The sequence below is a fragment of the Sceloporus occidentalis genome, unplaced genomic scaffold, assembly GCF_023333645.1.
Source record: "Sceloporus occidentalis isolate IW3139 unplaced genomic scaffold, rSceOcc1.0.p SCAF_5, whole genome shotgun sequence".
Classification (NCBI taxonomy): Eukaryota; Metazoa; Chordata; class Lepidosauria; order Squamata; family Phrynosomatidae; genus Sceloporus; species Sceloporus occidentalis.
The window spans coordinates 79,235,589-79,307,677 of NW_028316985.1; the positions used below are offsets into that span (position 1 = coordinate 79,235,589).

General features: G+C 41.4%; 2 protein-coding genes across 3 annotated transcripts; one reads left to right on the forward strand and one right to left on the reverse strand.

Annotated features, from left to right (window-relative positions):
- The first annotated feature begins 32,381 nt into the window (after positions 1-32,381).
- LOC149312357 (uncharacterized) lies at positions 32,382-34,275 on the forward strand. Its single transcript, XM_089527199.1, has 3 exons — positions 32,382-33,023; positions 33,195-33,707; positions 34,261-34,275. Exons 1-3 carry the CDS (start codon positions 32,382-32,384, stop codon positions 34,273-34,275), a joined length of 1,170 nt encoding a protein of 389 aa, XP_089383325.1.
- A 1,569-nt stretch (positions 34,276-35,844) lies between these two features.
- Positions 35,845-38,027, reverse strand: LOC149312358 (uncharacterized). 2 transcript variants are annotated; one of them, XM_089526853.1, is made up of 3 exons: positions 37,494-38,027; positions 37,137-37,382; positions 35,845-36,797 (listed from the first exon to the last, which is right to left on the reverse strand). In XM_089526853.1, the coding sequence occupies exons 1-3, from the start codon at positions 37,969-37,971 to the stop codon at positions 36,001-36,003; spliced, it is 1,521 nt and encodes a 506-aa protein (XP_089382979.1). In that variant the 5' UTR covers positions 37,972-38,027; the 3' UTR covers positions 35,845-36,000. The 2 variants fall into 2 exon arrangements, with proteins under 2 accessions (XP_089382979.1, XP_089382977.1); XM_089526851.1 differs by having other exon boundaries at positions 37,137-38,027.
- Positions 38,028-72,089: the final 34,062 nt, after the last annotated feature.

Genomic DNA, 72,089 nt, shown 5'->3' on the forward strand with positions numbered 1-72,089 from the left:
CAGCAACATCTCATGGGACAGGCAATTCCTATCCCTGCTTTAAATCAATGATTTAGAGTCTTCACCTCCTGATATTGCCTGGTACATAGTTCAACTCAGGTATAATGGGCCCCGGTTTCCCTCTTAGGCCCAGAATTTAGGCTCATCATTTGAGTGGGCCTTGGTTTCCCTCTTAAGAAGCTAGCAAACAGGGACACAGGAGCTTTGGTCTGTTTGATGCAAAGCCACTATTTCTTCAAGACAGGTTTAGTTGAGACCCCAGGATGGGCCCAGTTCATAGATGATTTCCTTCCTCTGCCTTCAATGAAAGTGTTTAAAATATCACAATCCACTGAACCTGACCACCCTTCCACTCCCAAGTGCATACACTTTCTGCTTTGTCAGGTGTTAGCCAGCAGGGTTTGGACTGTAGTAGCAGACCCATCAATCTGTGCCTTTGGGGGCATATTTAGAATTGTTCTTCTCTATAAATCAAGCTTATCATTCAGTTTTATATACATGATGGTTTCAGTGTTATATTTTTACAGCCAGCTAGTCAGTAGTGTCTGTTGGTTCCAGTGACAGTGGGGTGGTGGATAGATTCTGGATTTCAGAGTAAAACAACTATCCAAAATGCTAAGTATATTTTGCAGATAGCAATAGCAATAGCAGCTACATTTCTGTACTGCTTCATACTGAACTACACAGTCTCTATGTGGTTTACAACATGTAAGCTAATAGCATCTAACAAGCAAGGTTCTCATTTTAGCGACCTCAGAAGGATGCCAGGTTGAGTTGATCCTGGAGCCCCTGGCTGGAATCGAACTCAAAACCTTGTGGCTGTGAGTGAGTGGCTGCAGTAGCAGCATTTAACCACTTTGCCAACAGGACTCCTGATTTGCCACCTTGGATCATTCATTTCAAGTTTCAGGAAAAATATGGAGCAGAGTCACTGGCACACTGAGATTGGAGTCACCACTGCCACTGCAACTAGACCTTATGGAGGGGTAGACTTAATTGATTATTGAATGATGAGTCAACATGTAGGTCAATCCCATTTATTGAATGGGTCTATTCTAGTCAGGTCTAACAACAGAATTTAGGCCCACCTCTGTTTAACACAAAGCATATTTTTCCTTCTTTCTTCCTTCCTTTACAGATGCAACTAAAGTCTTTAAAACATTTCACATAGCTTGTCTCTTTTCATCCTACAGTTTGTAAGGATACAGCTGAAGTGCGATGCATGCTTTCCTGGTAGTAGTGAATTCACTTAGGTTTATTTCTGAGCAGATATGTATTTCAATGAAAGAACGGGAATATAGAAGCCTGCACAGTGAACAATTTTATCTTTCCTGCCACATCCTCACAGAAACAAAGTAATATATAAAAATGAAATGTCTATGACTGATAAGTCAAAGCCAGGTCTGATAGTTGCTGGGCAAACCAGAATAGCTTATCTTAAAGAGGCAAAAATGGAATGCGTATGTTTTGTGGACAAAGTGTAAGTAATATAAACACACACACACACACACACATCAAAGACTCTTTTGTTTACATAGCAAAGCCTCCTTTTATTAAAGGCATCTCCTAAAAGAGACTGATTCAGTTTAGGATTAGCATGTTCCCATTTAGGTTCTTTAATATTAATCTTTTTGTCTTTAAAAAGAAACTTGATATTTATATAAACACATTTTTTAAAATTAAGTCTGAGTTCTGTTTTTATTTTATTTTAATGCATCTCATTTATTTTAATGCATCCCATTTAAGAAACTCAGAGCCATGGAGGCATTTCTACATGTGCCAGAAAACTATATTGTCCCAGATGTTCTTATCAGCCTGGTGAAGCATAAAATTTATAAGCTGTGTGTCAGCCACATCAAGAGGGGAGATATGGAATCAATTTAATGATAAGCAATATTTAACAGCCATGATCTTACATCAAGAGACATGTGTTTATCACATAGGCTGCTGCCACACTGCTGAAACAAAACAGACATCACTTCAATTTCTGTGGCTCAGTGCTATGGAATTATGGGATTGGTAGCTTGGCAGGGCACCAGAGCTCTCTGACAGTGAAGACTAAATATCACACAAAACTACAAGTCCTAGAGGAGACAACTAGATATTTTCCAACCTGGATGAACTGTGACAAGCATCCACATAGACCTCCAGGAGGTCTTGGGACTCCACTACAGATGAGGTACTGCAAAACATCCAGCTACAGGAAAATAGTGGAATGCAACCCCATTTTCTCCATCCCTCTGCTCTCCAATACAGAGAAATGGCCATGTTGGGAGGGGATTGTCTGCTCACAGTATAGATTTTGGAGGGCATTTTGGTTGGTCTGGATGGTTGGAACAGAATTCTGATATCTGCAACACCTCCAAAAGTGAAATAAGTTCAATGTCAGCCAATATTGGTAAATATAAATTGATTCAAACAGTATACACTAGTTGGGGCTAGCAAAAGGCATTTTCCTCCCAAAGATGGGAAAGAATTTTGTCCATTTCTCATTTCAGCATGACCAGGTTTGTCCTTCCCAAATCAATATGTGAAGTGAAATAGATCAATAGTTGTACTTTTGCAAGTTACTTGCTTGGGTTTTTGAAATGCATTAAAATCTATATGTTAGGGAAATGTGTACACAAAAAATTCCATATCAGGACAACTGTACTAAATTTTACGAAACAACACACCTCCTGCAGAAAATGCATATATTAGGCAAATATGTGCAACAAAATGTGTAAATTAAGGATAATGCACACAAAATGCATACACATTTTTGTGCAGATCTGGTGGAGAGGCTTCACAAAGTGATATGGAAACAGGACTAGAAGAACCTATGATGGGAAAATGAAAAACTGAAACTGAAAATCATATTGCCCATCCCAATTTCCCCCTCTTTCATCTTACCTTTTCAATTGTATTTTCCGTAGCTGACTTCTGAAACCCACAGTAAATCTGGGAGGGGTATTTGGAAGAAAAATCAGTAGACAGAGGTGATGCCTGCTTTTCACATCCATTCATAGAGGCCCTTCCATCCACTCCTTCAGGCTTCTCATCAATCATTCAATCAATCAATCAATCAATAAAATCAACAATTAGCATAAAGTCTGGAAATGCTGTTTAGTTTGGAGTACAATTCACTAAGTCCTCCTAGGCAGCATTATTTTTCCAAGTTCTTGTTTGGAACACAGTTTTACCGTGATGACTTATTCCATCCTTTATTCATTTCTGGGTCTAGCTGTAAAATACTACATTAAATCTACATATAGCAACTAACCTTCTTTTACTGAAGGCTATAAACACCATAGATTTTTCCTATACCACCAAAATTGGGAAGGGGGAGAGCAATAACTCTAGCCTCAGTGGTTTTATTTATTTACTTATCTATTTATGAAGTTTTTCAGGCTTGCAATTCACATTCCTAGGAGCAGCATCTGGAAAGCTACTCTTGTGAAGAACAGATATTTTCATGACATGCTGAAGCTAACCATAAGAGAGTAGTGATAGGGTAATATTCTAGGTCTCAGAGCATCATCATCACCATCCTGCTTTTCTCTTTCCCCCCCAAAAATGGAACTCGAGCTGGTGTACAATTTAAAAAGAACAATTTGACTAAAAACATACAAAAAGACAACCTTTAAAAATGGAATTAAAATAACAACAGTATTAAAACAGAATAAGACGTTGACTCAATAAGGCGTTGACTCAAACCCCTTCCACCTTGAATCCTCTTTTTCAATCTACGAGAGCCTGCTGTGATGCCTTTAACGACTACTTTGCAGATAAAATCTCTCAGATAAGGGTTGACTTAGATGCTGGCATTAGTACAGAGTCAACAAGAGAGGCGTCTAGTGACTCCGTTAATGAGGTTATCTTGGATCAATTTCAGTCTATGAGTACTGATGATGTAGACAAGCTGCTTGGTAAGGTAAAAAAGACCACCTGCCCTCTTGATCCCTGTCCATCGTGGCTGGCCATCCAGGGAGGTGAGGCAACTTTGAAGTTACTACAATCCAGGGCTTTTAACCAGCTTTGAATTCTGCCCTGAAACAAACTGGTAACCAATGAAGCTGTTGTAACCCGGCGGGGGGGGGGGGGAATGGGTCCTGTAACCTGCCCTGGTTAATATTTATCCTACCACTGCTCTGTTATACATGTCCTTAGCATGTCATTGTACTCATTCTTCTCAAGCTATTCTCAATGGTACATCTAACTATACATGTATAGACTTGTACAGTCAATGCTTTATGTTATTTTGTTGTTACCAACCCTGAGGATGGAGAAGAGATGAGGTGCATAATAATAATAATAATAATAATAATAATAATAATAATAATAAACAAAGCAACCGTTGACACTCATATCATTGTTATGCTGTCAAACCTTTGCTAAACCTTTGATTAAATAAAATAAACACCAGCTTCACAGATAAGTAGTTGTCATGTACTGATAGACTTTAGCTTAGAAATCCAAAACTTTGGGGTAAACAAGCTTTATTCAGAATGTAAAGCAGTTCCCAGTATGGTGATATTGCTAGGACTGAAGCAGTTGAGTCACACAGCATAATAAAGGCACAAACCAATTCAAACCCTTTTCTCATTCAAATCCCATTTGTCATAAAAGCAAGCCATTGCCTTTTCCAGACCACCCAGTCATTTTCTCTTTTGCCAGGCATTCCCACAGAACTGACCTTGGCAGTTCCTAGTGCCAATCCTAGGATAGATAAGCATTTCTTGCCACCCAGCACCAGCAACATGATATATCCCAGCGTCCAGTAATATAAAACAAAACAGACAAAACTCCACAATAACCATGTTTACACACACACACACACACACACACATGGGGCAGGATGTCTATCTATATCTACTTCTACATATGAATATAGATATATACAAACATTGAAAAATATTACACTTCATTAATACCATTAAAAATCCAGGTAAATATTCTATGTTCATCAATAAAGCTTATATCAGTGCAATTGTCTTGAATGGCTTTCCTGCTCTGCATGGAACAGAGTTCATGTTTGTTAGAAAGGAGTTTCCCTCTTTCCTTTCAGTAGCTCTTCTTCCCCTGAAGAGCTGCTTCTGTAACCTGGAGGACATCCTCTGACATGATATTTGAGTTTAGCAGGGTCTTCAGTTAAATGGAAAAATGGACCAAACATTTTGCCTGAATTAGCCATTAGACCTAAACAAAGGACAATTTGCAATAGCTACCTCATGCAAGGAGATATACATTAAGTAAATAATAAATTAATTAGTTAAACCAACATTCAAAAAACATTTATCAAAACTGATACAAACCTCTCTGGTCTTCCTTTCCTCTTCAAATTCATGCATATAGTGTACAAAAAGGGATCAAGTATTCCAAGAATTCATTGTTTTTAATCTGTGTTTTGTATTCCTTTAGCCATACACGTTAATTACTCCACCACCCCTTCCTACAAGGAAATTACACTATGATAATCAGAAGCAAGATCCTTGTCACAAGTCCTTGCTGCAGCATCACTTATGAGTAATGTGGAGGAAGTAGAGTCATCCTCATCTTTGCATCCCAATCTGAAGCTGAACAGACCTCCTTCACCTAACCAGTTGCTGGCTCTTAAGATGGGCTGTGGATGGTGGGCCAAGAGATGTTACTTTAGTCACACAGATTTAACTAAGTCCCTGGAGTAGAATATTGGCATTTACATTTTTAATTGTAATCTTTGTCACTATTGTGGTGATTTGCCCAGCTTTCCAAGTTGCTAGACATTCTAGCCAAAGGTGAGCATTAGTACTTTTTTGTCCACATTTTCTCCAGCACCAAGAAGAAGTGCTATTGTTGATTTTATGCAGTTTCACAGAGGTATAAACAACACACAAGAGGAATTTTTAATGGATTTCCTCTGGTTAATGAGAAGACAGGAGATGTGAAGGCTTGGATCCATTCCTTCTCTGTTATGGGTGAGCCAATATTATCCCATACTAATCAGATATTCATCAACCTGTCACATTTTTTCTGTTGTAATCCCTTCATATAATTTTGCTCTAAGGCATTTTTCTATGTGACATTTTTTCCTCATTATAACACGTATGCTGAAAAATGGGCTCACATTGTCAAACATGTTCCATCTCTAGTCAGGTGTTTTTTTGTATTTTTTAAGATATTTGTTCTCACGTTATTGTTTTATTAAGACCTGGCCAAAACTTTTTACAAATCTTTTTAGCCCACAGAAGCTAAGCAGTTTTCAATAAGACCTAAGGATGCTACAAATTACAGAACTTTTCCAAATTCAAATCTCTGCATCATTTGCTCCAACAGATAGTACAGATCTGTTTGTTCATTCTTTTGTGTGTGGAAAGGCTTGCTCCCACTTTGAAAATGAATGGCCACTGCTACCCTCAATGCTATGGTGTCTGGAGAGGATGCCAATGCTTGCTTAGGGGGAATTTGAACTTTGCTCAAACAGAGAGATTTAGAAGGATCGGGGTAACTCAGTCTTAAGGGTTTTTTCCCAACTTCTCAAATTCACACAGAACTCCAGAGGCAGACTTCCAAATAAGAATAAGCTTTATTTTAAAGGGGGGAATAGACGCTCTCACTTATGCAAATGACCATGCTCACACACACGAAATCAAAGGTGGGAGGTGGGATAGGTATAAAGCATCACTGATGGTGATAATTACCTATGCGGATCTTGACTACAATTGCAGAGGGTCTAGGATGAAGAGAGGACTCAATAGCTTCTGTGACACATGGGGATGATAAGCGTATTGAGGTACTAAGCCAAGCAAACCAACAGAGTTTCTGCCTGCTGCTAGACTGAGCCAAAGACTGGTTCTAATTGTGCCAATATTTATACCAAAAATACCCCTTTGGGGCAGATACCAAGAGGTTGAAAGAATTGTTTTGGAATCAGTTTTTCAGGATAGGAACAATGGAGTGAAACTGAATTGAATGAGGGGCAACAGATGTGCATTTCCCAGACAAGAGAGGATTAGCATGCAGGATTGCCGATGCATTGCTTACTTTCGCTCTGCTTTGTCTCAGGTTTCATCTTACCTCCTCTAGGTGTGTCATGATCCAGTCTATCTGGGAACTGGGGCAACTCCTAGCACTAGCCTATGTGCAGAGATTTACTTCAATATCGTGGCATCTGCAGCAGCGTCATAGAAGGATCACCTTCTACGTGTATATGTTTTATTGCATTTTTTTCTGTATGTTTTATTGCATTTTTGGTATGTAAAAATATGAGGGGTAAATCAGGGACCCATGGGGTAGTAACACCAGGATCTTATTGGTTAAGACGTTTGGTGTGTCAAACACAGTACAGACATCACTAGGCCTGAGGGATATGACAAGATAGGCCAATTGTATCTGCAACTGACTGGAACATGCACTGTTACCTGAAAGTAAACAAAGTTTGGCTACCAGTCATGAAAAAACCCACCAAAATCAAGACTCAGCACATGCAAATGAACTTCACCCAGGGTCAGGTGGATTCCCAGCAGACAATGGATCACTAATTAGACACAAATCCTCCTCGCATGTTCTCCTGCCTTAAAGTCTTGCCATTGAACAACAGGTCAGCATGGAGATTAACATGTAAATCACTTCCTCTCAACCAAGGGTCACACAGTATATATACCCCACACACCTTCATGCTACCATTCTCTGAAGATGTCAGCCATATATGCAGGTGAAACATCAGGTATAAATTCTTTCAGAACAAAGCCACCTAGCTCCCCCAACCCCCCCCCCCCCCAAAAAAAAACACTATGGATGCTGGCCATGAAAGCCTTCAACTTCACACGTTATAGAACAGTTTCAAAATTAGCTTAGGAAAAACTTTTCCTGCACATAAAACAACATTTCTGCACAGAAAGCAATTTTTTTGCATTAAGAAAAATGCATGAAAATATTGGGGTTTTGCACCGGAAATGTATCTGCTGTGCACAATTTCTTTTCTAGGCAGAAAACACTGTCTTCTACCCTCACAAAAATGTGCATGCTTTTGCATTAAATAAATCTTCTCAGAGTGAGGAAAAATTGTTCTTTCTTGTGACAAAATTCTTCTTTCTTGCCTCTGAGGATGAAATTTATGAAGATTTACATCTCTCCACCTCACATAAGACAGTCTTGCATTTGACACCACACCAACCTCATAAACATCTCATCAGCAACAGTGAAGAGAGGTCAAATATTGACTCTTTTTAAAGCTGTCCATCACACAAAGGAGTCTTTCAATCCAGAGATTTTTTCAGAACCACCCTTTAGAGAAAACATCCATAACTCAATGGCGGAGCAATGGGCTGCTTGCTAAAAGTCCTAGATTAAACCCAGAAGGGCTGGAAAGGCTCATTGAACATGAAAGGTGTGAACTGGTCTTAAGGGAAAGAAATATTAGAAGGAAAGGAATAGAATGCAAACAGAACAAAAATAAAAAGATTTCCTTGGTTAATGCATCTTGCACTTCACTGCACTGCAACTTTAAAGGTTTTTTGTCAGACTGATTCTCTTTTTTAAAACAATTTAGGAGATTAAACAAAAGCTATTTACACTATTGCTCCATTGCAGTGTAGTCTCTGAACTAATTAAAGCTCCTTCGAAAGCAATCCAAGTCCCCTGATTTTTCAACATGCTTCAGTCAAAAGGTCATTTGTTTAAAGACACCACAGTAACAGACAGTTATAAATCCATTTGAAAAAATCCATTGTTATTTAGCTTTACAGCTGAGGACAACAGGTCAGTGTTACATACAGAAAAGCCTTCCAGATACCCAAAGACATTCGAGGGAGGGGGGGGGATCAATCTTGAAAATACTTCAGCCTGTGAACAATTTAGCCATTTCCAGCTCACAAAGAAAACAACAGAAACAGAAAAGTAAAATAGAAATGAAGATAGCACACAGTTATGTAAAGAACAGTATAATGAAATGCTCATGCTCTTCTTCATCTAGTTGTCGGTGACACCTAAAAGCCTTCTTCAAATATAATCTCATCTAGGCAAGAAACAAAGCATTTGATCATAAACTACCCCATGTAATTTATGCTCTCAAGACAGCTTGGAATCCCCCAGCCATCACAAAGAGAGCTCTAGGAGTTCAAAAAAAGTTACTTTTTCTACCTTTGCTTCTCAACTGCCATATCAGGTATGGTTATTTAGATCTGATCCATTTTTTTCCCCTCACAGCAGATAGGTATGATTTCTGTCTTGTCTGGGTTTTCCCCCCTAACTGGCCTTAGTATTCATACAATTTGATAGGGGCCTTTCATTGTGTGCATGTTTTGACTATGTTGTTTTCTAAATTGTTCCAATACTTGAGGACAAAATCTGTATATGTTCATATTTTGGGGAAATGCCTTATAAAATATAAAAGATGATGATTATATCACATTATTTATGTACCAGTTTCATAAGTCTGCTCACAGACAAATGGGCTTTTGACTGGGTAGATGTTGCATTTCCTTGAAGTAGTGCAGTTTTCATTTGTGTTTTAAATTTTATATGCTTTTATTTGTCATATATTTTAATTGTATTTACATTATATAATTAAATGCTGCCTTGAGTCCCATTAATGGAAGAAAAGTAAAAATTGAATGAATGAATGAATGAATGAATGACAGACAAAAGAATGTCATGGCACACCAATGTGTCAATGTCACTTAAAGCTATTGAAGCCCTCACATTGTTCTCACTGTACAGTAGAGGAGATGATCCTTGCCAAGATGACTAGACAAGTTATCCCTGACTTTAAAACATGGAGAGTGATGACATTTGGATATCCTCCCACTGACAGTAATGTCTTGTGAAGACAACATCTCCATTTGGATAGGTATTTAAATGGAGGTGCTGTTCTTCTGTACTGTCCCATTTTCAGTGGGATGTTCATTGCACATCCCTACCTCCATTATGTTGCAATTAGTGAACTATCTATGACTGAATAAGTAGGAAGAGACATTAGCTAAATTTCCCAGTGGATCTAACAGTGCTCACTGAAGTATGCTCTCTTTCTCTTAAAGTTTTACAGATGCAGGTCTGGCTGAGTAGATACATTGCTACAGATTCTCATTTTATTATTTATTATATGTATTATTTGTATGTATGTACTTGTTGGAGAGCCAGGCTGGAGGACTAAGGACTTTTTCATATCAGGCTTATAAAATGCCACTATCCATTAGTTGCAAATGCAAACATACCAAGTTGGGGACAATTGTTATCATGCAGCTGTTCAAAAGCATGATGGTGCTGCTTCTGTCTTGGCCTCTGCCTTCCCAATGCTGGCATCCATACCTCTGTCTCCCTGACCTAACCCCTTGTCAGCATGGCATTTGGAATATATTATTTATTTTTATTTATTTTAGTGCTGTTGTGCAATCATAGCAAACCATTGGGGAAAAGGAAAAGAAATTAAAAAGAAGAAAAGAAAAATTGCCTGCTTGGGAATAGCAATAGGGAAAGGAGCATATACCCACTCACTTGTACCTCCACAGTTGCTGCTATTTTGCTCTACTTCCACTTTTCAAACCTGGTGTGATAAAATCCTAAACCAGGAAACTCACTGGCCAGTTGCTCTAGTTTAGCCTATCTAACCTTATAGGGCTAGTCACCATCCATAGTTTTTTGTGGGTTTTTTGGGCTATGTGGCCATGTTCTAGAAGAGTTTATTCCTGATGTTTCACCTGCATCTGTGGCTGGCATCTTCATGGATGTCCATAGTACAAAATCCATTTGGGGCCATAGGACGAATGTACATGCAGCCAAAATTCAGAAGATTTCAGTAACAGAACAGTAACCTTCTTTCAGCCCAGTATTTGTATAAGTCACAGCCTAAGGACTAACTGTAAGATCTTATCTGCTTCCTGGACTCCAGTGCTGAGCATTGTTTGTGATACGAATGAACAACCCTTTCCCCAAAAGATGAAAGAATCACAGGGAGTTTAATCATTAGATAGTTATACCAAATCATTTAAAACAGTTGGGGACTCAAGTAAGTAAACAAGGTCTCTGCAATAATAATTTTAAAAGGAACAGCCTTTCTTCAGCTGAGAGGTATATAGATTTTTTTCTAATTACAGAAATTGATTACTCATTTTTCATTAGACCTGTTCTTTTCAACACAGCTTTCAAGAGGGAACAATAATGAAGGAGCAATTAATGTGAGGCAAGAAAGAAGAAGAGAAACACATCTCTGCAAAGAAGATATGCCAGACAAAAGTATCCTTACACAATAGGTCCAATGCAACATTAAGGAACAGAGCCAGTAATCTCAAAATGTTAAGGTGATAGGTTAGATTTGCCACCTTCTGCCTATGAGCAGACCTTTTGACTGCTTCTATAATACAAAGGTGATAAAAAAAGCCATTGATAACCAATGAATTTTTGCTCCACTGAACAAAATTATAGATCTCTCTGAAGGCATAAGACAAAGCAGAGCACAGCCCTTGTTATTTTATTTCTAAGGAAATGTCTACCCTCTTCTGGTTTTTCAAGAGGCTGTATTCATCATTAGTGCTGTGCATATTGTTTCAGATAAGACTCAAAGAAGCCCGAATTAACTACTTTGTTCCTTAGATCTGATGCTCAAAAATTGTGTATCAAATGCATTTGGGGTGTATTATGCTGTCTACAAATTAGAAGGACTGGTTAGGGACAATCATAATTTCAGTTTGACCAACAGAATTGAACTAGTATGTCATCTGTTCTGTCTAGTCTGTAACTTACATTAATGAATTTAGCTGTCATTGTCATGTGGGGTCTTTCTGCAACTAACTTTCTCCTACTGACAGTGAGGAGAAACTGGATTACATTATTCATTGTCATTTGCATGGTACATCCCTAGTCAAGCATTAGGCTCCTTCTTTCTGTCTATGCAGCTTTATCTCCTTTGTATAAAAACCCTAATGTCACTGGTTCCTGACTGATCTTGGAAGTTAAGAAGAATCAGCTCTGATTAATACTTTGAAGAGAAACCAATAATGAATGCAAGATTCTGTAGACTGTATTTCCAAGGAAGGAACTGGCAAAACCACCCCGGTGTATCCTTTGCCTAACAAAACCTTGTGAAATATGTACGGTCACCATAAGTCAACAGGTGACTTGAAGGTGCATGCATGTGTGCACACACACACATTCTCATTCTACCCTGTAGTCCTCAAAGAGTCTGCTGTCTATGGATTGCTGGCTGGGTAGGTACATCCACACACACATATGAAGGATGGAATAAGTGGTGTGGGCAGGAAGAGTAGAAGCATTATGGTGGGACAGGAAAAAGAAGAGAGGGAAGCAGGTGGTAACACTAAAATGATTTTTTGAAATATTGGTGAGATTCTAGATCAGTTACTTTCTTCAGAATACCTAACTTGAGGTGAAGCAAATGGACAGGAAAGAGCAGCCAGAAGCCACTCCCAGGCCAGTCACCCTGGGGCCACAGCAAACACGTGCTGTGGCCCCAAGGATATCTCCTGCTGCAGTCCCAAAAGGAGTGGAAAAGATTCACTCCTTCTAGGTCCAGTTTTGGGTCACGTTAGGCAGCCCTGGTACAGCCCCGATGTGGCATGGCTTCTGGGCTCTCCAGAGGCATGAGTCATGTAAATGCCATACCTCCAGAGCAGCCAGAAGCTGCCCTAGTTTGCCCATCTGTTGGGGCCTCAGTACTGTCTCTTGGGCTGACCCTCCCTCCTTTATTTACTGGGAAGCAGCCACTGCAAGTGATGTTGGTCCGTTCTCCTGTCAACTTTGGAGTTTATCAAACTAGCGAGATCCTATGGGTAAACAGGAGTTAAACGCGATATAACATGAAGATAACCAGGAAATGCCCAAAACACACAACGTTGCAGTTAACATGAAATAATGTGAAGTTAATCCTCAGTTACAGCAGAGGAAACCAGCAACTTTTAAAATTCGGAACAAACTGAATTTTAAAAGCTGCTGGTGTCCTCCACTTTAACTGAGGATTAACTTCATGTTATTTTGTTTTAGCAGCAATTACTGTGACAAATTTTCCAAATTTGCAAGTTTGGTTTAAATTCGAATTTAACCTAACACTCATTTAATTCCTGTTTTCCCACGGGATCTCACTAGTGTGATAAACTCCTGGGACACAATAAACTGATGTTTCCACCCCTTCTCGAGTGAAAAACATCCAGTGCAATGACAGGGATCTCATTTCTGATTGTCCCACTGAATATCATTCATGAGAGTGAGATAGAAAAATCAGTCTACAGTGCCTCAAATAACAGGAAAACAGACTCTTGTTTTTTGCAGTGGCTGCTGCCCAGTATATTCAGATAAGGGGACTTTTACAATCCCTCCATATTCCCTAATTAGATACATAGGGATCATGAATGCAAATTAGTTATTAATGTGTAACTTGAGGTTACACATCTGTGACTGTGATCATGAATTCCAGCCATTATCTTGAAAAAAATAATACCATTATTATTTTAAAGACTAAACTTTAGCATTAATTTATTGTGTGCATTCAAATAATTTCCGACTTATGACAACCCTAAAGCAAACTTATCACAAGGCTTAAAGAGGGTTTGCTTTCCTCTGAGGCCAAGAAAGACTGCCTGGAAGGGAGGGGGGAAATTCACTCAGTTGACCTAAACACATCTGTATCATGGATACACTATATAATTCAGCAGTTTGATCTTCCTTTACTCACCTTGCCTCAGTGCTATGGAACCCTAAGAGACCTTGGCGGGATACAGACGGGCAGGAGAAGACGTCTTGGAGGTGTATTCTGCTGAATACGGAGCCTCCAGACCGCCCGCCCCGGGGACGTGCTTCAGGTGTTGGGGCTTCCACATGGGGGGCAGTGAAGACGCCTCACCTGGGTCCGTTTCAGACCCGGAGTTTCCAAACCGCCGCCTCGGAGGACGCTGCAAAGAGAGAGGCAGCTTCCTCACGGGCGGCCCAAACCGCGGCTTTTTTTTTCCTTTGCCGGCTGGCGGATGCGCAGCTGCGCAGCTGCAGCGCTAAGCAGCGGCGGCAGAAAGCCTATGGGCACATTTAAAGTGCCCAAGCCCCTTTAAAACTTTTCCCCCCGCTCTGCTCAAGAACAATGGTGGTCTCCTGCCAGCTGGTGATCAGCTGGTGTTGGCATCCTTGTCCGCTTGCACTTTGCCAGTGTCACAAGCATCATAGATGCCTCCTCTCCTTTGGTCCCTGCACTCTTGCTGAATCTGCAATGCACGGCCACAGCTGTCGCCGCTGCCGCCGCTGTCCCCCTGCCATCCCCCATCACCTCCCTTGTACATATGTAAATATTTAAAGTTTTAGGGGTTTTTATTGTTAGGTGAAAATGGCACAGGAATGTGTGTAGGGGTTCACTTTAAAGTCCAAACTTTCCAAGCAGCGTATGCGTACATGTTGCTCTAGGGTTAGGGTTAGGGTTAGGGTTAGGGTTACGAGTCTTAAAATGCGCTGCAGCTGTGCTGCAGCTTCCACACCTGCATGGCAGCGGACGCTGCAATTAAAGCCTGACTGCAAACTGCGCATGTTCCAAGACCCCAACTCATTATGCGACGCAGCAGACACGGAGCTTTTAAACGGGCAACTTAAATTAGCGGCGTAGCAATTCTGGTGTACCGGTGCAGCAGCTCTCATGGCTTCTTCCACTTCTCGATATGTGTCAGCATTCAGGTAGGACTGCTCCAGTTTCTGCAAAATGTTTGGCTGGGACCATATAGCTATGAGGTCAGCCGTCTCAGTATGAGACCAAGACGTCCCCCTGCCTTTTTTCGGGGTGCTGGTGGATGGCTGTGCCATCCTGCCTGGTGGCAAAGGGGAGCCGCCACACAGCTGTGCCAGGAGCAGCCGAACTGTGCCCGTTCCCAGGTGAAAATGGCGCAGGAATGTGTGTAGGGGGACACTTTAAATTCCAAACTTTCCCTTATCACTTTCTACAACCAAAACATCCGCCGGCAAAACTTACAACTTCCCGCGATTCTGGCAACGCATGCGCACAAGTGGCTCTAGGGTTAGGGTTACGAGTCTTAAAATGCGCCGCAGCTGTGCCGCAGCTTCCACAGCTGCATGGCAGCGGACGTTGCAATTAAAGCTTGACTGCAAACCACGCATGTCCCGGACCCCGACCCATTATGCGACGCAGCTGACACGGAGCTTTTAAACAGGCAACTTATATTTGCGACGTAGCAATTCGGGCGTACCGGTGCAGCAGCTTACAGACGGAGCTGCGCACGTACGCCGCAAATAAAAAAGAAGCGGAAAAAAGCAGCACCTTTTTAATGCCGCCTCTTCCCGCTTGGGGCGTGCGGGCGGCGCGTTCATGACGGCATTCAGGTAAGGGCCATCTGAAGGCTCTACCTTCATGACGTCATGAATACACCCCTTTTTGCCCGTCTGTATCCCGCCCTTGTCTTTCTGCTTAATTCAAGAGCAAGTGCTCTTTGGAAGAGAATTATAAGTATACCTCCCCAAAATACACATACAAGATTTTATATAAATACAAGTTTTTATAGCATGGGGTGAGGAGAGTTCAAGTGGTATCAAACTGCTATAATTCTGCAATGTAGCTACATCCTCATGATAAGGGCTTTCAACTAGCAGAGTTTTACTGTATGGTATAGCTCTCTTCTTTATACACTGAGAGAAATGAATATATTTTTGGCATGGCTTATTGTCATTTTTATACATTATTTCTGAAGTCAGGAATATGAGATATTTTCTCTTCATAAAACTAAAGTTTAGCTGGAGGAGAGAAGAGAACTTTAATAAATGGGAGTTTCATAAACATGTCCTAGCTAACTCACTCAGGTTTCAATCAAAGCCTTAAGGTAGAAGTGGATTAGTTCAGATCTTGTTAGGCTGGTGAGAAGCTGTTATAGTGAAAAATGTGAAGGGAGAAGAAACATCCACTATGGATTAACTATTTTGTTCTTGTTTATGAAGATCTTTGTATAACAGGATTCAGATACACAAGAATTTTGAGTGACTTGCTGCTTCATATATGAGCAGTTCAGGATGCAACCTGAGAATAAACTCAGAATGCCCAGCTCTCTATAAATACACACCTAATTTGCATTTAAAAATGAAGATAGATTAATTGGGCTTGATTCCCCTCAGAAAATATTCATTCGTACTTCTTCAGACTGGTGATAGGGCAAAGTATATCTTGCCTCCAAAGTCCATGGGGCATGTGATTTATCTTGGCAAGGAAAAATTTTTGAAAGACCTAAAGACTGCACACAGCTAAAATGTTTATTTCTGGGGCATGTGATTTATCTTGGCAAGGAAAAAATGTTGAAAAGCTTAAAGACTGCACACAACTAAAATGTGTATGTATAAAAACGTGTAACATTTCCATCAGTAGGGGAAATGTATAAAAATGGATTCCTAAGGAAAAAATACATACCGACAATATATAAAAAATTCAGTGGGCTGGGAGTCTTACAAGCCCTGAAATGAGAGACTTTGAATCACTGCTTGCATTGTACCTGGTGGGTCTCATATCAGTGTGGTGGTAAATCCATTTCACATTTTGGACTGAACTTGAAATGAGCTATACAAAGTGCAGGACAACTGAGTTTAGCACTTTAGATAGTTCCTTTGAAGTTTAAGCTAAAACCAGGAACCCATCCATCATTCTGCTGATACCAAAACTGCCACCCACTGTATCTGATGCTTGCTCTAAAATCACCATTCAGTTTGGTGCCATTTTATTCTGGAAGAGAATCCTAGCTCCATACTCAACTTCACCCATTTATGTTTTAGCAACAGCCGTCATAAGAAGTTAGGCACATCGCCTTCTCCTTGTTCACATTTACTGCTAGAAAAATGTCTAGCCTTATGAGTTAAAACAACTAAAGGCAATTTCACCTTTTAAGTCAATCTGTTAATAATGTAGTTATTACAAGAACACTTATTATTTATTTAATTGTTCAGGGCAGGATCAAAATGGATATATGCATCCCTACATGCAACAGAAATTCTCTGTTCCATCCTATCTGGCTAAGGCTCTTAGATTGTCCAGTAATCCACTTTTCTAAGAAAAGACAACTTCAAAGACACCAAAATGTGAAAAGGAGAGGGAAAATTCCATTTTAATCTATGATGGAAATGCTATTACCATTTCTTTCATTACATGGGCCCTCGGTATCCAAGACACCCCCACAATCCATGGATGCTCAAGTCCCATTGCATAGTAAAATGGTGTCCCTTATTTAACATTGCATTATCAAGATTTATTTTTTAGATTCCTTCCCCCTACCCCCATATATTTTCAAGCTGTGGATAGTTAAATCAGTGAATGCAAAATCCATGACTACAGAGGGCTAACTGTACAATTATTTGCTTCTATAAACAAAAACAAATTCCGGTAGTCTCGATAGGCTGATAAAATTGTTTACATTAGTAGAACCATGTGGATGGCAATCTCCTCTCCCCTTGCACCCCTTCTGGGAGCTTAAAAAGATATTTGGCTGTCATGAATGGCTGTGGCTGGAGGAAAAGAAAATTCTGTTGTATTGGCACAACATTGGAAAGTCCTGGAGGTCACCAAATTTGGCCTTGGATATCCAATGAGATACAGCTAGAATTCAAGATCCAGAACAAAAGACAAAGCTCTGGCCTACCATAAAAAAATATGTGATTATCATCTAAGTAGCCATGTGTTATTCTAGTAGCTTTCTTGTTTTGTTGCTTGGCCCTGATTTCATGCCTGATATTCACAGATAATTTCATCTGTGAATATGAAAACAAGAAATAGACTGCTTGGATACTGTGCATATTGGGGTCTTTACTCATTTGGGCCATATTACCATATTTCATTTATTTATTCTATATTATTTATATCCTATCATTCTCTTATCTTTCTGGGATTTTTTTTTAGAGGGGGAAAACACTAGTACAAAATTGGTGTGAGGCCGTGGTGAACAACAAAATGTTTTCTATAGAATGGTGGCCACAATTAGCTACTGCAAAAACCTACATGTCATAAAAGGCAAACTGTGAGGCCCACAAAACTGAGTGAAAGAAAAACATCAAGCATGAGGCCCAAAAAATCTGATCCCTCATAGTACCACCTTCCAACTTTCTACATTCTACATCCCTAGAATGTAGATTAATGAAGCTCAGAGACCCATCCTCCCCTCCATTTAAATTCAAATCATATTCTCAGTTTTACTGATCTTCTGTCATTCTATAGGGTTCCTAATATCAGTGAACATGACCCTAAGCTACAAAGCATATGAACGTATACAAAGAAAAATGCATAGATGTGTTGAAGCCATGTGTGTCCATAGTGTGTACATTACAGTTAAATGCCAGTGAATGCATAATATGTACATTACAGTCATATCACCATTCTACAGATTCCTTTTCAAAAGTCCTACCTCACTATGAAAAACATGAAAGCTGAAACATATCCACAACCAGTCAACTATTGCCATTGGATAGTAAACAGGGAAAATATAACTCATACAATATAGGTGGTAGTCACAGATTCAAATATGCTTTGGTAGGATTTGTACATAAAAAGTGTGAGATGGTATTATAGAAATCTTCTCAGATTTAAAAGCTAGTGCTGCAGATGCATTTCACCTTATTAAAATTCAGTGTAGCGAAGATTGCTGACACATTTGTTTGCAGAAGGCAAAAGTATTTTTATATGCTTAACCTTGCTATTTTTCCAAAAAGCTGACAGGTGGTTCTGTCTTGTACATTAAGGTGGGTTTGTGTTTATGTTTATTTCTTTTAATTTTTCCAACTTTCCCCCCATAATAATTACACTCAGATCATCCGCTGGAAACTTGGGATTGGAAATATAAGAATTTAAAAACAGCATTTAAAACACCTGTCACATGAAAGGAAAACATTAGATTGCATTACATTCATAAGATCTTTGGTTAAGTATCCTATGCTGTTCTTGTTGTCTTTGTACAGTGAAGCTGAGTTAGCTAGTTCCCGGGTCTTTCATTCCCAACTAACAGGTTCTGTTTTTGACACAATGTAATTTGCATTTATTTCCAGAAGTCTGTATATAGTAAGGCCTGTGCCTAAAATGTTTTGTCTGAGAATATTAACATTGGAGCAATGGAACTGTCAGTGTGAAACACTGCAAAGGTGTCTCATCCTTGGTGTTCATAGAATGGTTTGGCATACAAATGAAGAGGTGATTAAAGAAAAGAGAGGTTATTACTAAGAGGTACCACTGAAACTTTGGAGGGCCATTAAAGCCAAAGGAATGGGGTGCTTTAGTTTTTTAAAACAATAACAACTATATATGCTTTTAATGTCATTTTATATTGCTTTTAGCTTATTGGTTTTGTTTTTTTTAAATGCTGAAAATCTTTTAAATGGTTATATCCCTGCCCCACTGCCATTTCCTTTTCCTTATGTTTTGTGACTTAATTAGACTGTAAGACTGAGAGCCAGTGTGGTGTAGTGGTTTGAGCATTGGACTATGTCTCTGGAAACTAGGATTCACTTCTTCACTTGGCCATGAAAAACAGTTGGGTGACCTTGGGCAAGGCACATACTCTTAGCCCTTGAAACTTTATGAAAGGTTCATCATAGGATTGCCATAAGTCAGAAACTACTTGAAGGCACACAATAACAACAACAACAATGCCAGTTCTTTGTAAACTGTTCAGGGAGCCTTGGCTGAAGGGAGGTGTACAAATACTATACATAAATATAGTATAGTAAATATACTGGACATCTGGAGGCCCACACATTTCCCATCCCTGAACTACATAGTGAGCAGTTGTATTCAACTGATCTATTGCAGAAGTATACTGCTTGGCATTAGGTGAAGGATCAGCTATTATAACTAGAGGTGCTGTCAAATGAAAGAAATTTGTATGAGATGTTTGTGCACTGATTGACTAAATTGGCATTCATTTTGAAGTGGAAAAAATAATAGTTTAGGAGAGAACAAAGAATCCCCCCACTTTCCCAGAAGAGAAAGGGGGAATCCTCTGTTAGAATGATGTTTGAGAAAGAGTTTTAGAGAGGGATCCCCCCCCCCAAGAGGACTTTTCTCTAGTTCAGTTAAAGGAAGGTTGTCACATGAAAAAGGAGCAAAGACTTGTTCTTTGCAATAATGCTACAGAAAGAATGGCACAAAGGGAATGTTGCCTTATCCATTTAAAAACTGGATATATATTACTCAGTCCATTAACCACAGTTGTTAAAGTAGCTGTGGGTTGTTCTGAGTTACTTCAGTTATGGTCCAACTTGGTGGTGATTGATGGCTTCCATGTTATCAGGGTGGGGAATGCATTCTGGGTTTTCATCTGAATTTTGGAGGTGGGTGATGACACTGGAGTCACCAGGCAAATTAGAGGAGATGTTAAATGAATCCTCAAATCCCACTCTAAGTATTCTTCTTTTTTTCCTGAACAGATGCTGCAGAGGGACTGGATCTGAATCAGGACCAAGGTGCTGGAGCATGTGGACGGATATGTGGAGGAACCATAGAATCATAGAATTGGAAGAGACCATGAGGGTCATACAGTCCAATCCCTGCCATGCAGGAAGACACAATTCTTTCCTCCATCATGGTGTGCTTTTTGAACCCAAGGGCATATTAGGGGCAAACAACAGCTTTGGTCACAGCATAAAATTTCAGTCGGAAAATGTGCAAAGCTAAGAAGGAAGATTCCTTTCTTCAAATATGGTTCCACCCAACTGGTGGCTTCTGTGACTTTGAAAAAGCACAGTATTCAAAAATGTTTAGTATAAAATGTAATGATCACTTAGAACAGATAACTGTTCATTTGCTTCCTGTCCTCTTCCCTGTTGATGTTGCTGTAATGATTTTGCTGTACATTATAGCTATTGTTTTAAAATATCATTTTGTATTCCAGCCCAGTCAGAGGGTCTAATGTGCTCATTCTGGGCTTCTGACTGTTGAAGGTGGTGAAAGGTATCCCTGAAATGGATCCAGAAGGTTAAACTATTCCTTTTAAGTCTGGAACAGGACCCAGTGTGGATTCACTCTACCCTGATACAGCTACCACTGACCCTGGTATTCTAAGATAGTGGTATAATATTGGTTTAATAAATTATAATGTATAGAATCAAGCTATTATTTTTAGTCCTGTTTGCTCATTGTAGCTAGACCAAATTCACATTCAGGTGTAAATAACATATGTGCAAATGATCTGAAAAAGATCAATCAGTTATATAAACTGCATCTGCACTGCAGACATAAATCAGTTTGATACCTGTTCAACTGTGATGGCTCGATACTATGGTATTCTGTGATTTGTAGTTTTGTGAGACAGCCTTCTTTGTCAGAGAGCTCAGCTGTTACTACAAACTACAGTTCCCAGAATTCCATACCATTTAGCTATGGCAGTTAAAGGGGTGTCAAACTGGATTATTTCTGCAGTGCAGATGCTGCCATAGTGCCACGTGTTCTTAAATATGTGTACTTGAATATTTCAAATTACTTTGCCCCCTCTTTATTCTTTTCCCTGTAAGCTCCTTTATATGGAATTCTTAAATAAAAAATAATTGATTTCTGCTTTTCCTTTTGGCATCCAATTGACAACAATAAAAATACTTATAGGTTGGTACAGGCCAATGATCAACATGCTATTTTCATTTCTTGAGATTCAGAGACTCTACATGTGACGAAGGTTATGTCAGTGTGTACAGTACTGGACATTTATTAGCTAACTGAGTAGCTATGTCAAGGTAGCAGAAGCAGAAAAGCAGAAAATTAAATGCTCCCAAGTTATCTTACTGAAATTGTAGTTCTTCTGACTTTATTGTAGAAAGCATAGCAGGAATTTCAGAACCGCATTATGATCCTTGGATTTTTTATTGAGTTCCTCTGCCTGACTACCGAAAGCTGAAATTACCACAATAAACTGCAGGAGGAGATGCCAATATAACACCTTTTGTGCCAATGTCCCAAGATATATTTGGCAAATAAACACAACTGCAGTTGTGCAGATTATTCTGGTTCTACACTGCAATAGAATATGGGGAAATCTCATCACATGTTATATGCAGCCCTTGTTTTAGGAGGAAAGCATGAGAAATGTTCACCTTTATAACAATATTTTGCATCTGTATATTGCATTTCAAACACCAAAGGTACTTTATAAGCAGTATCTCAGTAGCCTACAGTCAGGCAATTATACTCAGCCTATATTTTAAAGTGAAATGACATGATTCTCAGTTTCCAAACTATTATGCAGATCAGAGGCACACAGACCTTTGGGATGTTTTTTTCCCCTTCCTTTTTTGCATTTCTATGCATTTTATATATGTCTAGACTTTAAAAAAAACCTGTTGAACTGCAAGTAGTTGTGCATCTTTAGAGAATTTGTGGAATTGTAATCCAGAAAAGTACCTTGATCAGACTGAGGTTCATTGCATAATTGCACAGCAGTGTCTGGAAAATGAACCTTCTACAAGAAATAATGCAGAGTCTCATAAATGTTACAGTAGAAATCTTTCAAAGTCCTGATGGAATTTATCAACAGCTTTTACTTGCCCAGGAGTCTACCTCAAGAGTGGGACACTATGGCTTTCCAGAGATTAGCCTGCAGCTCCCAAAAGCCTTAGCTAGCATGAGGCATAATGAAGGATAATGGGGGCTGCAAACAGGTTTATTCATCCTTGATCTAGAAGATAAAGATGGCATCAGTGTCTCTCAGTTAGAGAAAATCCATTAGGGGCAGGAGCTTAGAAAAGTGTTGGTTCTTAGTAGACCATGAAGATGTTGGGACATTGTAGGGCCATTAAATTTCTATAGTATAATTTTTCAGGCATCTGATGAAACATCTCCTAGTTCACAACTGCTTGAGCCATAATACAATTGCTTGTTTTTAAGATGCCACAGTAATTTTCGTTTATTATCCTGTTATCCCACAAATGGGATGAGCGGGCTTAGTGGTTAAGACACCATTTCTAGTTATCAGAAGACTGGAAGGTTTGAGGCCCAAATGATGGAGTGAGCTCCTGTCACTAGCCCCAGTTTCTGCCAACCTATCAGATCAACAAGTGAGAAGGTAACAGCATTCAGTGCTCATGCTAGCCACATGACCATGGAGTTGTCTTTGCATAACGCTGGCTCTTTGGCTTAGTAATGGAGATGAACACTGCCCCATACAGTCAGTTATGACTAGACATTCATGTCAAGGGAGTGCAATTACCTTTTTACCCACAAACCCAGTTGACTACTGAATAGGATTTTAACCTGGTGAAACACTTTTTAATCATAAGATTTAAAAAGTATGCAATTCTTGGCTAATTTTCTTCTCACAGGTAAGAAGCAATTTTAACAGTTTCCTTCTCTCTGCAATAAGAGAAATTCAAGACTATTTGCCATTCAAGATGCAAAAAAAATGCATGTTTGTTTTGCACAGCAAGCAGCATTTTCTGTGTCAAATTAGGCTGCGTATTCTGTGCAGAATAGAATATAATAAACATTTTTCATGCTCAGAAAATAATATTTGGTGCAGGCAATGTTGTTTTCTGCCAAAAAAAAAAAAAAAAAACCACCCCAACTATATATGAGTTCTTCACAGAGTAAGTCTCAAACTGTGAAGATGCACAACAGTCTTGATTTCTTTTCACCCATGTTTCTCAACACTCAAGAAACACATTTTTCAAATATTTTTAACCTTTTCCCCACCTCTAAGCTTAAGCTTGTTAATTCAGAAGTATTTTATTTAAAAATGCCTAAATTTGCACAGGACTATAAAGAATGGCTAGAATCCTCTTGGTGGCATCCGTACATGAAACGTGAAGTTACAAGTGTTTATGTTATGTTTTGAACATTGCGCAAGGACTTATTCATGAGCTGCTTATGCAGTATCCAAAATCTCCTCCTATGAAAGCTGACAAGTGCAGTGCAGCTATATACTTTTATCAAAGGGAGCAGGGAGCAAGGCACAAGCAGGCAATACTTGCCTGGCTGTATTTGCTACTGGGGAAGAAATTTGTTGCTCTTTTGGATCTCTGGAAGTCTGGGCTTATTTCGTTTCCCCTAGCTGCTGTGGTGCTGTTCTCTCTCCTTTCTCCTAGCCAGTAAACAGCTGAGCAGCATCTCTCTGGGCTTGGCATATGCTGGAGAGTGATGTTGCCCACCACATATTTGTTGATGTTATGCATATAAGTGTGAGACACATAAGAGAATAGTTCTTGCCATCTGCAGGTTTGTGTGTCCATTCTGCAACCAGACTAATTAAAACACCTTTCAAATTAATTATAAGTCTTAAAACTACATTAATCTAACAGATTAATTAAACATTACAGTCTTTTTCTTGATGGCTCATTATTAATAGCAGTTTGAAGATTTGGAGTTTGGTTTGGTTTTCTTTTTCTCTTTCTTCTAGTGCCAAGTCTGGTAATTTTGTTGTGCATCAGTTTAGGTGAACTTATATGGATGTGGGAGAATGCCATTTGGTTTGTTTGTTTTATTAGACCTTTTCAGAATCCATAAATATTTTTATAAATCCAATAAAAATAATAGTTTTTTTGTCTGGGGAAATCAAATGTGGTAGAAAGTGAATCACATCACCATACAGAAAAAGGGCTTTGTGTGCTTTAAAGTCTGGCTTTCAATTTTTGTGTATTCACCCTTGTTTGTGGTGCTGAATTGAGGTTGCTAGCTCTTGTTTCTACCAAGTTCAGACTTTATTCTTGTTAACTGTTACCAAGTTGACTTCAACTTATGGCAATACTATGAATGAGTCACCCCATTATCAACAGCCCTTCTCAGGTCTTATAGACCATGGCTTCTTTGATGGTGTCTATCCACCTGGAATATGTTCTTCCACTTTTCCTACTACCTTCTATTCCTCCCAAGCATTATTGTCTTTTCTAGTGAGTCAGGTCTTTTCATGATACCGTCTGTCTTTTTTTAGTCCTGTTTCTTTAATCTCTCTCTTGAAAATGAATGGTCACCTTCTGAGCTGAGCTGTGTCTTAGTGGCCATAGAAATTGTCCACCACCGTGTATCTGAAGCTGTCATGGTCTTAGACTATTAGATCATCTAGCTTAGCTATACTGCAACTAAGCTACACTTAGCCCTTTAGTGGAGATCTTTTTGAGTCCTGCAAGCTAAAAGCTTGTTTCACTGGAAATGACAGAGACTGAGCTTGTAACCTTCTGCGTGAAAAGTATGTGTTCTACCATTGATCAATAGCCATCGTGATCATGCTGGTACTTGGGATTTTAAGAATCAGGATTTTCTTTCCCCTTTTCCTTCTCATTTCTACCATTTTCAAGTCTCAGTCCACCTTTTGTGAAATGTTGACCTCCACATAGTTTAAGTCAGCATGTTGTCCATGTCAGAAATAGAGAGGAAAAAGTGGATCCTTCTAAACATCTGTGGCAAACCTACTTAAAACTTAATTGAATCACATAGAACTGATGCAGCAATGCACTGAAGAGCAGTTTCAAAAGTAATCTGTGCCACTGGCACAAGCAATCAATTTTGGTAATAAGGAACAACCCCCCTTAGAGACTTGACCCTACATAGTATTAGATTAGGTACACAGATACAGTTTATTACTCAGGGGTAGCTTTCCAATAAAATAATGGAAATGATTGAATTTTTTTTTAAAAAAAAATTCTTCTGGGGCTATCATCAAATACCTTAAATACATAGTCCTTGCCCCTTGTGTTATGTAACATCCATTTCAGAAATGGTGACATCTGCTACTAATGTAGCATATGTTGCACTGAGAATACTTGAAGAGAGATTATATTAGCACCATAATGTTTACTGATTAGCAGCAATACATTATGTCTCCTCTCCTGTCATGCTCCAACTAGGCAGTCTCATTAGCATTTGCTACACTGTTACTATAGGCATGGCTACATTCCTGTAGAATGAAGAACAGAAGTTTTCCATTCTCAATGCCTTTTCCAAAATACAGAGAGATGAGCCATAAGAGGGTGTAGCAGAGGTATACCATCAGAAGATGGTTTTAAGGAAACAAAATTACTGTCTGTGAATGTGGTCTGAAAGTTCAAGATGGAAGACCACCAACTTCAGATATAGCCATATATGAAAGGATTTCCAGTGAGCCATGTGTTTTTAGGATGTGTCAAAGCATACATGTAATCAAACATTGCGATGCTGACACAGGGTGTGGTGCACATGGCAGGGGAAATTAATAGTTCTACTTATGATGGTGAAATATCAATTTGTCTGATGAAAACAATCCCACACTAAACTAAACATATCGTTGATAGAAGGGATAGGGAAGAGAGAGCAAGGATGAGGCAGAAATTAACGAAGTCTATGACAGAGTTGAGGAACCAGGGGTCTTTAGATAGCAATGCTATCTGGGGATGAATGATGTTATAATTCACCAAAATCTGCACAGGCTCTCCAGTCTTGCGAAAATGTGAGAAAATATGAGATTTTGTCAAGAATAGGAAAATATTTCGATCTCTCATTCCAGTATAAAAACCCACTGGGTGACCTTGGGCAAGTCACACTCTCTCATCCTCAGGGGAAGGTAATGGCAAACCCCCTCTGAAGAACCGTGCCAAGAAAATGCCATGATAGATTCACTTGAGGTTCACCATAAGTCAAAAATGACTTGAAGGCACACAACAACAAGAAGAAGGGAAATATTTTTGCCCTTTGAAGTAGGGATCAACAGAAGGTAGTGGGAGTGTTGATGGATGTGGGGACCTCATGTAGAGTGTAGAACCAGAAGGAAATAGTGCTAAATCTGACAGACAAGACCAGTGTAAAAACATGTAATTATTATCACAGAGCATGAGGCAAGGTAAATTACAATGTTTAATCTTTGTCTGCATTCCAAGCAACATGAGAACTTAAAACGACTCATTGCACTTTGTGGAACCTTTTCCCAAACGCTGCAAAATTCTCATCAAATGCTCTTGAAATGATTGCTTCAAAGGTGTTCAAAGATTCATGGCCTTCTGATATTTCTTTGAAATGATGTTATTTGCTTTTAGTGATGTCATCCCATAGCCAGATCAGGTTGGCCAATATAGCACTCAGGGGAAGGGAAAAAACATAGTTGTCACGTATAGGAAAGCACAACTTAGTCAGTTGACAGAACCTGTAATAATATCAAGCATCTGCTAGTCATTCACTAAAAGTTCAGACTCTGAAATCTAAAATTTGTTAGCAGACCATCTCTGGGTAAAGAATGTTGCATGTGCTTTTAATGTCTAAACACAGAGGAGAGATAGCATTTCAAGAGATTGTATTTGGGGATTTCTACCTTGGCCAAAGAAAGTGAAATAAAGAAAATGTGGAATGCATACAACTGTCTCATAAAATTTATACCAGTAGCCCTCCAGTTTAAGAGTTCTGTCTACGGGATCTGTTCCATACTGATCCATGAAAACCAGATTTGCATTCACAACATGTTCAAATTGATATTCAAGGGTCATATATAAGTCAGGTCCCCTATAGGATAAACCATGACAACATATTCCTTTGCCTTATTTCAGTCCAAGTATCAACACAAGTTCAGGCCCACCTCTGCAGACAGCAAGTAATGCTATAACTGTTCATCTGCTATTCATATTATGCAGTGTCCAAACAGGATGATTTGGTATGGTCTGGGGACAGAAAGCATCATATTGCTTCTTCATCTTGGCAGGCATGCAGCAGGGTAATTCACTGTGTGAGCAGACTGTTTAAAGTGTTTGCTTTCAGTGCAAGGATCAGGTGGACAACATCACAAATATTTATTCAAGAACACCAAGCACAAGAGAATAGCTTGAGTTTACTTTCCATGCTAACTAACGCAACCTGAGTTCCAACTAGATAGAGGGGTGAACAAATGTATTAGTTTTGCTTTTCCCCATATTCTTTCTATCATATATAGGAAACAATTTGTGATTTTCTTTGGAAAGTTAAATCAAATTAAATCTCATTCATCCTTCCCTTGAACAAGAGAACAATAGCCACCCAATGATGAAAGGAATTTGCTGTTACAATGAATCCTTTAAAGAGATGGGTCAAACATGCAGAAATGATTGTGTGCCAAAGGGTACCTGTATGTGCATGCATGTTTAGGAATGCAGGTGGAAAATCCACTCTTACCTTTACAGCTGCTCATGTCAAGGCTGATTCATGTTGTACATAAGCTTTCCTGGTGCAGAAACTCTTTCAGGGTAGGGTCCAGCAATGGGAAAGATCCTGTATGACTTGGAACAACTGCAGGGGGAACATTGATTTAAAAAAAAATGAAAGTGGATCCACTGCCCATATAATGACAAATCCACTGGGATACATTCCCAGACTTACCACTGGGATACATTCCCAGACTTACCACAGCTAGTGAGAATTGCAGATAATGGTGGATGCTATATTTCTGTTAGATGTTGACCATAGAATCTCACTGAAGGAGAGTTGCCTATAGAGACCCTTTTCCCACTGATGCCACCAATAAGTGAAACTGCAGTTACCAATTCCACATATACAAGGGTTGGACTGTACCATTGAGTTAGTGGCTTCAGTCTAGTCAATAGGATTTAGACTCTAATATTTAGACTCTAATAAGACTCTACTGAGAAGTAGTCTTTTCAGTTGTGTTGCCTGCCCTGGAGAATTATTTACAAAACTTTCTCATTATACTCAAAACCCCTTTTTCATTGTCTGGTGGATATGTTAATAGTTTTTAATTGGTGGTCTAATTGGGTATTTAATGTTTACTGCTTGGACTTGGTTTGATTGCTGCTCCATTTATTACTGTCAGACACTGAGTAAACTGATCATTAAGCTTTCTTGATGGCAATTACCTTTTTAAAGTAAAGGGATATATGAGAAGGACAACAGGAAGTGCAGTGACAGTCTCAGAGATAGAAATGCAGAAAATCAAAAATCCTTCATTGGACTCTGAATCAGAGCTTGAAAAAGTTATCATACTTTCAACTATCAATTTAGAAAACAGAAGCACTGGGAATTTTATTTCCAAAAAGTAATTTTTCAAAGCTTTGGCTCTAACAAATGATAAATCATATCAGGAAGCCTAAGTAAGATTAAGAAATATTATCATCAGGATGCAGGATAAGGACAGCCTTGAACCTTAAGATCAGTGAATCTCTTACAATATATAGAGAAGACATTCAAGGAATCCCCCTGTTCCCCTCCTCTTCTAAATGATTTGATGTTCCACCACTTTTTCTATGTAATTTAGGGCAAGATTTAGATGCATAGAGATCCAGTGTAGCATAATTGTTAGAATGTTGGACTTGGACTCTAGGAGACAAAGATTTGATGACCCACTCAAACACAGAAACCCAGTATATGAATTTGGGCAAGTTGCCTTCTCTCAGCTTATGAAGACAAAGGCAAACTCACTCTGAACAAATCTTTCCAAGAAAACTACCAGCATAGGTTTGCTTTAGGGTCACCCTAAGTTAGAAACAACTTTAAGGCCAACAACAACAACTGAGATGGATATAATCCATATTATTACCATTCAGTCCTATTGGATAGACTGAAAAAAACAAAACCAGAATGGTTCTCAATTGGTATGGAACGAATATTCTGTATTGATTTCCTGGATGAAAGATGGGAAACCTTATCAGGAAAAATAATAGAACAGTTTTCCCAGTATTCGTTCAATATCCTAACATCTCAAAGGATTCCAGAGGATTTTTCTCTGCATAAAGTCACGCAAATGGTTGCTGTTGTTTTGAGCAAAAGCACATTTTCTATGCAGAAAACAGTGAAGGGGATGTGTGTGAGAACCATATGCATTTCTGTGTGAAAAACCCTCTGGAGTATTTCAGGATGCTTCAATAGGCACTGAATACTGAATATTTTCTTCCTCTTGCAGCAGGGAGAAATCTGCTGAAGTTATTCATCCTTGCATGCAGTAATGAAACAGAAGATCATCCAATGAATATCAATATGTTTGTTTGTTTGTTTAGTCAAATCTAGTCCAGCCTCTCATTCCCTGGTTCTAGTTCTATACTGTCTCTCCAATTGGCTCACAATATGACAGAAGGCTAGAGGAAGTGAGCATTGAAAAGATGCTGAGCCAGAGGAGAGTGTGATTAAAACTGAAATAACATGACCAGCATCCTTCTATTCACACCACTGTTATGTGTCTGTTTAGGGCATGTTAGCAGGATTATAGCATACCATACTACTTTATTTGTAGACTCCATGCTGTTAGGCTGCCGCATAATTATAGCTTTCAAGCTGCTTTATGATGAGTGGCATACTGTTGAATTTCCCATATTAACAGGTCTGAAGCCACACACAGAGAAGAGAAGGCTGATAAACAGTAAATGGTCAGAACTGAACTCAGACGAAATGAGCTATTTTATGCCTATTGGAGTAGTTGATTCAAATTGGAGTTGACATCACTTAAAATTTCTTCTGATTTCAGCCCTTTCCCTGGACCTTTAGTACTTGAATTTCTGGATTTGAAGCAGACCGGAATGGATAGATATAAATCTATATTTTTAAAAAGCCACTTTATTGTTACAATCATAAAATAATAGATTTGGAAAGGATCCTGTCCAAACCCCACTCAGTGCAGGAGATCCGTCTTCTTTTCACCAAGCTGAACATGGCCAGCGCCTTCAATGTTTCCTCAGAGCATCCCAAGGAAGTAAAGTCGTCTAGCCTCTTTTTGAAGACACCCAGAAAAGGAGGCCCCACTCTCTGGGTAATTGGTTCCATTGCTGAACTGCTCTTACTGTCAAAAAGTTACTTCTATGTTCAGTCACAATCTACTCTCCTGCAACTTCCAACCACTCCAGACTTGGTCTAGGGCAGCAGGGAATAGCCCTCTGTGACAGTCCTCAAAGTATTGAAAAAGGGCCATCATGTCACCCCTCCGTCTTCTTTTCACCAAGCTGAACATGGCCAGTGCCTTCAATGTTTCCTCATAGGTTTTGTTTCCCATGCCATTTATCATCATTGTTTTCCTTCCATCACCTGAAAATACCACTCTATTTAACAGATATCAACACAGGCATATTGCATTGTAGCGATGATATCATATTTTTTTAAAAATGATATCCAAATATATTCTTTAAAAAATAAATTTGTATCACTCAACACCCGTGACCTTGGCAGTCAAATGCACTCACAGCCCGACCTTTAGCTGGTCAGGTGTGACACTGATGGCCTATCTAGCTGCCATGTGAGAGGGTTTGGATATGAACAGGTGAAATAATCATGCAGTGCTCGTCTTGAGAAGTTTGTTTATTTAGGAAAATGAGGTAGAAAGAAAAGTAAAAAAGCATAGATTCACAATTCCACCCTTCAATTTCCAACAAGTAAATATAAAGAACAAAAGGAAAGGAAAGCACATATCAAATAATATAAAAGATATAAGAACAATCACACATTCTAACTTAGCAATCACACATTCTAGCTTAACCTGTCAGAAGGAAAGAAACCAGACACTCAGAGTCTCTGTCCAGTGGCATGCCATGGCAGAGCACTTCAAACTCACACACTGTCCGCGCAGGGCTGCAAGCTTACCTGTGAGGCAAGAATCCTTTGTTCTCTACAATCATATATATATATATATATATATATATATATATATATATATACACATACACACACACACACACACACACACACACACACACACACTTTATTACAAAGCTTTTAAAGTGTCAGAGGGTGGGCCCAAGGAAAGGAGGAAAGGTTTCCCATAGAATAGAATAGAATAGAATAGAATAGAATAGAATAGAATAGAATAGAAATTTTATTATTACCCCACCTCTCCTGGACAATCAAGGCAGCTTACAATTAAAATATAACAATAAAACAATAGAATACAGCCATGACATAAAATGCACTAAAATACAATATTAAAAATACAACCCATAATCCCTCCGACCAACCAAAAGCCTACTAATCGCAAAACAATAATAAAATAGCATCTACGTTAGTTAAAACAATCAAACAATGAAGAGATTGGTATCCTGATTAAATTGAGGTTCTCCATATGATAGTTGAGGGTCTCAAAATGATAGTCTATGGCGGGCTACAGACGGGCAGGGAAAGACGTCTTGGATGTGTATTCAGCTCAATACGGAGCCTCCAGACGGCCCGCCCCGGGGGCGTGCTTCAGGTGTTGGAGCTTCCACACGGGGGGCAGTGAAGACGCCCCACCTGGGTCCATTTCGGACCCGGAGCTTTCATACGGCCGCCTCGGAGGACGCTGCAAAAAGAGAAGCAGCTTCCGCACGGGCGGCGCAAACCGCGGCTTTTTTTTTTCTTTTGCCGCATGAGAAGTGCGCAGCTGCGGCAGTCAGCCAGCAGCCGGCAAGTTCCCTTTTCCCAACTGCAAAGTGCGCATGTGCACCGTTAAAGGGCCCAGGTCCCTTTAAACTTTTTTCCCCGCCCTGCCCAAGAACAAAGGTGGCCTCCTGCCAGCTGGTGATCAGCTGGTGTTGGCATCCTTGCCCGCTTGCGCATTGCGAGTGCCACCACTGGCATCATGGATGCCGCCTCTCCTTTGTTCCCTGTGGTCTTAATGAAGCTGCAATGCACAGCCACAGCTGTCGCCGCTGCCACCGCCGTCTTCCCTGCCTCCTCTGCCCCCTCCGCCTCCATTGCCACTGCAATGGAGGTCCCATCATCCACCACCATGACAGCTGTAGACTTGGATGACAGCAGCAGTGATGATGATGATGGCACAGAACAGCGAACGGCAGCGGCTGCCATAGCGCTTCATATGGCTACTGTTGGCGGTGCCATGGCCCTGGCCAGAGTGGCACGTCTCCGCCGATGCTGGCAGGTCCCTGCATCGCACGACTTGTGGGACAACTTTGTCTCAACCATATGGTCTGACGAGCAATGGAGGCATTTCTTCCGAATGCCCCGTGCCCTCTTCCACAGGCTTGTGGGCATCCTGCGCCCAGAACTGGAGAAGGCAGACACAGTGATGAGGAAAGCCATCCCGGTGGAGAAGAGAGTGGCCATTGGTGTCTTTTCACTGGCACACAAATCCACCTATATTGTGACGGCAGCGCTGTTTGGGACTGGCGTTGCCACCGTGGGGGAGATCGTGGTGGAGTTTGCCCTGGCCATGGAGAAGCTGCTGCTGTCAAGGACCGTGTACCTGGGGAACGCACGTGAGGTAGGGACAGCCACACCACCTTCCCTTTAATCTTTGGCAGCCCTGTGGTATTCTGTGTCAAGTGTCACCCCCTCACTGTACATTTGCTGCTCTTGCTATGGTGCAGTTGCGCACCTGTAACATACTTGTCATCTCAATTCCTCTGTTTCTCTCCCTTCCTTTCCCCCACAGATTATGGATGCCTTTGGTCGCCGCGGCTTTCCACAAGTGGTTGGCCTCATGGACGGGTGCCACTGCCTGATCATACCACCCTTGGGGCTGAGGAATGCCTATGTCAACAGAAAGGGCTCCTATTCTGTCATCCTGCAAGGGACATGTGACCACACAGGAAGATTCGTGGACGTGGAGCTCGGGTGGCATGGGTCAGCACACGATGCCAGGGTGGCACGGAATTCTCTCATCTACGAGGCCATGGAGGCTGGCATCTATGTGCAAGGGAACCCCAGCATCAACATCAGAGGCCAGCAGATCGGGCCCCTGATACTGGCTGACTCTGCCTACCCCATTCGGAAATGGCTCATGACACCCTTTAAGACCCCACGCACTCCCAGACAGAAGATCTTCAACAAGAAGTTGAATCGCGTCAGGGGGGCCGTGGAAAGATCGTTTGGCAGATTGAAGGCGAGATGGCGCTGTCTCACTGCCCCACTCCTGGTGGTAGAGGAGAACGTGGTGCCCATCCTGGTATCATGTGTCATTCTGCACAACATCTGTGAGACCAAGGGCAGGGTCCTGGATGAGGGCATGCGATATAGGCGCCGTTTTGTGCTGCCCGCCCCGGCACCAATCACAAGGGATGAAGAGAATGCCAAGAAGTCAGCAGGGGAGGCTGTGAGGGATGCCCTGGCAGATTTTTTCCTGACAAGGAGAATCTGAAGGATGGCTCCTGTGCCATCATCTGTGATGTCAGAGTGCATTGTACTGTAATAGCATAAGCACATGAATAAATGTATCCCATTATCCACAGTTTGAGTCTGCCTATCATTCCTGATCTGTGCTGTGGGCATGTTTTGCCACGTGCCTGAGGGGGACACACACAAACACACACATACAAAAGGTCTCCTGGCGCCTGTTTTCCTGGGTGAAAAAGATACATCAGCTCCAACTGCCAATTGCCCCTTTGACAATGTATCAATCTCCCTCAAATTCAAGCTTTCCTAATGGCCCATTTGAATGTATCAATGGGGTACTCAGAGGGCATCTATTGGGGGAAAGATTCAAACTGCTCCTCTGAAAGCTTTCATTGGCCTAGGACCACCGTGGCCTAACGGCCCAGAGCCACAGGTGCCCATATATACCCGTGCGCAACTGTGAAAGACCCCAGGACGGCGATCAACATGGCAGAGCCACGCAGGAGGGTCCCGGTCCGAATCGCCTACTGGACCGATGAAGAGGTCGGGATCCTCCTGGACTCCCTGATGCCACAGGCAGCCGCGAGGAGGGTGATGGCCAGCACCAACAAGCCCAACCGGGGGCATTTCCTCGAGGCATCTCGTGCCCTCCGAAACCGAGGGTTTCAAAGAACGCTGCACCAATGTAGAGTTAAATTTAAAACTCTGAAGGCAGCGTTCTTCGAAACCCTTGAGGATTTCGGAGAGGCGCCCCCGGTTGACAGGCAGCCACCATTCTTCTCGCGGCTGAAGGACCTGTGGATCAGGGGAGATCGGCCCAGACCGGAAGATCGCCGTCCTCCAGGTAAGCCAGAGCTCTTGCCATGCCCTGTCCTCCCCTCCTTGACCCTTCCCTTGCCCTCTTCTCCTTCCTGCATGGTGCCAATGCCATCCGTCCTCTTCCCTTCTGCAGGCGTGCGGCCGAGGCGGAGGCGGAGGGAGGGAGGGCACCCTGCCAGGTCGCCCTCTCCACCATCCTCGGGGGACGAGGATGTCCCCGAGGGTGGGCCACAGCCAGGACCAGCTGCTGTGGCCCCTCCGCAGCCAGAGCAGGCTCCTCTGGCGGAAGGTAGGTCCCCAGGGTGAGGGGTGGGGGTTGCCTGCCTGCAGCCCCCACGACACTTGTGCCCTTATCTGCCATGCCAGCATGGTAACTTGGGCCTTTCCTTCCCCTTTTGCAGGGCTTCATGTCCTTGCTGCTGCCGCCGTCGCGCAAGAAGAGGAGCCTGGGCCGAGCCGCCGCCTGCCAGGACAGCCAGGGCACTTGGCCCTCGATGCCAGTGCCCTGGATCGTGTCCTCCAAGCCCGGCAGCAAGGTAAGTGTAGTGGTGAACCCAGGGAAGGGAGTGGGGGCACCCAGAAACCCTGCCTGTGGGAGTGGGTGATGGGCTCCACAGGCTGATCCTAACCATCCTCTTTCTTTTCCCCCCACAGAGAACCGGACGGAGAGGAGGTTCGCTGCTATCGAAGCAAAGGTGGACAAGCTGGCAGAGAAAGTCTCCTCCATGGAGGAGACTCTCCAGGAACTCCTCCGCCGGCTGCCCGCCCCACCGCCTCCTCCCCCTCCCTGAAGCAGCTTCCCTTCCCTGCCCCCTCTGCCATCCCCCCTTCACCACCCCCCTTCACCCTCCCCCTTCCTTTTGTATATATGTACATAGTGAAAACAATTTATTGTTATTGTTAATAAAAAAGTTTATTTTTAAAAAAAAAATTTGTGTGGTTAATTATGCGCAACTGCGGCGGTGTGGCTGTGAGTGTGAATGAGATAGCTTAGGCGCAACTGTGCAGTCTAAAGCTAAGCAGGAGTGGTGTGAGGTAGCAATCTCCAAACTCTGTCCTCCCAGGCATTTGGACTTCATGTCCCAGAATCCCAGACCACAGGGCAAGGTGGCTGGGGATTCTGGGAGATTAAGTCCAAACGCCTGGGAGGACAGAGTTTGGAGATTGCTGGTTTGGGGACCAGTGAGCCAGGCATGGTGGGAGGAGAGAACAGGAAGGGTAGAATAGGGTAGATGGGCTGGGAGGGAACACATGCCCTGGGAGGCGAAATGATGTCTTTATGGGACATCATGGGACCTAGTGCCTTTTCAGTGCTCCCTGCCCCTTGATCCCAGGCCCAGGCCCCCTCTAGTTGCCCTTTGCCTTTGGGGGCGGGGTGTGGGCGGTGGGACTGCCACTGACTGACTGAAGAGGCTGGAGGATGGGCCAGCCAGAGGCTGCTGAGCCGGTTCCACCTCCATGGCAACTGCCTGCTCCTCAGCTGGAGGGACTGCTCTTGCTGGGGGCTCCTGTGGCCCTACTTCTTCCTCCACGACCCTGGGGACAGCAGCCCTGCCTCTTCCACCTCTTGCTGGGGGCTCCTGCTGCTCAACCCCTTCCTCCACGACCCTGGGGACAGCAGCCCTGCCTCTTCCACCCTGCTCCCTACGTACCCTTCTGCGTCTCGGGCCACCCTGCCCTCCCCTCATGACCTCCAGCATTTGCCCCATCAGAACAGTCTGCGCTTCCATGCTGGTGTTGAGTCGCCTCTGCTCCTGGACTGTGGTCTCATGATGTTGGTCTGACCTCTCTAGTGCTGTCTCCTGGTTCTGAACGCCCCTCAGTTGAACTTCCAGTGCCCTTTCCATGAGCTCCCTGCGGGACTGTCTGCTCCTCTCCCTTTCATCACAGGCTCGCTGCGCCTGCTGCATCAGTGCTGTCATTTTCTCTTCTGAGCAAACCTTGAGCACATCCACAGCTGCCACAGTTCTAGTAGCTGCTGACGGACGGACCCTTTTCTTCTTGGTGGCAAGGCGCTCCTCTGCTGACATGGCAGCTATGGGATTAGCTGCAGGAGGTTCTCCTTCTCCTTCTTCTTCTTGTTCTGCTTCAGTTCGTCCTCCTACTATGGGACATACAAGCAGAGAGTCATAGAAGCCTACAGTTAGCAGAGACCCTGAGGTTCATCTAGACCAACCCCATTCTGCCATGCAGGAACTCTCACTCAAAGCTGTGGCAAAGGGTGGAGCTTCAAACTAAGGGCGTTGGGAAAGGACAGATTTACATGCAAGGGAGGGGTGCCTTAGGAATGTGGGACACATGCAGGACATGACCATGCCAGGGACACTCACAATCCTACTTGCACAGCAACCTTGCAAACATACCAGCACAGTAAGCAGTGAATGAGACATGCCACAATTGCGCAGTTGAGCCATGCATTTATAAACAAAAATATAAGGTTTACCTTGCATACTCTCTTCGGTCTCACTGCCATCGCTGGCGGGTGCACTGGCCCGAGAGAGAGGTGAACGGTCACGGTAGCTGCTGGTCGTGGAAGAGGATCCAGCACGAGATGGTGGTCTCCTTCTGGAGCTCCCAGCCTCAGCAGACATTCGTCTGAGCACGGCACGGGGGTCCAGAAATCTCTGGCTGCTGGAGGAATCACCTGAGTCGGGGTGTTCCTCCTCCTCCTCCTCCTCCTGCTCCTCACCTATATGACAAGGGACAAGGGTCATCTCTGGCCTGTGCCTACCCTGGGGCCACATCTTCCCCTTGTCCCATTCCCCCCTGCCTTCCCCCCAGGGGCCCTGGCACATCTTACCCTGACGAGGCATCAAAAGGTCTTGGGCACATTCAAGCTCCGGGGTCTGCTCCTGCTCCTCCTCCACCACCACAGGCTCGGCTCTGGCTGGCTGGCCCGCCGGGACCCTCACGCGCTCCCCACTGGTGGCTAGTCTGTGGGGTCTGATGCTTCCATCACTTTTGATGAAAGCATGCAGCTCCTTGTAAAAGGGCGGGGGGGCGCCCTTTGTAGTACCTTTAGCCAGGGCATCTCTGTATTGTTTGTATTGAGATTTCAGCGACTTGCATTTTCGGCGACACTCCTCCAAGGTTCTGTTGTGGCCCTTGACTTTCATGGCTTCTTCCACTTCTCGATATGTGTCAGCATTCAGGTAGGACTGCTCCAGTTTCTGCAAAATATTTGGCTGGGACCATATAGCTATCAGGTCAGCCGTCTCAGTATGAGACCAAGACGTCCCCCTGCCTTTTTTCGGGGTGCTGGTGGATGGCTGTGCCATCCTGCCTGGTGGCAAAGGGGAGCCGCCACACAGCTGTGCCAGGAGCAGCCGAACTGTGCCCGTTCCCAGGTGAAAATGGCGCAGGAATGTGTGTAGGGGGTCACTTTAAATCCCAAACTTTCCCTTATCACTTTCTACAACCAAAACATCCACCGGCAAAACTTACAACTTCCCGCGATTCTAGCAACGCATGCGCACAAGTGGCTCTAGGGTTAGGGTTACGAGGCTTAAAATGCGCCGCAGCTGTGCCGCAGCTTCCACAGCTGCATGGCAGCGGACGTTGCAATTTAAGCTTGACTGCAAACCACGCATGTCCCGGACCCCGACCCATTATGCGACGCAGCTGACACGGAGCTTTTAAACCGGCAACTTATATTTGCGGCGTAGCAATTCTGACGTATCGGTGCAGGGGCTTACAGACGGAGATGCGCACGTACGTATCAAATCAAAAAGAAGCGGAAAAAAGCAGCACCTTTTTAATGCCGCTTCTTCCCGCTTGAGGCGTGCGGGGGGCGTGTTCATGACGGCATTCAGGGAAAGCCCGTCTGAAGGCTCTACCTTCATGACGTCATGAGTACATCCCTTTTTGCCCGTCTGTAACCCGCCTATATCAGTGGGTGGCCAGATGAGTTACTCAGGGAACGTCTATCAGAAGAGCAGCCTTTTTGAAGCTGTCAAGGTTGGTAATATTCTGGATCTCTTCTGACAAGTGGTTCCATAGTTTAGGAGAGGCAAATGAAAAGGTCCACTGGGTAACCGTTGCCAATCTTGTCTTTGTTGGCTGCAATAGGTTTTTCCCAGAGGACCTAAATGTGCGGAGTGGATTGTACGGAAGGAAGTGATTCCACAAATAGGTTGGACCCAAGCCATGAAGGGCTTTAAAGGTCATTACATCTTGTGCTGTGACCGGAAACTAATAGGCAGCCAGTGTAGAGATTTTAAGATAGGTGTTATATGTGCTTCTCTAGGTGATCCAGTAACTAATCTGTCTGCCATATTTTGGATTAATTTCCTAGTTTCCAGACTAGCTACAAGGGCAGGGGTAGGCAACCTGCGGCCCGCGGGCCGGATGCGGCCCGGCAAGGCCTTGGGACTGGCCCCAGCCCAGTCCTGCCGCTGATTGCCGTCAGGGCCTTTGGGGGGCAATTGTCTATAGAAGCCTCAGAAACATGCATTTATATTAACATTTTTTTAAAAAATCAGTAAATTTTTTTGCGTGTCCTCCATTTTTTTTAAAAAAGTGTCTTCCATTTGAAAATGTTGTCCTACATTTGTCCTGGTTTATTTATATATTTTATTTTTTTAAAAAATTATTTAATTATTTATTTTTTGGCTTCGGCCCCCCAGTTGTCTGAGGGACAGCAACCCGGCCCCCGGCTCAAAAAGGTTGCCTACCCCTGTACAAGGGTAATCCCATGTAGAGCGCATTACAGAAGTCAAGTCGTGAGGTTACCAGTGCATGTACCACAGTCTCTAGATCCCCCGATTCCAGGAAAGGGCACAACTACCAAGTTGTTTATCCCATCAGTAGGTGTCAGGATGAGCTGGAAACTGTTTATCAGTCCTTACTCTGGAATGTCCTCCCTCCTCCCTTCTGTACCATCCCAGTACAGAGAAATTTCTTTGACCCATTCTCACACAGAAGCAATAGCAAAATAAGAAATGAAATTTGACAAAATCAAGTAAATAAAAATTAATAAACACAGTTAATAGGTTAAGCAAAGGTGACAATATGTAAATCCCTTTAGAATTGTCCACAAATGAGTAATATGTGTCCTTTCAGATCTTGGGACTTCAACTCCCATTATTCATGACCATTTGCTATGTTGGCTGGGGCTAAAGGAAGTTGCAGTCGGCAAGATGAGAGGGGGAGAATACATTTCATATCCTTCCTCTGGGCCTTAATGTTATAAATGTTCCTCATTTTATTTGTCCACACTGTGTGTGATCCAAGTCCCACCAAGCTATGTATTGTCCTGTTTCTTTAAATTGTTATTTCTTTTAATACTGCTTCATCCAAAGCAAAATAAAGATTATTTCACAGATAGGCCTTAATATTCAAGAGCAGTTCCCCTTCCAAACCAAATGACTAGCCCTATTTCTGTATTAGAAAAGTCTTGGTGACATAATTACACAACAAGGAAATTGGTTCAATTTAGGCAGAAGAAAAGCAGCAGTAGAGAAACAGGCTTTTTGTAGCTGGACAATAAATATCCCCCTGCCACAAGGCACATTAAGCCGTGACATTGTCAGATTCGACAAGCCCAGCAGGGTTAAAGACAGTAAGTACCTGAAGGAAGCTACCTCAGAGAAAACCCAAGGGAGCCATGGAACGTAAGAAGTATTGCTAATGAGCAGCGGGTGGTACTTTCCTCTCAGTGTCAATATTGAACACAGTGTTGGAAGGGCATCATGTTGCCACTTTGGGGATGAGACATTAAATCAAGGTCTTTGGTGATGTGCTCATTAAATGCAATATATCCCCAGCAGTATTTGCAAAGGGATATCCTGGCAAGAATCCAATTTGGGGAGCTAAATTATACCAACTCAGCCTCCTATGCTGTTGTAAAAGAAGTGTGCAGAAGAAAATGAATGCTCTTAGGTTCTTTCTATCTAGACCTAAGTTAGTCATTCACCTCAGCATGCTCTAGTCTAATCTACACCTCACCTCCTCAGTCTTTATAGTAACTGAACAGAACATTTCTCTTTGGGGTGACCAAGAAACTCCATTCATAAAATTGTTTTTGGAGAATTGGTGAGTGCACATTCCTCCATATTTAATGTGGATACAATAATAAGTAACAGTTTTGGATACAGTTTTGGATTCCTACAGTCTAAATTATCATGGGAGGCATTGTAATGCTTATATATGACTGTAATGCTCATACATAGCACATATCACAGACAATGATCCATTTTCTTAATGAGCAAACAAGTGGGTTTAGGGTGAAAGGGGATGCATTTTGTAATTCTGCCTGTGCTACTTCTCCCAGTCCAGGATCTAGGCCAATATATAATCCATCCCTAATAAGTGGTGATTTCTATGCTGGAAACAGTGAATCTGCTCTGGAGTTTAGCCTGAAATTTAAAATGAGCTATCCCAAGTCCTGGATACTATCCCCTAAATAGGTTCAGTAACAAAACTGACCCATTTCCCTTCCCATTCCAAGGGTTCAAGGCATTAGGAACAGCAAAGTAGCTGGGGATCCACCAAATTATTTGAAGAAACAAATATTATTATTTAATAAAACAATGACTTCCCATCTTACTCTGGTTATAATAACAAATAGCAACATGTTGTTCCTTTATATGGGATTTAGCATATAATCTGTCAGTGTGCATTATAATCTTCTTTAGTGACTTCCCCTCAGAGTCAAGCTGTCTTCAATCACTTTGTTTCATATCGTATCAAACACATAGTCATCATTTAAGAGACTCACATATATATGCTTTGATAATAGCGACTGAGCTGCAATTGTCAAAATAAATCAACAAATTAACAAAAAAGTAAATCAAATCATGCTTCCTTCACTTATTGGTTTGCAAAAATCATTCATTTCCCAAAAACTTCCATCATTAATTCAGAATAGTCAGTGTCAGATATATACATTATTTGATCATCATTCTTTGCATATTGCTCAGGAGATTTGTGTACAGTATGTTTGTTTCACCCATACACTATCCAAATACTCAGGATGGATAATTTATTTATTTTATTTATTTCAAGGATTTATATCCTGCCTTTCTCTCACAAAGGGATAACTTAACACTTGGTGGATTCAAGTTTCTTTATATTTATAGTAAATACACTGAAATTAATATGATTTGACTTAATCATGACTTCATCCCAATTAGAGATATCTAATTGTCTGCTTCAAGTACAATCAAGTCTCCATCCATTGTTTCATTGCATCCCAATGAAATGCATTTTTGTGGATTTTGCAGATAGTGGCTGGACCTCTATATTTACTGCTTAGTCATGTAATTATTTTACTTTATAGTTAAGCAATGCCTTCTGATCCAACACCCTGCCAATGTGGTGTAATGGTTTGATTGTTTGGCTATGACTCTGGAGATCAGGCTTTGATTTCTTCCTCAGCCATAGAAACGTAATGAGTGACCTTAGGCAAGTCACATATTCTCAGCTGTGGAAAACTCCATCATAGGTTCACCTTAGGGTTGCCTTAAGTCAGAAATGACTTGAAAACACACAACAACAAATGGCATTTCCCTTTTAACTGAACTACCAATTCTTCGACCACATTAAAAAAACAGCTGGCCCTCTGTATCCATGAATTCGGCATCTCCCAATTCAATCATTGACGGCTTGACTTTTTTTAAAAAAGAAAATCCCAATTCAAAGCTTGATTTTGCATTTTATATATGGGACACTGTGGGGTCATTCAGACTGGCAGCTTGGAGTAGCCACTAACTGCTACAGTGCTGGTTGGCCCCCAATCAGCATGAGACCACAGTGACTGCATGGGCCTTGTCCTGATTTGGGCTGCTGCCGCAATCTCCAATCTGGCTGCCAGCAGGAATAGCTTTTCACAAGTTCTTTTTGTACCAGTTCTTCTGGGTTGAGGTGTTCTTTGCACGCTCCCACTGTTGTGTCTGGATGTTTTGGGGGCATGAATCATGTGCACATTCTGCCCCCAAAGAAGCTGGAAGCTGCTTTTTCCTACCCATCTGTTTCAGGCCTATGCCATTGTTTATAATGGGACTTGAGCATCCACAGATTTTCTTATCCTCAGGGGGTTCTGGAACCAAATCCTAATGGGTACTAAGGGCCCAGAGTATTGGATACAGTTACAGGACTATTACACTTCCATGTTTCCTACACCAAACATTATATACATGCACACACATTTATATGCCCCCTTTCCTCTCCTAATAATAGCTATAGCCTTCTAAGTTATAACTCTGTGTCTAGTGACTCATGACATAGCATGGAAAACCTTAGTCATACATAACACCATGTCCATTAAAAACATATATTATTTTGAATTATTTTACACCTCCAATTGTGGTCCATGTAAAGAAAAAGTAAAGATGTAAACTACCAGGTTCTTATTTGTAGTGGTGCCTGGTACCTCCCATGTCAAAGGAACTATCTGAAGTACTGAACTTGTCTTGGAGATAAGTTCACCATCTTGGATAACTCACATAAAACCTGAAATAGATTCACTTTCCCATTGACCACCCACCATTTATGCTTATTTGCATTGCATAATGCTATTAGGAAGTAGGCTTGCAAGAGTGCTATCTCCTTGCATGCAAAATAGGCAGAGATACAAATAGAGTTCAACTCATTTTCTACAAATTCTGATATTTGGATGACAACTAGCTGAGAATACCTTAAGTTATGTTCTGGCAGCTGGAGAGCTGGACTGTCTGCATGAAAGACTAACATTACATATGCTTTCAACAGTTGACAGGCATAGCAGGCAGCCTGATATCATTAATACCTTAATAAAACATGTTGGGTCAGTAGTTGCCTAGCTTGGGAAGAATACTGAAACATTTAATACTTACTTATCAATCCCACAATCCATTTTTATTTCTTTTAGGAAGCAAATATACTTTTTCTTGTATTAAAATTTATGCTGAAATTACAGACAATAGAGAAGAGTAAAATTATTAGCTCTGGGCCTGATTTTACTGTAGGCTTGGGAAACTATGGTCTTCCAGACGCTGGCCTTCAACTTCGATCACCATAACCACTGCCCATTGTGTCCAGAACTGGTATCAACTGGAGTCCCACAACATCTGGAGAGCATTAAGTTCTCCACTCCTATGTTCAAGTGACTATAGCTGAATGACTAAAGTTTGTTGTGGAGAATAAGTACTATGAAATCTAGTAGAGTATGCTTCTGAAGAAACATGCAGAGTGTCACACTGAATGGCTCATTGAAACCAATGGCACAAAACAATTTCTTAGTTTAGATCCCATTGCCATCTCCAAGACTTAGGCACAAGGCTATGCTAGTATGTCTCACTGTTTTCAACAGGCTTAATGAAAGGTAAATTTGCCCAGGATCATAATCAAAGTAAAAAATACCCTCAGATGGGTCAAAGCTATAATCTATACTGATTGAATTCCAATATTTATCTAAATAATCTCTACCCTGAATATTTTGAAGAGTCATCATTTCATCAATGCAGGCACCCCCTTCACTAATGCGGACCAAAACTATTCCACAACATTTCATTCTGTGTGATTCTTATCCATGTATTGCCATGGGTCCTCAACAGATGTAGCCAACTTGTTAGAGGGCTCTTTCTTGTCCTTCTCATACCACACAGATGCCAACTGGTTGCATTTCATTTTTTAAACAAGACAAAGCCATATCCTTTCTGTGCTTGTAGACAGCTTTGATGATGTTCATGTGATGCTGTTTCTTGAGCTCGCATCATCACCACTGATGTGTCATGTCACCAGTAATCTCATGTATCAGTTACATTTGTAATCCCCTGTGCCCCTCATCTAAGTGTCACTTTGATTTGCTTGTTTAGAAATGGGAAACTGCTCATTTCCTCATTTTTCATGTTTTTAATCCTGTCTTTTCTTCAGCAGCTCTGTAAGGGTGATTGTCCTAACAAGTAGCAATTGCCACGGGATTAAGGTGACCTGAAATTTGAGCTCATACCTCCCTAGCCCACGTCCACTATTTTTGTTAGTTATGTGTAGATAATTCAAAAAGTCTAAATTACAATTAGTTAAAGCAGCAGCTGCAAGCAGCTTGTTTCCCTCTCCTATGATAAAAACTACTCAGATCCAACCGCCAATTGCCTCACAACTACAAGGTGAAGAGAAGCATATTTTGTCTCCATTTATCAGACACTGGGTTGCTTGTGTATATGTGAATTTGTGAGGAAGGGGAACATTATACAGTCTGTTCTAAGCCATCTTGAAAATCTTTTAATATATCTTCAAAATAATAAAATAATGAAATTTGTAACTCAAACTAGGTGGAATAATAACAATTAAAGCTGTCTCAATGTTGACTTAGGGTTATAGAGAAAGAGTTTATGTGGGATCATTCCTGAGGATGGTCTGTAAAGAGAGAGAGAATAGTTTTTCTTTCATTTTTCCATTCCTATCATATCATTGCTGACAGAATTAGGTGCCAGCTGAAACAAAGACACTCCTCTATAGAGAGGGAGAGAGGGAGGATTATACACTATGCCCAGTGTAGATTTCCACTAGAACATTTTGCAGGGTGAGAAGAACTGGGAGGAGGAAAGGAGGATGTTACAGTTTCTTGCCTCGTGCAAATATCCCCGAAAGAAAGAATATTCTGAGGGGAAATAAAATTAAACAAAGCCCTTGAGCTGGTAAACATAAGGTTGAACATCAGATGGAGATGCAGCTAATTGATTCCAAAAAGAAGAAAGGCTGAAAACAAACAAAAGGCAAGTAAAAGCAGTTTTAGATCACTTTTTAAGAGGTTACTATTAAAGGTGAAGATGTTCTCATCAGGGTAACACATAGTCCTGACATGTGTGCTCCCCCACCCTGCTCTGCATCCTGAGAGTTATAGGCAAATTCAGCTGCTCTGTTGTAAAGATGCCTTGCTAGGCAATCCTCTTCCAGGTGATTTTACTTTCATGGAAATGGGAAAGAATGTGCCATTTTCTCTAGAAGAGAAGTAGGCAACCACAACAAACAGCACCCACTCATTTCTCACCCACCCCCTGGACCCACATGAGCTACATTTTCTGTTTTGTACAAAACTGGGACTGGTTGGATGGCTGCCTTTTTGGGAGGGAGGTTGGTTTGGGAAGTAAAAGAAGATATAAGAGTTCAAATAGTCTTTTAATGAAGAATCACATCCCTAGAGGCTTCTAGACAGGGTTGTCATATCACTCAGTTGGCAGAGTTTAACCTAGATTTGAGAGCTCAGTAAAGGAAAAAGAGAATTCTTCTCCACTGATCTAGTGATTGGGAGAGGATTCTTTACTGGTCTCCCAGTGGAGAGACCAGCACTTATAAATAAACGTCTCACTTGGGTGAACCATTTTGGAGTGAGCTAGGAATGGGGCACAGCCCATTTCAAGCTCCCCGCCCCTCTCTCAGTGTGGCAAAAATTCTGGCCCACCCTCCCATCTCAACATCAATGTAAGAAACATTCCTGGTTGCTTTGGGGTCCGGTAGGAATTTTCTCCTCTTTCTAAGGATTTTTTGCCTACTCTACACTGTTGTTTGGTGACTTTGACATTTGGCCTTGGGCGAGGTCATAAATAGGTTCCACGGCATAGGTGGAGAGAGATAGAGGTTCAGGTGAACACCTTGATACCTTCCTAAAGGGTGAAGGTAAGTTTCTAGAACTGACTTTTAGGTCCTGTGGCTAAACAAGAGGGGAAAGAGACTTGCCTTAGGGCTGGCCTGAGATTTAAACCCTCACTTAAGTCTTGTGAGTTACGTGGGGAAGTCCTGGGTTGGCCTTCCAGATGTGGGTTGGCTGAGGAGTAACCCATTTTTGGATTGCCCTTCAAGGAGTGAAATTTCAGAACTTCTTAGAAAGTTAAATGACAGAAATTTCAATAATAGAGTTATCTTCTCCCATTAACCTGAGTAAATGTTGCAATTTAGGAGGAAAGCTAGTTGGGAGAGAGCTGAGCTCATTTTTTACAAAGCTGCCTATAAACAATGCATAGAAAACAGTGGAGTAAACCATAGGAGCAAAAAGAGGAAAATGAACACAATAAAGCAAGATAAAATGCTGGAAAAACAAACAATAAAATGCCATAATTCCATAACTCCATAATACAGCCCATTCACCTTATCCGCAGATCCTTTTTGCACAGACTCGACAATCCATGACTTTAAAATATTCTAAAAAGATATAAATTTTAAAAAGAAAACCTTGATTTTACCATTTTATATAAGAGACACAGTTTCATGACACCATTGTATTTAATGGGACTTGAGCATCCACCAGTCTTAGAATCCATAGTGGGTCCTAGAACCAAACCCCAGCAGATATAAAGGGCCCACTGTAAAAGTCGACAAAGTACTACAGAATTTGCTGCAACAGATTTGACATAACAATTCTTCTTTATGAGGTTTCCAGAAAAATGCAGTTTCTGTTTTGTTTATATAGGATACATGGAAACTAATTGGAGGAAAGGAGGGATTGGAAGAAAGCAAGAGGAGCAGAGAAGTAGATGAGAGAGAGAAAGAGAGAGAAAGGATGGATGGATGGACATTCACTTTGAGTCTTTGTGAAAGCAAAGTTTGATTTATTCTCATCTTGGTACATTCTTTGATTATCAAAGTATGTTATAGATTGATGTAGTAGTTTGAATGTTGGACCGGGGCACTGCGAAACCAGTGTTCATATCCCTGCTCAGCCATGGAAACCCACTGAATTACCTTCAGTAAGTCAAACTCTCCCAGCTTCAGAGGAAATCAAGGGCAACCCCCTCTGAACAATTTCTGTCATGAAAACTTCCTGCTAAGTCCGCCTTCAGCTTAACATGAGTCAGAAATTACTTGAAGGCACACAACAACAATTATTAGGAGAGATAGGATTGCCACATCTGAAATATTTAAAAACAAGCAGCACTTCTGACAAGTTTGTTCTGTATCCCTGAAAGAAATAATTAATGACTTTTATGATATATTTATTAGAATGATTACAGAAATAACTATTTAAATGTAACAGTGAAATGTTTCATCTTCTTCTCTCTTCAGTTGCTTTAAATTAGTGAGCTGAGTGAAAAGTGGCAGTTTAAAATAGAGAGAGTGGAGTGTTCCAAAGTGGATGATTATGTTATCTTCCATGTGATGTTAAGGTTTTAAGTCTGTGAATACAGAATTTTTCCTTCCCACTCCCCAAAGAAGAATGTGCCTTTCCCATCCACAGGGGTTCTGTTCCAGCTCTCCTCCACAGATGGGGGAAGATGTTGGAGCTCAAGCCCATATTAGTCAGTGGATGGCGACATATGTCCACCTTCACCTGTGTGCCCATGTGTGTGTGCCACCATTGCCTAATATAGGGCAGGGTGATCTGTGGGAGGTCCAATCCATGGATGACTATCCTGTTGATATGATGGGTTTACTGTACTTGAAAGGGATGGAACTTATAATAAATAAATAAGTAAATAAATAAATAAATAAATAATATAACTTTAATTTATATCCCGCTTTTTGTTTCCACAATCAAAGCGGTATACAACCTTCACTTCTAAACACAGAAAATTGAGAGAGGTGTTGGTGTCGCAAGTTAAAATGTCTGACCGTTGGTTGTTCAAGCTTCCCTGTGAGGAATGCCAACTTCCTATTCTTGAAATGTGTACTCAGATCTGTGGTTGTTTCTTACACATACTGCAGATAGCATCCTGTATGTCTGCATTCAGCAACATGATTGAAATTGCAGGGCTGGCAGCAGATGTCCTGTCAGGATCGACTATATTAAACCAAACATCACCTGCTGGCCCTGTACATGCTCTGAACCTCTGGATATCTTGCTTAGAAGTTTGTGAAGGTGGAAAATCCATACCAGGATCTTATACTTTCAGGAGAATTTTCTGTAGTGGGCCACTTAAATCCAGGAAATTTAAGCATGCATCACTACTTTCCAAAACAATAATTTTCCTATTTAGAACATTTTGTTCTGACAAAATCAGCCTGGCCAAAATGACCTACTAACTTCAGCACTTTGTGTCTTTGCAGAAGAAAAGTTTGATTTAGCCTCATCTTGGCACATTCTTTGACTATCATCACTTTGTTCCATTAATTTATTTTATTTTCACCTCTGAGAGTTTCATTTGAGACTCAGATTTGAACCGGTGAATCAATACCACCAATTTCCACCACTTTTTAACAAGAGCTGTCTTTGAAAGTTAAACATACTAGCAAATTGTTCCAACAATCTCTTATAAGGTTAAACAGTACTCTGAAATCTTCTCTTTTTCCTTGTTAAGCAAAGTGGTCATCAGCTTTCACTATAAACCCACAAGAGGCAAAGGGCTTCAATTTAGCGGTCTGTTACAATTAGTATTTTGTAGCTACAGCCAGCTATGTCAAGTTGTGAATCAAACATCCATCTTTCTATTCATAAATAGCCCCCATTATACTGCTCACACCACACAAATATGTTCACTACATGGCCATACTCGTCTAAAAAATGCAACCGTATTCTTGATATGGATGAAAGAGATACCTTCAAAATCTCCACAAAAGTTTTATTTGCAGCCATAGCTCATTACATCCAAGACAATAGAAGATTACTCAAGATATGCATATGCTCTGCCTTCACATTATTTCATTTGTTGATAATAATGTAGATGAGGATGTTGTTTACAAAGTGCCTAAAACATCCTTGGTGCAATTAATTGTTATTTGCTGTCTTAGGAAATTGTGCTGTTTATGAGTACATTCTCCTGGGGAGAGAAAGTCTCTCTCTCTCTCTCTCTCTCTCTCTCTCTCTCTCTCTCTCTCTCTCTCTCTCATGCACATGTGCACATCCATGTGTGCATACACACATTGTTTCCCTGCCCCACCAATATATCCATGTAGGACTGGGGGCAGGACAGGGTCACTGAGGATCATTGTCCAACTACGTTCTGATGGTTAGTGTATTCCCATGATGTCATCCTCCTGGACTTCATTGTACACTGGCTGCTTTGAACTTAGCCAAACATTAAGTTGCCAAGTGAAATAAGGGACTGAGCCCCTATACCTTCCACGGTTGTTCAATAGAGGGGAACTTTAGCAGCTTTCCTTCTCCACACAACTAGTAGCAGGATATAGGTCTTGTCCCTTATTTCATTCCAACCCTCTTAGACAACGATCCTCAGCTGTATCCCTTCTCTTGCTCACTAGATGGCTACATCATGGGAGCAAGATAATGATGAGAGGCGGGGGGTGAGAACAATCCTCCAGGTCTATTCAAAGTGTCTCTTCAAAACATGAAAAGGGAGTCAGAATTCACCAGGATGGAGTTTCTTGACACTTGAGAACCTAACTTTTCTTCTCTCTTCCTTGAGTCTTGCAATATTCTTCCTATCCCTATGGTGGACTCCTGTTCAATGCTGCAGTTGTTGACGTGTGGGACCCTTCAAGCACCCGTCTTGCCCTTTGTGCTATTGAACACTTATATGAAACCACCGGAACATGTTTCCAATGTCTTGGAGTCCAGTGCATACTATATGCTGGTAACAGCTACATCTATTTGTCATTTCTAAGAAAGCAATTTTGGTTCTAAATACTGTCTGATGTAATAATGGACTGGAAGAGCATGAACAAAGCTAAATCCTGGCAAGATAGGCAGCCTTTTTGTCATTTGAATGGCAGATAGGGGAAAGGGACTCAACCAGTGCTGGCTGGGGTTTCACTCCCACTGAAAACTCTGATTTTCAGCTTAAGTATGGTCTAAGATTTATTTAGCACTAACACTACAGTGTTTTTCATTCCAGGTCAAGAAATGGCTACTTGCTATGGCATTTTACATTGGTCTTATTGCTTTTGCTGGCTCTTGTAGTGTAATAGCCCTGCTGTCTTTTAATTTTATTTTCAGTGAAGGCTGACAGGTACATGATTTTTAGTATATTGTACTGTTTTGAGGTACTCCACTCATGCATCCAGGATGCAGGACAAGCGAGAAAATTTTAAATAAATAAATAACATGGATTTTGTTAGAAAGAGAAGTTTCATTCTCCAGAAATGTGTGATAAAGAATAACTGGCATTTTCTGTCATTACAGCCATTATGGTCTCAAGATAGGGCACGCAGAAAATGTTTTACTAAGTGAATATCCAATTCACTTTTACATTTACAATCTCTTCTAGGACAGCAAAAACTCTTGATTTCACATTGTGCCTTATAATGCACCCCATGTAGAAGGTAATAAAGGAGCAGATGCATAACCTGGTGTGGCTTCTTCCTTAATTGTGGACTTTAATCAATGTTTCAGTTAGTAATAAGAAATCCTGTAGTTTTTCCATACAAACAATCTGGCAAATGAAAATATCCCTGTTAGGATGACACCCGTAAAGAGAAACAAAACAAATATCTCAAAAGAAAAAAGTAAAGTTAATTTTTAAAAAACAAAATGGGTTGCAAGCATATTGCAATATTTTGTATAGGAGTGAAGTACACAGACACATATAAAAACAAGCACAACCTTTTCAACATAACCTGTAATAAAATGTTAGCCCCCTTCATTTTCTGTAGCAGTTGTTATGAATTTCTGCACTTTAAAAGATTCAAAAAAATTGACATCAAAAAAAGATGTCACTCATGTGCAGCGCCTCAATGGCTCTGTGCATGAAGGGTGCCATAAGGGCATGCCATGGCCCTTATGGCACCCCTGTAGCATCAGGAAAAGAAGATCCCTTTTGGGGCTTCTTTTTCCAGTGGGTTGGGAGCGGCTGTCGCATCCCCAACCCAGCCGCCCCTGAATGGGCTGGATTTACAACCCCTAAGTGTTTAAAAAACATGTAGAAGAAATGGAAAAATGGGGAAAACATCAAAGAGGAAGTCAGGTATATAGCCAGTATATGTAGCGGGGAGGTAAGACAAGCTAAAGCACATAATGAATTTAGGCTTGCCTGACATATTAAAAACAACAAAAAGGGCTTTTTTAGTTATGTCCAAAGGAAAAGGAAGAACAGGGAAATAATAGGGTCACCACATGGAGAAGATTGCCTAACTGAGGATAGAGAAAAGGCAGAACTACTCAACACCCTTTTTGCCTCATTTTCTCTAAAAAGGAAAATAGTGCACAATCTGAGGAATGAAGATCACATGGTGAGGTCAGGGAAATGCAGAACAGAATAGGTAGAGAAGTCATACAGGAATCCCTCACTACTCTAAATGAATTCAAGTCTCCAGGGCCAGATGAGCTACAGGAAGAAGTAATTTCAGAACTACTGACAATAATTTTTGAGAATTCTTGGAGAACAGGAAAAATTTCCTGACTGGAGGAGGGCAAATGTTGTCCTCATCTTCAAAAAAAAAAAAGGGGGGGGGGGGAAGAGAACCCAATTAATTATTGCCCAGTCAGCCTAAAATCAATACCTGGAAATATTCTACAGCAGATCATTCAACAGATGGTTTGTAAATACCTGGAAAACAATTCTGGCATCACTAAGTCAGCATGGGTTTCTCAAAAACAAGTCATGCCAAACTAGTCTGATCTCTCTCTCTCTCTCTCTCTCTCTCTCTCTCTGGTAGAGGCACAGGCTTGATAGATGAAGGGAATGCTGTAGATGCAGTATATCTTGATTTCATTAAGGCTTTTGACAAAGTTCCTCCTGATATTCTTGCAAAGAAGCTAGTAAAATGTGGATTCTATGATAGGCTCTCTGGTTTTCCCCATTCCACCATGTTACTATAAAACTCGCCATATCTATATTCTGCCTTAAAACCTAGCACTCCGGCACTTTGATTTGGGCTTGGAAAATTTTGTAATTAGCATAAAAACACCTGTACACACTGGCCTTTTGCAGATGTCTTTAGACATAGATTTCTACTGTATCCCTTCAGCCTTTTTGGTTGGGTATCATGTTTTACTATATGTGCATGGTTTATTTCCATTCCACCTCATGTCAGAAATAGCACACACACACACACAATTATGTAACCACTATGCTATTTAGAGCTTTAAAAATGACATTCAATATCTTCTAATGTCATCCAATATGAAGAAATATTTTTTAAAAAATTATTTACTTTTATTTAGGCCACATACCTTAAAGCATAGATAAGAAGGCTGACCTTGATGCTATGGAAAATGACAAAAAGGATGATTTCATGGAATCAAAGCATGACTGTGGCCTTTAAGGGGAAGATGTTCTTTTTAAAAAGTATTGGAATATGTCACCTGGGACCCACGTATTTAAAGAAATATCTCCCCCTGTAGCATATTACCGTAGCTCTTGTATCTAGAGGCAGGAGATACCTGTCTGGTCGATCCATTAAGGAAAATGCATCAGTTGACAATGTAATAGAGGACCTTCTCAGTGGTTGTCCCTAGTTTTCAAATGCAAATGAAGGAATACCTAGTGCCAAGTTTAGTGTATTTTTTAAACATAATTTCAGTACATTACCAAGGCCCTTCTGTCTACCCAGATGTTTATGAACAGTTAGTTTCTCATATGCAACTTCTATAACCAGTTAAGCTGGGCTTAAAATACATTGCCACCATTGCACTGGCATAACAGATAAGTGAAGACAGGGCTAAAGGTTTATATCAGCCAGGCTGACACAAGCTGCTTTGTCCCTTGAGGCGAGAAGCAAAATGTTGTCTCCCACCTATATTGCCCAACTCCAGTGATGGCAATACACACCACTCACCTGCCCCCTCCAGCCAAAATAGGAGGTGCAGGACAAAATGGCAGTAGCAGTGCCCACATCCTCTCCCCCACTTGAGAAGGATGGCATGGCAGAGCTCTCCATACCTGTGCATCCTCAAAAGTTTGAGAATGCAGCATTGCCACTTATTTTTCCACTAGAAAAGAACACCTTCATCCTCACCAGCCTGTATATAAAGGAGGAGGAACAGTCTCTATTGGAAAGGTGGGCAAATATGATAGTAGTATCTCCTCCATAAGGAAATAAGGTGGAAGCAGTGTGCTAGTAGCTGGTCTTCAGGGTAACAAGAGCACTGTCACCACTGGAAGTGTAGGAGAAATAAATATGCTAATCCTAGCACCTGGCCACCTGAGGTAACCACCTCACTGAGTCTAATGGTTGGAGTGGCCCTGATAGCAGCATATCCTAACTCAGTGTTCTCCACATGTTTTCATCAAAACTCACCCAAATTCCCACCATCCCAGCCTAATGGTTCTCCCAGGTGAAGATGGTTACTGCTTTTTGTGCAAGTTTTTTCATGCAAGATTGCTGGGGGAGTTTTTGAAGTAAAACATCACTTTTAAACACTAAATGTAGCTATCTGGAAAGCGTGCCCTGTGTTTGTGTGTGTGAATGTACGCATGTGTGCATGTGCACAAAAGTATTGCAGTAGTTTCCACTGCATATCAGATTATCGTATGTGGGTTTTATTTCTTCTTCTTCTAACATCCCAAACTGGCCCTGGCCTTGGCTGAGCATGACTAGGCCCATAAAACTGAAACACTCCTAACCTTGAAATGAAGATTGGGTCAATGGATGATTAGGCTAATAAAGTGGAATATAAAATTATTGGATTGAAACAGAGAATGAGAACTTTTAAACAAGTTTAACTGGTATCATTACAAATGCTAACGCTTCTTTACACCATCAAACAGGGAGAAAAACAACTGAGATTTTCTTCTCATTTATTTTTTTAAAAAAATAATAATATAACGTCACAAGTTTTCAGTACCTGTGAATTTGCTTTAGCTGTTTAAGCAGAAAGAGCTTTTCAATCTGAGGGCTGTGAAGACATTCACTTTTGTTTTCAGCCAATTGTGATCCCCTCCAATCTGCTAGACCATTTTGTCTGTCTGAATATTCATAGCAACTTCTAATTTATAATTCACATTTAATACATATTTAAATAGTAAAACAGGCACGTTGGTTGTAGTCATTAAAGTGTTAAACTGAGATTGGGGTGATCCAGAATCAAAGTTCAAGTTCCCATCGTGGTATGACACTCCCTGGATAAGCTCAGGTCAATAACATACACCAGTTAGGTCAGGTACACCATTGCCATGTACACCATTTGGGGCATTCTTGGAGATGTAATTCCCCCACAATAATATTTTCAGGCACTGGCAGGGACTGGAAAATAGACTGTTCTGCCCATACCTAGTGAAGTAGAAGCGTACAATGCCTAAGCAGAATCCACTCATCTTCTTAAAGACTGTGAAGTTTTTCATTTTCTCTTTTTTCAAGCCATAAAATGCTACAGATGAGATGCTCCTTGGAAAGGGCTTTTGTAAGGAGTCAATACAGAGCATTTTATCTCCAAGTCTTGCTCACACAATTAAGTCTGAGTTGATTTGCCATTATCAGAAGGCAGGATGACCTTGCTATTTTAGTTTGACAATGCTAATGATTCTAGATCTTCCCTTGTAGCTCACTGCATAAATCCCAGGCATTTAGCTCTCTAAAACAGAAATGTGTTAAAGTGGCCTTGGAATAATGAGCAATCCCAAGTCGTTAATTTTGCCATATCTTTCCTTTCAAGGCACATCTGACTGGTGTAGATAAAGAAGTGTGGTGAGTTACAGAAGAAGCCTGTAGGACTTTGCATCAAGGAAGGCACCCACTCAAACACCTAATCTGAACTCTACCATTGAATAACATCAGTTCCATAGTCCAGAAGATATTGTTCTTTTTCCTTCCATCTTGCAGCTGAACTCTACCAGTTTCTGGGCTTCCAGACAGGGGAAGCCATATTCACCAGAATTTTCACAGTTTTGACTTTGTAGTGACTGTTAAGCTGCCATTTGATGAAACACCTACAGAAATAAACCTTCTGTAATCCGATATTCAAATTTTAAAAAATCAAAACAATTTGGATTTCTTTATTTTCCTAATTCCTTTTTTTAATACAACTTGAATGTAGAAAAGCATTAATAAAATATCCTTCACTGATACACTTGAAACAGATCCCCAGATTCATGGGATCATTTTTTCACCCTAGTGTTTTTAACCCTCATCCACCCCCACCCCCCAAAATTTACACTTTTTATAAAATGTAGATAATTTTTAATCCCACTGGGAAGCTCAATGTAGTAAGGGTTTGCAGTAGGGGGTAGCATTATAGTTACGATTAGGGTGACCATTAGGGTTTAATTTGTGGGATCCACTGGCAATGCCAATGCTATTTTCCCCCATAACCAAAATGGGGCCAACATACTGAGGACCAGAATCTGTCACTTTTGCTTCTCAGAATCAGGGTTCAATCAAAAATGAATATGCTTTGGAATCTGAGAAACCTGTAGCAGAGAAACTGGATTGTGAGGAGTTTTGGGCTCCAGATAATGGCTCTCTCCCTGGATCTGAGAAGCTGATGGCTGAAGCAGCTAAGCGCTATCTCTTCTTCCTTCAGCCAGGGACTCCTTCACCTCAACTGTGTGAGTTGCCTTGCAGGACTGTGGCCCAGCTAGCAGTCCCCAGTATGTGCCACAGCTGGATTGGGTTAACTGTCTGGGGTGGGCAATATAGGTGGGACTACTGTGGCAGTGAGTCCACCACTGGCTTTGAGGATGCCCCTTCAGGGATGGCACAAGGGTGAAAGTTTGACCTGCCTGTTTACAAACACTGCCTCGTTGAAAGAAACAACTGACCTTTTACGTGGGGAAGGTTGATGCACTGCCAACAAAAGGGGGAGATAATGGTTCTCAGAGAGCAGCCATTCAAGTGAAACAGAGTAGCAGGGAGACAGACTATCCTGGAGGTGTAAGTCACCCCCAAATTGTCTCCCATCTCAAATAACTTGATAGCCATGGCAGCAACCCCCTTTGGGTTGAAAATGCTGCTTCTTAATGCCAAGTCAGTGAATGATAAACAGCTATCATTCAGGTGTCTCCTAGTAAAATCTCCAGCTGGTTCATGTGCTGGAGACTGCTAGCTGGGTCATAGTCTTGCAACAAGGGAACTCACACAGTTGGAGTGAAGGAGTCCCTGGGTAAAGGAAAAGGTGGCAGATGAAATACACAATAGCTGGCAATTTCCCTCTCTTTCACTCCAGATGGTCTTTGGGTCTTCCACTCTCCCTACAGGAGTCCAGAGTTCCAGTCCAATGCTCAAACCACTCAAAGCATTACACCATGCTGGCTCTTGAATAATAGATGAGATATAACTGCAACAAAACTGTTCATATCTACATTGGTTCAAAGAATCCATGAATCCATGACTGAGCTAGAATTTGAACACGTCTATTCTAGTTCCAAATACAACTAGATCATAGTGGGCATGGAGAGGACTTTCCTGCGTACAGAATTTTGGAGCTGCAGTCTCCAACCATTTGATATTGAGTCTCCTTCAAATTTAGTAACGAATGTTCCCTTTCTTACAGCTGATCTCCAAAGGAATCCAACAGCTGTTTCATTTTTCTAATGGCATTGAAAATTCTAGACATGGAATTAAGGTCATTATTTTATGAGTTAAAATTAAAATCCTACTTCTGCCCCCTCAAAGGACATCCAAGGTGAAAAAAGACACCAGCAAACAGATTCACAGACAAATTCTTCCATAGAGGCATTGTGGTTTTAAAATGTCAACTTGTCTGCCACATTCTCCCTGCCCCCCCCCCCCCGCCCTCAATTTTGCCAACTGATAAGGACCAAGGGAAAGCCTGGGAAATTTCCCTTGCACCTAGATGCCTTTTTCTGTAGTCTGTTTCCTGCAGAGACTGTCAATACCTTATTCTAGATTGATTTGATTTTCTTCTCTTGCTGGGTGGTTTCACAGTGGAGTACGTGCTGCACTGGGGGACTTTCAGAAGACACTGACTGAGATAGAGAGAATGTTCAAAGGGGGATAACAGCAGCTGTTTTCAAAGTAAACAAATAGATCTGGGCGATTCATCTTTCCTTCTTTGTGCTTTTATTTCCCCTTTGGAAGAAAACTAGAGAATCAGACCAGCTTCACACCCGCACACGCACACTCACACACACATCCTGAGGCAAATACTCTGTGAATCTACTTTTTTCCATAGAAAAGCAGCATTTATGTCTGAATCAACTCAGAGGTTGTAGGGACTCCCTGCCGATACTTTAATAGAGAAGGGATCTCAATTCACTCCTCATGAATAAAAGAACATAATGGGGTAAGTATTTGCTTTGTACAAAAAGAAGAAAAAGAAAGACAGAAGGAAGAGGAGAAAGGGAAGGAAAGCTTTAAAGTTATCATTTCCTCAAAGGTTACAGGAAACCTAGATGGGTGACAAAAGTATGGATATATTAAATACACATAAAATTCTATACTTTGCATAGTGCCATCTCAGAATTAGTTTTAAAATTTTAAGAATATCTACTGAAAACGATGGAATCTTATGGTACTTTAAAGTTTATCAGAGAGCAAGTATGGTGTAATGCCTAAAATGTTGGCTTAAGACTTCTGGTATACACAATCTGTTTTCCACCAAGTTATGGAACTCATAGGGTCACCTTGGGCAAACAAGAGTCCTCTCAAACCATACTTAATTCACAGGGTGGTTGTAAGTATAATGTTAGGAGAGCCATTTATGTTGCCCTCAGCAAATTACAGAAAATGTAGGATATATTTAAAAAATCGAATACCTAAAAATAGATCAATAATCAGATTGATCTTGGCCTTGAGCAGATGGGGTAAAAGAAGTGGCCTCTCCCACCCCAAATGCTGTGGGACTGTGATGACTTCACACACCCAGTGCCAATATGGGTCACCTCTGTGGTCCTGAACTTGCCACCAAAAAGGAGCAGTTTTTTTCTGCTCCTTTTGCAGCTGGGTTAGGACTGCCTTAGGTGGCTGCAGCACAGCTTTGGTCTGATCTGGGAACAGTATCATCTGAATGCCATGCCCCTGGATCAGGCCAAAGTTGGTGCTTTTGGTCCATCCGTTTTGTCCCTTGACATAACCTTTCAGAGGCTATAGTTGACTTCACACTTCATGCCTCAGATGAGAGGACAATAGCCCAGGAATGTTGTTGCTATAACTCTTCTAGTCTTTCAGGTATCACAAGCCTTTGATAAAACCATTTACAAAATTTCCTGAGGGATATCATGATTGACTGATGCTATGTAAATAACAGTGTTCCAAATAAATTCATATCCTGTTTGTGATCAACAAACTGTTGGTATACATTCAATCAGTCCCTTTAGGCTTAGTCTATATGATGCTCCATTCTTAATTAAGTCATGTACATTGATGTTGGTGGGACTTCAGTCCCAAATATTGTTGCAGAGGTTATACAAAATTGCCAGAATCCTACACCTACTACTTAGTTATCTCTGAATAATTATGCAACACCCATGGCTGCCTAACTTCTCCCACCCACCCTCCCGCAACTTCAAGAACCAGTTGTTGGATAAGGTAAAGAAAATCTGTTCTGCTGGAAATCGGGGCACAAGGAGGAGGATGTTCTAGTCCCTCCAACCAGCTAGCAGGCCCTGCTTCTGATTGTCAACAACATCACTTGTTGACAGGAGAGGGGTGGAAACACTGTCATTGCATCCCAACTGCCAGCAAAACAAGCCTCCATGTCCATTAGCTGTTAAGAGGGTTGGGAGCTGCTGGCTGTTAAGGTGGGCAGTGACTATGTTGGGTTAGTGAGTACAGCTCAGTTATAGATTTGTAACTGTAGTAAATTTGTGGCACAGCCTTCTTTGCTCAACACGGGCACGGGACGTGATGAGGCTTGAATGGCCTTGAATGGGCATTATTGCACAAAAACCGTGGCCTTTGTCGCAGAGCAACTACAAGCCACGCCCCAGCTGTGCTTAGCTAGCCAATTCTGAAGGACGGAAAGCTACCCTCCTTCAAAATCAGCTGGCTAAGCGTGGTTGGGGGACAGCTTGTAGTCCCCTGTGACAAAGTCCATGTTTTTGTGTGTGATAACACCCATTCAAGGCCATTCAAGCCTGATCCCATCCCATGTCCAGATCGGGCAAAAAAGGCTGTGCGATAAACTACTAGGTTATGAATTTATAACCTCAGTGCTAGATACAGGTATTTAATCCAGTATTCAACAGACTTCAGTCCAAGCAGAGCTGTACAAAACGTTTCAGAGATACAAAATGTTTTGTGTCCCATTAGAAACTGGCTCCAGGGTAGTGACAATCAAATCACAGGTACTAATTAAGAAATTGATTTTTGAATTCCAACCTAACAGACTTGATCCACAAGCCATTTAAGCTAGATTACTTGGCTATAAACAAAGGGCATTTCACATATGATTGTAAAGTGCTGTGTTTTGCTTTTTTGTTTGTTTTGCTTCTGTTTGGCATTTCCACACGATACAATTGTAAACCTCCACTGTCTAGATGGTGAACCTTTTAGAAACCGACTGCCCAAAATCAGTGGCATTCCAGCACCGGATGTCACCTGGTGATGAGGGGGTTCTTCTGGAGGAAGCACATCCACCTTATGGGAGCAGGACCTCCAGGGGCAGAACTTCATAGAATTTCAAACCCCAGGACAATGTTATAAGAATGTTGTGAGACAATGGCGGGTTATAAACCACCATGAAAGTACGGAGTCAGTCCGTACTAGGGTTAGGAAGGTGCGGTGCTTCCGCACCCCCCTAACCCTAGTACGGACTGAGTCCGTACAAAATGGCGGCTTCCCTTCCACATGGGGGCCGCCATGACGACGTCACAACCGCGCCACCTCTATATGGGGTGGCGTGGACGTGATGTCATCGGTCTGCGCCAGGGCGCTTAGTGCGCCCTTTGCGTGGACCAGGAAGGAGCTCTGATTCTCCTTCCTGGTTTGCGTCACCGCTTTGCGTCGCTGGGCGTAGCCTTCAGACGGCTGCGCCCAGCGAAGCAAGGGAGAAAGGGGCCAAGCAGCCCCTTTCTCCTCCTCCTCGCCGCCACGGGGTGTCCTTGGGGCTTGAAGCCCCAAGGACACCCCTTTCCAGGCTGTGGGGAAGGGGCCTTTTGCCGCTTCTTCGCAGCCTGAAAAGCGGCAGATCAGGGCCTCAGCGGCTGCCATTATAACAGCTGAGGCCCCGATACACCGGGGAAAGGGGCGGGTACATCCAGCCCCAAATGGGCGGTCTGTAACCCGCCAATATGATGTAATGTTATAGCTGTCCCTAGTTTACAATCACCAGCCTAAATCCAAATGCTAGCCCCCAGCAGAGTAGACCCACTGAGCACACACACTGATTCAACATTTTATGTAAGTGTGGACATACCATTCAACAGCTTATTCAATGGATCTACTGTAATTGGGACTAATAATTGGATTTGGGCCATTAGTTCCATGGTCTAAAACTGTCATTTCTTACATGTTTTCTAGAATCTCCTTCCATTTTGCTGAGGAAAGGAATAGCTCGCTATTGTATTTTCCTTTGTCTTTGCATTATGACATTTGATTCACAAAGCAAAACATACAAATGGCTTTAATGAATAACAGCCCATATCAAGCAGGCTACAGCAGGCTAATTAGTGAAGGCTTCTTGTTTGGTTACTTTTGAAAGCCAACTAAATTGGATGTCTATGTTTTCTTTTCATGTGGATATGTTAATAAGCATATCAACAAGATTACATAGTAGCATTCATTTTTGAACTTTTAAACAACCATTTTATCTTCTAAGAGTGTGGTAGCTATGGCGCAGGACAGATGGACATGATAGGGCGCCCTCGTCACGTGCGAGAGGCGATGTTTCCAGATGCCCCTCGCCCCTTGCACGTGACGAGGGTGTCAAAATGGTGGCACCTGTACAGATGGGCACTGCCATTTTGACACGACGGATGTTTAGCGTCCGCACATCGTGGAGCCTTAATGACGTCGCAAGTGTGCCATTGGCACACTGCAGCATCACTATGGTGCCAAAATAGAACCCACTTTTTGTGGGTTCTTTTTGCTGCGTGAGGAAGCCGTGCGGTTTGTCCACTGCAGCTTCCTCATGCAGCAAAACAAGGCGCAGGCAGACCGCCCTTTTTGGGCGCTTTGTACTGGTTACTCTATTGTTAAAAACCAATAGAGTTCTGTGGCACCTTAAGGATGAACAAGTTTTGTTTGGTTCATATCTTTAGAAAGTCTAAAGCTACCATAACACCCCTGATAACCCAGAAAGATACCATGATGATGGGTTCAAAGCAACTGATGGGTTCAAAGCAACTAAGAGATCCAGAAGAATGATCAGGGTCCTTTACATCCCATCCATTTCTCATTGTAAAGCATTCACCAAGGTGACCAAGGCTGGTTAAGACTGGAATACTTATTTCCTTTGAAGCTCTAAATAGCTAAATGGTTTCAGACTAGGTTACAGTGAGCACTGATTTATCCCACATGAAGCTGCCCAGTTATTTACTCCTAGTAGGACCCTTTTTTGATGCAAAGTCTGATGTCATTTGGTGCCTACAGGAAGACTGTGGCTGGGCTGTCTTTTCAACACACTGCAACTGTTCAATTTCTTTGTGTGTAGGCATTGTTATCCACCTGTTTCCATCATTACACAAGTTGCTCTGAAGGGTTTTTACTTGAAGAACAGGACAGAAGACTTTTCTATAAACAAAAGACTTGGGTTTTGGCCATCTCCCACATCTGAGCACAGCTTAAAATTAAGGCTGCATCTGCACTGCAGAAATAATACAGTTTGATACTACTTAATGCCATGGACTTATTTAGATGTCACTGTATGAGAGTTCTGATTGGCAAACTGTGTTATTTCTGCAGTGCAGATGCAGCCTAAATTGCATGACAACTCAGCATGAGCAACTATGTAAACCAGCTCTAAGTTGTCCTTGAAAGCCAATTGTTTTGGTTCCTTCTCCAAAACATTAACCATTTGTCTTTATTTAATTACAGCTTGCCAGTGAATATGAATATGATCCCTAATCTGAGCCTTTAATTTCTGCGAGGTTCTATAATCACAAATTCATTCAGATTTGCAGACTCTGTTACAGTTTCTCTTTTTTTTTTGAGCAAACCATTCTGAGAGATTTTTAATGGATTTTCTTTGTTAGTTCTGCTTTGATTCCACTCTACTATATGGATATTGCTGGCAAATTACTTTGCTTGGAAGCCACTGCTCAGTCCTGAAATCTTCTTCACTTATTCAGATTCACTTTTAACACGGTGCAGCTACTAAAAGGTGAGCTTTTCACCATTTTTGGACTTTACCCAGTCTTATAATTTCTTATAAAAGAAATCATCTGTTTTACAAAGAAAGAGAGAGAAGAAAGAAAAACAGAGCTCCAAATTCTAATATATTTGCAGCCTCTTTAAACAAGTTTTACTAACATAGATTTTTCAGGACAAATTTATAAGGTTACACCAAATCTAATTAGGAATAATTGATCGTTATATAGTGCAGGTACACACCAATTTTAAAAGCTGTTTTCTCAGTATTGAGGTTTTCTGCAGCACGCAAAGTATTGTACTGAAGATAATTCAAGAACATGTGGCATACCAATGAACAGTCTCTTCTTGTTGAAACAATAGAAAAATGTTTAAACTTTTAATAGCCTACAGCACTGTTTTATTTAAGCCCACATAGCTTAAACAAATTGTATTGCAAATTTCAACATGGCATTTGTCTGTATTAGAGAATATTACTTGTTAGGATACCATATCCAGTATAATTCCTGTTCACCATTTTCAGCTTAAAGATCTAGGCAGGGCTAGGGGAAGAAAATCAATTTGGATATAACAAGAAGACATTGGATATAACAAGCATGTTTTCATGCTATGTGTATGAGCAAGTTGTTCTTCATTCTTTCTTTTGCACGTAACAGGAAAATGAGTAGGTTCTGCTTTCTGTTTAACCTATCATTGCTGTGGGACTGCAACACAGAAGACTGATAAGTTTAAACTCTAGTTACTTCAAACAAATAATAAACTATATTTAACTGTAAGCACCATAATTCCCTCAGTTCAATTGTATGTAGTTTAATACTAAAAACAGAAGGTTTTGCCTTATATAGGTAATGGTAAAACATGATTGTTTAAATATTCTAAATGCTCCAGATACCATCTGAGCCTGGAAGCTAAGCAGATCAGCCCTGGTTAGTACTTGGATGAGAGATCACCAACAAATACCAGGTCCTGTAGGCTATGGGCCTGTAAAGACAGGCCAAAATAAAGCTGCTTTAGGTCATTTTGAAGGTATGCTGTTTCAATGATGCATGCGTCTTAAAAGGCCAGAAGCTGCACCAAAGCTGTGCTCCAGCCCTTAGAACTGGAGCGTGACTTTGGCATGGTTTCTGGCCTCTTAGGATGCATGCATCATTGAAACAGCATACCTCCAAAGTGACCCGAAGCAGCTTTATTTTGGCCTGTCTGTATGGGACCTATATTTCAGATGAAGGGACTGGCAAAGCAGCCTATGACTATTTCTTGCCTAATTCAAGAGGTCACATAAAGTCAGCAAGGGACTTAAAGGTATATATGTAGAAACAAGTCATAATGTTCTGATACATCCAAATCCGTCCACTGTCTTATTTACTTCTAGTCACAATGACTGAAAGCTAATATGGCTTAGTAGAAACAGAGCAGATTTGCTATCTGTATTTCATAGATACTTTTCAAAGTGATATTTGTGTTTCCCATTTCTTAAATTGCTATTTAACACTTCTAAATCCTTTGGAAAACATAAAATAGAAACTGAGAGAGAATGCTTAATTCAAGTTCACAGAACTTCAAACCCCAGGACACCGTTATAAGAATGTTGTGAATACATGCAATCTTTCTTTACTGAAGAGCAGAAGAGTTTATCTAACCATACTCATGTATAGGCTTATCTATACATATCTATACATCTATACATCCTATTTATTTGCAGAGCTTGGAAATAATTTGTTTAAAATTAATTTGCCACCTGTAATTTGTTATAATTTCAACAAGTTTAAGTTGTTATTTTAATCATTTTATCATCAGCAATGAGTAACGATGAATGTTTCACATTGTTTTAATTTATTACTAGTTCATTACAAATAGAATACTATTTTTTCAAACTTAACTCCTGCCATTTGAACTTTCCTCCTGAGTGTTCTTGTGTTATTTTCTCCCTTTTGCAAGAATAGGATTAGATTAAGCATTCTCATCTCCTTAATATTTATTCAATATTTTTTATTACATGGCCAATTATGAGTTGCCTAAGGGTTTTCTATCCTTCATCAACCCCTCTGAAGCTAGGCCAATTAAACACAAATGACTCCAAACTGGACTGGTTATTTTACAAGTTTCTGCAGCTTCTCAGTGGGCCTTTGAGAGGAAAAGCAATGATCAGACAGTAGGTGGTAGTCTTAATAGCAGCAAAACAAGTAAACAAACAAACAAGCTGAGTATACAGCAGAGTCAGTCATTTTTTATATTTTGGCATGTAACTCGGCTCTCTCTTCCAGAACTGTAACAAATGGTATCATGATTGGGACAATGGGGGGGTTGGCAAAAACATTTGGTAGGCCATTATGAAGAAGATGCAAATAGGAAACTCAGCCAGAAGAAAGAAATGGAGATCCTCCCAGGATTTCACTTCAACACTGAGAACAAATAAGAAAAAAATGTTTCTTAAAACTTCTCTCCAAGAAGACTGTGGGGGAGTATATGTGATCTTAAGCATCAGTTAGTAAGATCTTGACCAATTTTTGTTTTTTTTATGCAAATTAAGGCCACAAAGTCAGGAAAATCTATGGAACATATGTTGGTGATGAAATCAAGTGCCACAGATTCCATCTGTACAATGTGAAGTTCTGACTTAGCATCCTTTTTAAGGATGAGCTGATGGATTTTGAATTTTGCAGGCTGATCGCCTCCATCATGTCTAGGCTCAGAAACAGATGAAAGGCCCTCCAACCATCCCAACTACCACTGCCCTGGGCTTGAGGGCAGAGAGAAGAAGCAGCAACATCTGCTTTCCCTGAGATGCTTTTCCCTTTTCCTTCCATGCCCTCTCTTATTTAGATTGTAAGCCTGAGGACATGAAAATGTCAAATTAACAATTTGTAAGCTACTCTGAGAACCTGAGTGGCTGAAGAGCAGGGTATGAATGCTCCAAATAAATAAATAACAATAAATAAATAAGGTGCCATATCATGCTCTCCCATTGCTTAAAGGGCAGAGAGAGCAGGTCTTGTGTACAATCACCTGACACTAAAAGGGATTGAGTTAATCAAGGCAGATGGTCCACCCATTCATGAAATAGGATTCTTTATATAACCAGCCTTGTGAAACAGACAGATATGTTTTCTGACCCATCTAGAAGGAGAAGATCATCTGTGGCACAGGCTCAACCTTGCGTATTCCTAGAGAAAGGAGTAGGAGGCCTTAGTGAGGCAACTATGTGGGGATATACACAACCCAAAAGAGGCAGCTTTGAGCTGCCCCTTTTAGACTGGATGAGGGCCAAGGCAAACAGATGCCTGGCCCCAATTCAGCCAGATTCTGCCCCAAAAAGGAGTGGATATGATCCACTCCTTTTTAGGTTGGAAAAAAGCCACCCCTTCTCCCAAAGAGCCAGATTTTCCTCTGAAAAAGCCAGTTCTGGGGAAAGTGGAGTCTATGCACCACATCCCCAAGTGAGAGAGAAGCTGGCTGGCATGTATTGCCAGCCCGGCTTCTTTCTGGCTTGGGGGTGTAGTGCCTGTAAACACTACACCACCAAGTAAGCACCAAGCAGGGCTTTACAGGCTGTCTGTTTCAGCCCTAGGGGACTACTTCTAATATTTGAACTGTTGGGGGCCACACATGAGCCAGAAACCAGTATCCTGAAGGTGACAATGTGCCGTGAAGTATTCAATGCACTCATCAAATCAGTGAATAATCACTAGTGGGGCTACAAAGGAGCAGGAGGTGAGATTTGGATTGGGGCAAGAACAACTGGAATCTATCCTGCAATAAAAACTTACCTGCAGCTGGATTGTGTTCAGAGACATTTCTGAGACTGAGACTTTGACAGCAGGAATAGGGGACAGGGCAGACATTCCTCTTGCAACATGTATCTACATAGTTTTAGCCTTTTCTGTTGTTTATACGTGGCTATTTAGTTACTGTATATACTCATGCATAAATCTAGAAATTTTGGTCAAAAAGTTGACCTCAAAAGCCTAGTTCACCTTATCACTGTAAGTATCATACTTTAACTTATCAAAACAGGAGCCATTCTCTTCTCTGAGTAGAGTGGTGAAAGGTGAGCGTGTAGGCCCTATCCAGACTGGCACTTTGCGCCAGCCTGGATGCATGCTAGGGTTGCCTTGGGGCATCTTTTACAGTCGCCCCGCAACCCTAACACGTAGCTGCAGTGGCATAATGGCAGTACCCTGTAGACATGGGCGCCACCATTATGATGTCACAGCCGTGCCACGTTCAAATGGCGTGGCACGTGCGTGATGTGTTCGCACTGCCTCAGGCTGCTTGTGGCAGCCTAACTGTAGTGCTGGAAGGAGCTCTGAAACGGAGCTCCTTCCCGGAAGGCGCCTCGTTTTTGCGGCAACCAGATTGCCACAGGAATGGTGCCAGGGGGAAAGGGGCCGAGCAGCCCCTTTCTCCCCTGGCTGTAGCTCCCAGGGTGTCCTGGGGCATGAAGCTCCAAGGACACCCCTTTTCAGGCCCACGGAGAAGTGGCATTTTGCCGCTTCTCCCTGGACCCGAAAAGTGCCTGATTGGGGCCTCTGGGCTGCTGCTGTGGCTTCCCTGGCCCCAATATGTGGTGCAAAGGGCTGCAGGCCGCCCCAAATGGGTGGTCTGTATCCCGCCTTAGTCTGCCCCAGGAGCACTTTTAAAAAGCACCAACTCCTGCTACTCTCTTCGCACGATGCCACGGCTTCTGACCTTTTTTGATGCCTGGGAAGGATAATGGCAGTAGTAACAGCTCTTTAATGCTTCCCCTCAAAGGAGCACCAAGCGCAATTGAGCTTTGAATGATTTGAATAAGATATTTGTGTATAGCTTTCTGGGTTAAAATCAGACAAACATATCACATCATGCCTTTGGAATCATTTTCCTTCACATTATCCTTTAAACCCTTACTTACAATCCCCTAGGTTTTACCGTTGAAGTATCCATGGGTCATATAAAAATCCCTAATTTTGGCCCCAAAATCTGCCCTCATCTTATACATAAGATCAACTTATAGTCAAGTATCTACGGGAATATGCTTTTCTCCTATTTAAACTATTCTGTTGTTTTCAATCCGAAATTGTTTTAAATTCGTTATATTATTCTAATAGTGTGCAGTCCTGAGTTCTGATAACAGAGGGTGGAATGAAAATATTGAAATGAATAAACTCTGAAGTGTCTTCAGGTGCACTCCTTTCATTGCCCCACCTTGCTTTTGCTCCCTCCTAGTTTACCCTCAGGTTCTTTCTCTTTGATTGTGAAAAACTAATCTATCCACACTTCCAGTCTTATGAGACTGGACAAACTACAAGACTCTCTTTGTCTATATTCCTTAGTAACACTATTTCTAGAACACAGGAGGTTTGAAACTGCATATAGAAAAGAATTGCTCCTTTGTCTGGAACTTCTTTTGCATTCCTTCAATAGGTGAGTAAGTTTTTGAACAGCAGTCCAAACCATAATGCCAACAACTAATCTTTTAATAATCTCTTTAAAAGTGTTAAAATTTGATGTACTTATTTATGTTTCAGGAAAAGAATGAGCTGTCTTGTTTTGTCACTGTTAGTAACAAAATTTTCCCTGGATTTCACACAGAAATGGCACTGAACTCTACCAACAGGGCAGATTTGAACACTGCCTTTCCTTCCCTATCCACTGCATATATCCCTCTGTTATGACTTCTACAGCCTCCCTTTCCCCAATTCTTCAGCAAATCTTAATAGCCATTGGCATTGTGCCCCATTTTACAAATCCTTAATTGAAGATCTTGCCCTGATCATTTGCTGTGCAATGCATATGCATTTGATGTAAAATATTAGGAACTAGAACAGTTATTAACTACAGAACAAATGCAAATGGATGACTTAATGTACTTCTGTAATGCATATATTTGGAGCCAAAAACATGACCTTTTGATATTATGAAGAAGTGTAAAAAAGCCATTTACTGGAATTTGGAAAAAAAAACAAACCCTTTTTTTAAAAAAAAAGGAAAAGGTGAACTTTAGATAGTTCGTCAAAAGCGCAAAACCTTGGTATGTGGTATAAATATTTACCTACTTTTTTGTTGTTGTCATGTGCCTTCAGCTGTTTCTGACATGCTGGCCCTAAGGTGAATCTGTCATGGGGTTTTCTTGCTATGATTTGTTCAGAGGCGGTTTGCCATTGCTTTCCCCAGAGGCTGAGAGCATGTGACTTGCCCAAGGTCACCCAGTGGGTTTCATGGCCAAGCTGTGAATTGAACCACGCTGGCTCTCTTTAACTACTTTATTGACATCATTTATATACGTCATGTATATAATTGTTCTGTGAGTCACCTCTCTGCCTAAAAGCAGAGGTCTTGCAGGTTACAGCACACCACTTACTCCATGATGTTTACCACAGCAAGGAAAAACTAGTGAATCCTAATGGTCACTGTGAAAATTTCCCAGTTCTATCATGGCAGCCTCAATGAATCAAAGCAAGTCCTTTTCTAAACATCCAAGAAGGTTTATATGAACTAATTCTATGTTCTGTGAAATAAATCGACAGATAAATAAAACTCAGAGAAGATGCAAAAGGAAGGGAGCACCTGACTGCAAAATCCCTTCTCTCTGTCTGAGATTGGAATCAAAAGTGAGCCCGACAACATGGCAATGACCCCAAACATAACAACCAGGTGCGCATTCATGCTAGGCAATCACAGTGCTATTATTTCACATCAACTGTCATGGTTCCACCCAATGGAATACCAGGATTTGCAGTTCAGAAAGCAGCATATGGTACTCTCAGCCAAAGCACTCTAGTGCCTCAACAAACTACAAAACCCAGGATTTTTTTTAGATGTTGCCATGGCCACTAAAATGGAATAATATGTATAATGTAAAGGGGCCCCAGATCTACCAAAAGCTGGTTGTGGAAGAAGAAATTTCATGTTTTAAAATGCACTGGTCAAAGTCTAGACCTAAACTGTATTGAAATCTTGTAGCAGGACTTGAAGCAAGCTGTTCATGCCATGGTGATAAAAAATAAAAATCAATTAAAAGAATACCAAGATAAAAAATATTTTAAAACATGTTAAAACACTGTTTAAAAGCTCATAAAAGCAGTCTAAAAACAACCCTAGAATCCAGTTAAAACAGTTAAAACAGCAATTTCAAACACTGAATGTCACACAGAACAGCACTGTTGTGGCTGCCTTTGAGAAGCTTAAAAAAGGTAGGGCCTGCCTCACTTCCCTGGGTAAGAGGCTCCAGAGTCAAGGTGCTGCTACAGAGAAAACATTTTAAAAATGTTTGCTTGAAGACTTTGCTGCTTCAGCATTGCACATGGATATTGACTGCTGGGTGAGTTGTGGATAAATAAATCTTTTTCATGTGCTTAATCAGGTTATCTGTTGTTCTTCGGGACTACTGGGTAAGATTAAGATCCAATAACATTTTAGGCTGAAAATATATGGCAATCCTAAGGGATGCAGAAATGTCTTCCTACTACTGTGCTTCACAGAGTTATATGTATAAAGGGGAACTTGGAGAGGCCCATGTACATCTCCTTAAAGGCAGGACATAAATGTAGCATGAATGAATGAATGAATGAATGAATGAATGAATGAATGAAAAATACAATACCTGATGGCAAGGGAAGGGTAGACAAACTCTTAATTGCATTGAAATTAAGCAAAGTTTTGTAGGAACATGTATTATTAGGAACATCACTGATGTACCATGGTTGATTCTGCAGCAATGCCATTACTAAAGAATCTCTAATTTAAGACATAGTAAATTTGCTTTCATCATTTTCCCCCTTTCAACCACCTTTCTTGTCCTTCTTCTCATAATATTTTGGCAACCAGATCAGAGGAGAAATAAAGACTCTATAATGCAAGTGTGGCTATAATTTAAGCTCTTTCACCTGTTTAGCTACCTGCTGCACATTATCTCATTCACACACACACTCAACCCCACCATATCAGCAGTTCTAACTCAGAGTTAAATGCCCTTAGGAATATATCTAAAATACTATATTTCTTCACCCAAATGCTGAAGCATTCATTACAGTTTCCTTGACCTTTGTATTGTGTTCAATAGGATGTAGCTGGTGGATGGATGAGGCAATATATGGTTAACTGTCTAAATATCTTATCCTGTATCTCACCTACATTGGCTGCTGTGGCATTCAGACCTGAATGATTTTATTTAGCTCCTCAAGTAGCACCTGGATCATTTGACAGAATGTTCTAGAAATGCCTTTCTATGGCGGTATCCAGACTGGCGCAAATACATACTAGGGTTGCCTCGGGGCGTCTTTTCCAGACACCCCACAACCCTAGTACGTTGTAATGGTGGCACCCTTTCTACACGGGTGTCGCCATTACAACGTCACGGCCGCGCTGCAGCCAAACAGCGCAGTGCGGACGTGACATTCTGGCACCACTGGAGGGCACTTGTGGCGCCCTTTCAGCAGCGCCAGAAGGAGCTCCGTTTTTGAGCTCCTTTGGCCGTGTGTATCATTGGCGTGGCCTTTAAACGGCCACACCAGCAATACAAAGAGAAAGCCGCGGGGAAGCGGCATTTTACCGCTTCCCCAAGGCCAAGAAAAGCAGCAGATCGGGGCCTCTGGGGCTGCCGCTGTGGCAACTGAGGCCCCATTCGTCGGGGAAAGGGGTGGGTGCAGGCCGCCTCACCTATATAAGCTGTAAATAGACAACAGACAACCTGAAATTGATATTGAAAAATAAATAAAGCCCAGTGTGTGTCAAGAACAGAGATGCCTGAGAAATCTCATCCTTATGACTTCAATGCAATGTGGCTCAATCTGCTCCATTCACACTAAAACATGGGTTAGAACAAAGCACTCCACTGAGTTCACCAATAACACACACCCCACAGAGAGACATATCAAAATATTTTAAATGTGTCTTATACGTTGGCTATGATTTTCCTCACCAATGTAGCTATACTGACAAAGGTGGTGACAATAGTCTGTGTCAGCAGTGGATGAGCTACCACAAGTGCTGTAGTGACAGGAGTAAGGATGTAATTCCTCATTAATTTTGTTGTCAAAGGAAGCAACAAGCAGTTTCAGCAAATTTCTTTTTGTTGCAAGAAAGTCTTCAAAACTGTACAATTTCCAAACATTATTCACACTTTGAGACTTATTCTGTGCAAAATTTGCATGGGGTATTTTTGCACAAAAAACAGAACTTTCTGTGCAGGAGATAATATTTTTGTGCAGAAAATAATATTTATCCACAGGAAATGCACGTTTCTGTCCAAAACTGCACTGCATGAATTTTGTGTAGACTAAGGCCCAAATTGCAAAGACTCAGTTTAGGTCAGTTTAGGAGTCTTCTCATCAACATTTGAGAAATATATTTTACAACCATTTCTGAATATATAAAATTCCCCGCATCCCTATGAAAGAAGAGGGCAGCAAATGATGTTTCAGGATAAAAAGCTGACCTGCTAACTCTCAAATTGCTCAAGAAG

Coding starts and splice junctions, on each gene's coding strand:
- LOC149312357 (XM_089527199.1), top strand. CDS start 32,382: ATGGATGCCGCCTCTCCTTTGTTCCCTGTGGTCTTAATGAAGCTGCAA. Junction 33,024..33,194: donor ACCTGGGGAACGCACGTGAG/GTAGGGACAGCC, acceptor TTTCCCCCACAG/ATTATGGATGCCTTTGGTCG.
- LOC149312358 (XM_089526851.1), bottom strand. CDS start 37,971: ATGGCACAGCCATCCACCAGCACCCCGAAAAAAGGCAGGGGGACGTCT. Junction 36,798..37,136: donor GACCGAAGAGAGTATGCAAG/GTAAACCTTATA, acceptor TATGTCCCATAG/TAGGAGGACGAACTGAAGCA.